The sequence below is a fragment of the Hyperoodon ampullatus genome, assembly GCF_949752795.1.
Source record: "Hyperoodon ampullatus genome assembly, chromosome: 1".
Lineage (NCBI taxonomy): Eukaryota > Metazoa > Chordata > Mammalia > Artiodactyla > Ziphiidae > Hyperoodon > Hyperoodon ampullatus.
The window spans coordinates 146,667,252-146,739,340 of NC_136914.1; the positions used below are offsets into that span (position 1 = coordinate 146,667,252).

At 36.3% G+C, this 72,089-nt stretch overlaps 1 protein-coding gene across 1 annotated transcript; it reads right to left on the minus strand.

Annotated features, from left to right (window-relative positions):
- Positions 1-21,782: 21,782 nt before the first annotated feature.
- MYOZ2 (myozenin 2) lies at positions 21,783-55,608 on the minus strand (the record flags this gene model as incomplete). The annotated part of the gene is made up of 5 exons (XM_079710372.1): positions 21,783-22,017; positions 29,614-29,797; positions 34,710-34,839; positions 39,893-40,062; positions 55,533-55,608. The coding sequence occupies 5 exons, from the start codon at positions 55,606-55,608 to the stop codon at positions 21,783-21,785; spliced, it is 795 nt and encodes a 264-aa protein (XP_079566498.1).
- Positions 55,609-72,089: the final 16,481 nt, after the last annotated feature.

Here is a 72,089-nt window from a genome sequence, read left to right on the forward strand (position 1 = left end):
CAGGTGTGGTATAGATGACTGAGAAGCTGGAAGAGAAGGGAAGCAGCACCTTGCAAAAGCAAGGGTGTAAGAAAAAGACTATTTTATCTTTGGAAACTCAATGCAGTTGGGGGAGGATTGGGAATAGCCAAAGACAAGGCTTAGGAAAGGTAGAACTCTTATTTCTGACTACTTCAACATTGTCTTATTAATTTTCCAATCTCTAGTGCCTAGCATACAACAATAGGTCAATAAATATTTACTAAATAAATTTGCTAGCTTGGAAAATCACAAAAAGTAAGTTAAAAAAAAAAACCTTCCAAATTCCAAAGGAAAAGTATTTCTTCAAACTGCTTTTTGAAGGTCAATATTTGTAAAAATAGAAGACTAAAAGACTAATGTAATTATTTCCAAGTTAATTCAAAAATACCACAACAGCTCAGATAACTGACTTTATTCATTAAAACAGCTAAGATATTGAAATATGATTTATGTTGTATAACATTTTATTTTCTGATGAATTACAAATATATGAAGCAACTTTTCTGAAGTGACTCATCTAAAACAAAATTTCTTCAACCATATGCAATGGTTTGTGGCACTTTGGGGTATGTCATGGACACCTTTGATGGCCTAATGAAGCCTATGGATACCTTAGAATGTCTGTAAAGCACAAAATAAAATTCATGGGACTAAAATTAAAAAGGAAGAAAAAAAAAAGAATGTATATGATTCCAAAGAAAAACAATTACATTAAAATTCAGTCCTAACCACAGACCACAGTTCTAATCATGTACCCTTAGTTTATAAAAGAACTGCTGATAGAGGATATGGATTAACTTGGAAAAGCAAAGAACAAATACTTCTGCCTAAATATTCTATATATGTAGTATTCCTATTATTTAAAGAAAATAACTAGCCAAGATTAGGATATTAAATACTTATTTAAAGTTTAAATAACCTCTGAAGATTTTATCTGTGGTAGAACATTTCTTGTTCCTATTGTGTGCATATACTGTAATGCAAAATTTTCTAAAATCGTTACATCTGTACAAAATCAATAATACATTAATGCTACATATGTATCATCACTAATTTGTAGCTCTCTCCAAATATGAAATAAATTAGCACACTTCCTCCTTTAATCCAAGAGCTCATGAGCAACAGTAGGCTATACTGACAATCTTTTGAGCCCAAACACATCTAGCACACCCTGTGTTCAAAATACTTCCAGATGAAATATCTAAGTTACCTTACTGTAGGGTGCCTTAGGGCCTATAATTAAGAAAAACCTTATAGTTAAAGCTGTCAAAAACCAAGATCTGCTAAGTATTATAGTAACTAAACATCCTTGAAGGATAGCTTAATCTACCACTTTATAGATTTCAAACATATTTTTGGAAAATTGTAGGGTAAAAAATGTCCTTTCTAGCATGATAGGTGAGTTCCAAACAGTTCCAGCAGGGAAAATAACTGTGATTTTGACTTTTGAATGTGTACACTACCTTAAAACAGAATTTTCATCTTTAAACTCTTTGTCTTGCTAAAACGAACTCCTAAACCATGATCCCAAAATTGTATTTGATACTACACAGTTTAAAATAAACATTTGACACTAAATAATACAAAAGATCTTGACCCACAGTACATATTAAAACCGTAAGTTTTGTGATTTTTTCTTTTTTTTAAGAAAAAGAAAACTAGGTGAAAAATAGTGCTCTTCCACCATTAAAATTGCTTCCTTTGTAAAAACTACTTTTTCGTATCTTCTAAAGCAAATAATATTAATGAATGACTATTGTTGTCATGAACTATATGGTGTCATATAGTTCATATAGTCATATAGTTTCATGAACTATATGCAATCTACATACATTTATAAAAAGGTTTTTTTAGTTAATAGGGAAAAGGAAAGATCTGTTCTTGGTTGCTTATTTTTCCAACTGTAGTAAAAAATACACTAACTACCAGTGAGTTGAGTTGAATAAATCACCATCATGATTTATCACCAGTAATCATGAACCTAAACAAATTGTCCGAAGAGCTCATTTTTAAAACGTCTAAAATGTAAAATAAAAACAAAAACCTTGTTTTTTCAGAACATAATTAACTCCTACTTACAGTGAGTTTGTCTATTTGGAATTATGACAATGGTAGATAAATCATATATTCTGATTTTGCAAAATAAGTTTCGTTTGTTTTAGTTTCTCTTTACAAGATTAAGGATTTATGCCTAGACCATCATCATGGAACTGAAAAGACATAGAAAATTAAACTAACAAGAAGTATTAACTTAGCCAAAAGTTCATTTCAATCAGAATTTTGTTAGCAATTTCTCCTCCTTTTAAATATTGAGAATTAACAACGCTTTTCTTTAAAGAACAGAAATAAAAGTGAATCAGACCCTTATCACAAAGACCCTGCTAAATTTAAACATCCCTCAGAAATAGCCTTGAAAACTCCTTGCAAAAAAATACATATTTTTTTCCAGATGAGAAAACATCTGGCAAACTCTGCTATCTAACAAATAAAGCCTTGCAGTACATTTTGCAAGCATTAATCAGGCTTCGCATTGATAAAGAAAACCGTATAGCAGGATAACAAAACCTCAGAGCACGCTCAGATTGCAGGCTTTAGAAACCCTCCGTATTACACCTGTGCAAGTACTTCCTGTTCTCCAACGATGTTTAAAAGTAGTTTGGTAAACGTCCCATAAGTCGCCATTTAGAAGCTAAACACTAACTTTCTAAATTACTACTACCAACCAGAAACCACCAGCCCAAAGATTCTCACGAATCATCTCTTCTCCAAAGAGGGCAACATAACTACCTGGACCCCTTTCAAAAGCTGCTGCTCGGGAGAGGCAGTGGCTTGAAAAGTGAGGGGCAGGCGCCAGGTAAGCGTAATATTCATAATCCCAATGCAGTAAGCGACCCAGCAGGATCCCAGGTTCTGCCCCTGGCCAGCCCTCAAACACAGCAGCAACTAACAACCACGACCCAGTAAGTACAGCACCTCCTCCCTTCGCGCGCGCCTCCAGCCTGGCCAAAGGCATCTCCGCCAGATCCCGGACGCGGCGGGAAGGAGGCGGGGAAGCTGCGTGACCTCGGGCGCTAGAACCCGGGCAAAGAGCCCTGAGTCTGCCCCGAGGAGGGTGGGGTGGGGGAGGAGGTCGCGGGGCTGCGAGGGGAGAGACGAGGCCTGGAACTGGAATGAGGGTCTCCGAGTCAGGCCCATGGGGGTAGCAGGTCGTTAGACCTCCATCCAGGGACTAGTTTTGGAGACTTACCTTGAGCTCTGCCCTTTTAGTGAGGGGAGCGTGCGGCTCAGGTAGAGAAATACGGGCCTTCTACCTCCCGCTGGCCCAGCGCCGCCTCAAGCTGACACACCAACAGCTGCCACCGTAACCGGGGCTCACCGAGAACTAGAGCAGAGGCGACTGATCTCCGCCGCCCAAAGCTCGATCCTGCGCACGGAGCATGCGCACACGCCTCAACACTGCCAGTCAGGGCAGCGACACCTGCGATCAACAGGTCCTGGGAGCCCCGCCCCAATCCCCGCCTCGCCCCCGCCCCGCCTCCTCAGAGCTAGCCCCGCCTTCATGCTCAACGAGCTGGCTCCGCCCCCGCACGCGATTTCCCGGCTTTCCGGACCTGCCGAACTGTGTTCCCGCGGGGGTTCGTTGGGGCGCGCGATCCAGTTGACTTACTCGGAGGCGCAAGATCCCGCGAGAGCAGGAGCTTGACCATTTTTCCTAAGGCGGGAGCGGAGTGCTGTGGCTTAGCTGTTGGAGGAAGGTGGCTGCAGGTTCGTCTGTGTGGTGTAGAGGGGAGGAAGGGATAGCTCCTCAGGTGGAGGTGGTTATTCCGATACTATTGGTCGTTTGTTTATTCAGTATTTTCTAAGCTCAGGGACGGAATCCACCAAGGACTGGGCTTTAAGTTAGGAATTGTTACCTCAGAGAAAACAACCTGTACTGCCTGGCCTCGAAACCCTTGCGAATACGCAGTTCTCTTTAGCATCTGTTTGCAGTTAAATGACTTCCATTGGTATGAGTGTATATCCCCCAGCTGGTTGTTTCGTGACTATTAATAAATCGAAAGCCTTAATAAACACGTTGACCCGGTTAATGGTTAATTGTGGTGAGAAAAATGTGGCTGCCTCCTTACTGTGCTTTGAACAGGTTTTAAGTTGCAAGCTAATGCTTGGGGAATGGGCTAAACTTTGTTTTGGAATACCTTGTTTCTTAGGAACAGTAGTAAATGAAAAACCCACTGTCTACAGATCCCTCTCAATAAGTAGTAAGGTTTTGGAACTCATTTCAAAGCTGTTGCAGGTACAACATAGAGATTATAAAAACTGGTTTAACTAAACTCGTAGGTAACTCTAAACGTTTATTTGAAGAAACAGAACGAAGAAACGTTTTAGGTCGGTATAAGCGAAGAGTACCTGGGACTGAATCAATGAGAATTTATTGAACATTTAATGTTCCCTTCACTGAATTGAGCACTCAAGAAAATACAATGAAATTTCAGACATGGTTCTTGCCTTCAGGAAATTTAAAACGTTTGGAGAATGAGGGAAAAAATACTCTACATTTAAAAAATAACACCATTAATTCTACCCTTGGTTTCCTTAGTGCCACTTTCTCCAGGTTCTACAACTACCTCTTTGATGAACTTTAAATATTTTTCTTCTTATGTGTGCCCTCTGTGTTTCCAAACTATCCATTTTCTTTTGTTGTTAGTCCTCTTGTCTCCTTGAGCAATCTCTTTCCCATGATGGACTTACCTACTAAGTATCCTGGGCACCATGGACTCCCAAATGTATACTTCAGGTTAGACACTTTTAAGCAACAGCATCGTCGTTTGGATTTCATATAGGTTCTTAACTATGTCCCAAATTGACATGGGCATCTTTACCATTCCCTATTCTTACTGCCGTATTTCTTCCCACCCATCTGGAACCTACCCTGCTTTCATTCCCTATTTCAGATAATAGCACCCAGTTGCCCAAGTCAAGAATCCATGGGTACCACTATATTACATTTCCTTCATTTCCTCTATCCTAATATCAAATTCTATTGACTCATCTCCTTAAGGATCTCTCAAATCCACCTCCCTTTTTAATCTCCATTCTCACTGTCTTAATCCATCAAGTAATCATCTCTCCTAACTCATCTCCCTTGACTATTGCAATAGCGTCTAGTTATTTCTTTCCCACTCCAGTCCAACCTCCAGCCTATTAATAGTTTTTCTAACATGAAAATATAATCGTGATATTCCTCACCAAGATTTTTTCAGGGGCCCGCATCCTCTTCATGATCTGGCCCCAGACTGTTAATCTCATCTACCATTCTTGCCCATTTACTCCACACTAGCTATACTGAACTCTTTGCACTTCCTTGATTCTACTAGGTTCTCTCAAGATCCTTTAGGTCTCAGTTGAGTACTTATTTCTTCCCTGGAACCTTTCATAACTTCCTGAAACAGACTTGCCCTTCTTTTACCATTTCTGGACTTATTTATATTATAACAATTATGTTGTACTATATTTCTTTGCAAATGTAACTGACAGCACTCTTGAATAATAATTTGGACTGTGGATAATGAAGATTCATACTATCTCCCTTCCTCATTTCGAGATTATAGAAGAATGCCCTTCAGTTCACCTTGCTCAAGAATTTGACTAAAGGCTTCCCTGGTGCCACAGTGGTTAAAAATCCACCTGCCAATGCAGGGGACACAGGTTCGACCCCTGGTCCAGGAAGATCCCACATGCCGCAGAGCAACTAAGCCCGTGAGCCACAACTACTGAGCCTGTGCTCTAGAGCCCATGAGCCACAACTACTGAGCCCACGTGCTGCAGCTATTAAAGCCCACGCACCTAGAGCCCATGCTCCGCAGCAAGAGAAGCCACCACGGTGGGAAGCATGTGCCCCACAACAAAGAGTAGCCCCCACTCCCCGCAACTAGAGAAAGCCCGCACACAGCAACGAAGACCCAACGCAGCCAAAAATTAATTAATAAATTAAAATAAAAATTTGACTAAACCCTGACTGTACACTTTTTTAATCGTGTAATTTCTACCAGTTCATGGCATATCTAAGTACTGAGTTTTAAATAATAGACTTATAATAGGTCACAAGTTAAGCATCAAGAGGGCAGCCTGAAGCAAACAGATGGAAAAAAGGAAAATTGACAGTGCACCGCATTTTAGGGCAGGAGTTGCTCCTAGAAAACTTTGTAGTTAGAAATGCCACAACATAGGTTTTAAATGTATTGCCTCTGAGAATTACTGTTTGTCCTTGGGGGATATGTGTGTATGTTTGATTCAATAGTTATTTGTTGGGTGGAACCAAATTAATAAAAATGTCTGCACCTCGCACTGGCTTGAGATCATGAAAGGGGGTAGAGTTGGAATGCCAAAGATCATCTTACACTGTTTGACTGAGGCCTACCCAAAGATTACATCATCAGCACCACCATACTTAAACGCCTCTTAACTATTATTCTGGAGTGATTATAACTCAGACTTTGGGAGATGTACCATCTTGAGGATATATTCATCCTATCACTGATAAGTGGTAAGAGTAGCAATATTCTGTCCTGAGGAGCTGTGATCCAATAGTTCCAGGAGGTAATCAACATCTAAAGGCGTGGCAAAGCATGAATCAGCTGGGTGAGGTAAAGTGAAATACAGTATAGAGAAATAGCTGAATGGCTCCCTCAGGTTTGGATATGAGGCAGACTCCTTTTTCCCTAAATGCATCAAGGAAATATTGACAAGTGTTATTTTCTTAGTAAGCTTCTAGAGAGCAGGGACCATATTTTTTCATTGTTGTATTTCCAGGCAATGAGCCTTAACAAATGTGTTCAGCGGATAGAGTGAAAAACTGGAAGTTTTGTTGATCTTTTAGAGAATAGAGACATCTATGTGGACGAAAATTGTTGGAGAAAGCTTCTGTGGGAGATCAGATATGAGCTTCAGCTTGGAAGGTTCATAGGTAGGCATATTTGAAGGCACTGAGGAGGAAACATGACTACTTCAAGAGCAAAGTTTTAGAAACAGGAATGAACAAGGCCAATGCAGGGCTATAATAGGAAGCCTTTATAAGTTCTTGAACAGGTTGTTTAGTTTGGAATTATATACAGAAGATTTGTAGAGGAAATTGTAGTTAGGCAAGAAGATGAGCTAAGCCAGTGCAATTCCAGAGAAATCTTCAGTCTGTGACTTGATGATGAGGCCAACCAGAAAAATCTAGTTACAGTTGACCACTTTGTCCTTGACTCACCTCCCAGTTTTTGTAACACCATCCTCTTTCATGGCTTTCCTCCAACCTCTTTGGTTGCTCCTTTTCATACTGTTTTTCTCTTACACTTTCCAGTCTACTTTTATCTTCTAAATGAAGATAAATAATGTTCCACAGTGCCTGGTCCTGAGATCTCATTTATCCACATGGTTTTAAATCTATTTCCCACACAAGAGCCAAAGTAGCCTATTGTAAATGTCAACGTGTTACTCCCCAACTTAAAATTGTTCAATGGCTTACTATTTACATAAAATAAAATCCAAATTCTTGCCAAGGCCTGCAGACCCCTGAATGGACTAATGATCTATCCTTACTTCCCTAACAGCATCTCATGCTATTCAAGGATTTTACATTCTTTATTCCCTTTGCCTAGAACAGTGGTTCTCAACTGGGGATGATTCTTTTCTCCCAGGGGACATTTGACAAAGGCCAATACATTTCTGGCGGTCACAGTTAGGGTGGGGAAGGGGTGCCACTACTGGTATCCAGTTGGTTGAGGCCAGTGATGCTGCTAAACATCCCACAATGGACAAGACAGTCCCCCACAACAAAGAATTGTATGGTCCAAAATGTCAATAGTGCCAAGGTTGAGAAACCCTGACCTACAGCACCTTCCCCTGAGTCTCCAAGTGGCTGACTCCTTTTCATCCTCTATATTTTAGTTTTAACTTCATCTTCTTGGAAAAGTCATCCTTGACCTAGAACTCCCTGCTTATCTCTATCACAGTGTTCTGTTTATTCATCTCATACCATTTTTCACAACCTGTTATTATTTAGCTTATTTATTTGCTTAGTTGTTTATTGTCTTCCTCACTATCTAGGAAGAAGATCCCATGAAAGACCTCTCTCTTGATCATCATTCTTTCTGTAAAGTCTAATACAGTGGCACAGACTAGGCATCAGTAAAGAGTTGTTCGACACCTGAACCTGTATCTACAATAAGTCACTGAATGGAAACTTAACAATAAGGCTTTCTTTTCTTCTTTTTCTTTTTTTCTGTAAAATTAAAATATGCAGTTACCAAGAGTGAAGACACCTGGAAAGAAGTTGTTGTCACTAAGAGTGTCTTCCGGAAGGCTCCTGGTCTGTGGTCAGTATTCAGATGTGTTCCACGAATACCCTTCCTTCCTAAGTAGCTTCTCACAATCAGAACCAGAAGTAGAGTCATATTATGGCCAAATTAACTAATGTCTGTGACATGATAAAAATCTGGAAAGAAAAAAATAAGGGAGAATAGAACCAAAAATGAGGTAAAATTATAATATTTTTGATCAAGTGATCTCTAAGTTTAGAAGACTTAATTTTTTAATATATGCACATCTAAAAAAGCCATTTCAAAGATGTATTTAGAAGTGCCTGGTTATTATACATTTTAGTTATTTCAATTAAGAAAATATGTATTGTGGACGTACATTGCTTTGTCTTTTCCTGCTTTTAGTAATCCACACCACTAAACCACAGGATGGGCACAACTTCATGTGGGGCATTTCACCATTTTCTGGCTCTGGTGATTGGTATATGGGTGATTCATGCTAATCAGCATTCTTTCCCAGGAGTTTTCAAATTAGAGCTTACAGGAAAGATCCCTTTTTTCTCTGATTGCAAAGCTTTAAAACTGTGAGCTCAGAGGTTCTTGTGGCAAGGTGCCTTGTCATTTATAGTATCTGGTCTGAAAGAATAAGGCGGATATGGGGAGAGAGGGGAGAGAGAGAGTCCCTGAAGTTTCTCTATCCTCTTATAAAATAGGTAATTCAGTAATTGAGTGTTCTCTGGACTCTTCAAAGCTCTGCAGCATGACATGTTGTAAAACATCAGAAGATCAAATTCAATATCCATGGCATCTCAGCCAGCTCTTCATTAGGCAAAACTTTACTGGCCTTACATCTCAACCTTTCTAAGCCTCTGATATACTAGAGTCGACATTAGCTAGTTAACCACAGTTAGTAGTTTAGCCAATAACCTTAATTTTTGCTGACTTATTGTCAGCTTAGGCAATTTCATTACCTTTGTTATTTCACTTTGAAGCGTCCTAATTTTCTTATCTGTAAAATTGGAATGAGAAATAATGCTTATATATGATGTCTTTTGATGATGCCCCAGATATAAGCAATTGTAAAGTCTTATACTGTGTTATTATGGCCATTAGTGTTGTTATTATGATTACCAATACTGCTGTCATCAATGATAACGTGATGCTATAAGAACCTATGTATTGTTTTTCTTGCCGTAATAGGTATTTTATTACATAATAGGTAATAGGTATTTTATTACAATCTCAAAGATGCAGGAGGCTTTAGATTCCATCTGTCCAGCCTCCCACTCACTAAAGGATCATCCCTGCTGGTGGTTCTGTTCAAATATGGTGACAGTGATAGAAAACCTGATGCTTTATGGGGCATCCTGTTCCTTTTTAAGACTTCTTTAACTATTAAGAAATTTTCATCACAGTGAGTTGAACTTCACCTTCTAGTAATTTCTACACACTGGTCTTATTTTCTGTCCTTTATAGCAACAGAAATCTATATTCTCTTTTCCATAAGATACTATTGAACTTTGAAAACATCTTTTGTGTTTTCAAGCTAAAAGTACTCAGTTCTCTCAACAATTTTTTGAAGGCCTAGTAAATATTAAACTAATCCACTCATTCATTCATTCATTCATTATACTTCACCTTATCCTACAAAGATTTAAAGTAAATTCTAAAAAATAAAATAAAATGAATTCTAGTATATAACATAAAACAATGGTCAAATGTAAATAAGAAAAAGAATCAGAGCTATGGGAAATTAAAATACAAGTAGAATGTAAAGAATGAGAACTAAAGAACATAAATATGCATGAACCTATGGCTTAAATTTATTTGAATCAAAAGTGAAAAAGATATTTAAGTTATCAGTAACAGGAAGACATTTTTCTGTCATCGTCAAGATGCTTTTTCCTCTACGTGGGCCTTCATCTAAGGAGGCTCTTACCTATGTTCACTGACAGTGGACTCATCAACATGTCCCTGGAAAATGCGGTAACAGTCTTCATAATCCATGAAACTGAATTCAGGATTCACTTTTGTTGTCAACTTCTGAAAAAATGTGGTGCCCAAAAATCAAAACAGTTTTTTGCAATTAGCTTGATTATGGTTTGGGGAAATTATTTCCTTTTTTGGTTCAGACACTGTTTTTATCAGGACAGTTTAAGTAAGATTGTTTTAACCTATTTTGTAACTATGTCACTTCGTTAGCCAATATAAGTTTATGTTCAAAATACTAAATTTTTTGTTCCATTATTTTGTTTTTATGAATTGGCATTAAGCTGAGTTTCACAAATTTTAATGCCATTAGTTTTTTTGGACACAAATGCGTATATTGCCTCAGAACATAAGCATCTTCGTCATCTGTTTCGTTCATTTCTTTAAAACATCCTATTAGGTTTTGAAGTTTTAGCCCATATTTCTTAAAATTCACTATTCTTCCTCAGTTTTTATATTGCCAGAATTAATGATATCTTCTTTGTCTGCAGCTAAATCATTGAGGAAAATGTTAATGAAGGCTGGATTCCTGACATTCAGCTCCAGCTGTAGCCCACGTTAACCCTCATGGCAGCATTAAAATTGTTTAGAAAGCCAAGTAGAGACCATGTTTAAGGGCAACATGGTATCATAAAAGAGCATGGCCTTTAGACTTGGACAGACTTATGTTCAAATCCTGACTTTACCATTTATTGTTTGTGTGACCTTGAGCAGTTATTAGCTACTCTAAAACCCAGTTTCCTCATCTGTACATAGCAAGGTGTCCTAGCTAATCCCTAACTGGGTTGCTGTTGACAGGATTAGTAGGATTGCCACCACTGTGGGCATTTATTTGCATGTTTTTTTTTCTAGCAACGTTTTGTAATCTGAGAGAAAGAATGAAAGAATTGCTTACGTTCAGAAGCAGCATAAATTGATAGAATGGATGGAGAGTTATGGAACTCTTTTGCTCTCAAGGAGCTGAGCCTGTGGGAGGGCAGCTCACCTCTTTTAACCTCTTAATCCATAAAGGAAGGGGTTGAGCCACGTGATTCTAAACGCTGAAGATGTGAAATAGGGCCTTTTCCCAGTTGTTACTTAATTCCAAAATATGCCACGAACTAAGTGTTTTATGCAAATTACATTATTTAACTTTCCTAACAACCATAAAATATTAATATTTAGATATTATTAATATCCTTATGTTAGAGACAGTGAAAGTGGGGTACCTAGTACAGTGTCTGGCATATAGGAGGCACTCAATAAGCAAACTGAATGACTAAGTAAAGGAACTTATCAGTTAAGTATGACGTCTGGTCACAGCCATGGAAATACAGTAGAGTAAGTAGGAATGAGGAAGGCAGTATGTGCCGTACTAACAGATCCAGAATTAAAGGCTGAAAACATCTAAGTTTTGATTGAAAGCCTAGGATTCACTAGGATTTTTGTGCATTAGTATAATTTCTCTGTAATTTTTTTCAAAAACAAGTTTTGTGGGGTTTTTTTGCGGTACGCGGGCCTCTCACTGTTGTGGCCTCTCCCGTTGCGGAGCCGGACTTGCAGGCTCAGCCTGAGCGGCATGTGGCATCCTCCTGGACCAGGGCACGAAACCGTGTCCCCTGCATTGGCAGGCGGACTCTCAACCACTGCGCCACCAGGGAAGCCCCGAAAACAAGTTTTATAACGTTTTATTTATACAATTCTTCAAAATCTTAGAGATAAAGAGGATCTGAGAGATTAGTTTGCTAAAATCCCTCACTGTACAGATGATAACACTTAAGCTCAAGGAGGTAAAGTTACCTAGGCTCATGCTAGACACTGATACAAGCAGGGCTAAAATTCAATTCCTAGTCACAGAATTTTCCTGGTGTGAAATATTTTCCCTGAAATATTCTGAAAGTTTCATAGGAGATAGCACTCTTTTGTTTCTTAAAGTGCAATCAGATTTCTTCTATATTCAAATACTGGTAATAAACATACTTGTCACCTTTGTGCCCTTCTGAAAGACACGGGAAGGGGAACATAAGGAAGAAGTCAAGAGCACTTCACAGGAAAAGATTTTCTTTTTCTCAATTGTGATATCTGTGGTAGTACTCTGACTTTATGAAAAACACTATGGCGTTTGGAAATTTACCAAACTTACTTTCCTACCTCTTGGGACTCTGACAAATCTAAGACTCGGTGACGTGTGTGTGCGTGCACACACACACACAACTATATATCTTAGACTGACTTGTTTTTGAGGTAGTTCTTCAAGAAATACAATAGTAAAATAACACCATATCTTTTGCTCATAACATATTGGCTAAAGCCATGAACCCAAAGGAAGTTGCCCTGGAGAGCAATTTTCTTTGTAAAGATGACAAAAATATTCAGGGCACCAGTGTTTTCAAGTTGAACTTCCTTGTTGAAATTCACTTCACAGTCAAAGGAAAAAAAGGTTTACTTTTTAATACAGTAATAAACTTGTTGGAAAGTATTCAGTGATAGAAATAATTCAAAGAAGTATAGGTAAAGGCAGAAGTTTTAGAGTATTTAATTTCTTTATTTCTTAACTGTTAGTGCTCTTGAGTTTTTTAGTCTCTTATCTGTAAAACAAACCCTCAAACTGAAATTGTGCTGGAGGAAAAAACAAACCAACTCTTGGCAAGTAATATCCCTGGAATGTGTGTAATGCCATTTTGTACATTTTTAAATCAAGGTTTTCTGATTAAATTGTTTTCTACAAGTTTTGTTCTGCTACTGTTTCAGATGCTTTTAATTCTGAATAACTATTTATCAAATTAGTTATAATAGTTTTGATGTGATGGAGAAAAGCCATTCCACTTGCTATTAACAGTGCTGACTTTTACATTTTAAACAGCATTTAGTAGTAGGTACAACAGTAACTTTCAAACATTTTAGACTGCAACCTAGAATAAGCAATATATTTTACATTGTGATCCAGTTTGCATGAACATATATATAAAGCAAAATCAGTAGTTTCCTGAAATAATACTATTTCTATGAGTGATATGCTCTGATGTTTTCTTTTCCTTTATATTCTGTTTCATTTGAAAAGCTGCTGATCATAACCATCTAAGTTAATTTTTACACCACCTAACTGAACACAACTACAGTTTGAAAGACATGGACCAAGAGGTTTCTGGTGGAAGGAGCAATGTTTACGAAAAGCCTTTACTCTCTGGTTCCACATTTTATTAACATTACCCCAATTCAGAGTTTTATTTCTCTGTGGCTAATAAATAAGGTATACAAATTATATAAGGCTATATTTATATAGATAAATATTAAATCATGTACAGTATGTTATGTCACCAGAAGGTGTGTGGTTTGTGCCCATCACCTGGATGATTGTGTTCTCCACTGAGATAGGAGAGAGAATAAGTTAGTGGGAGGAATGTTAGATCAGAAGCAGGACTCTTGGGTTCTAATTTTAGGCGTGCAATGTGAGACTAAGCCAGTTCCTTAACTTTTCTGATCTAAGTTTCTATTCTGTAAATGAGGGAATTGATCTAGAGTATTTCAAGATAGAGTCTAATTCTAAAGTGCTGTGATTTTAAGTGTTTAAAGAGAGTTTAAACCAAAGAGAGTGTTTCGTTATGCTATTAACGTAGTACTAGTGGGCTGTATTTGGTAAAATATAACTTTTTTGCTTATTCCTATTATATCTTAAATATTAATATCCTTTTGGTATGCTAACAAGAGGACACTTAAGTAAACATCAGAGTATGGATTTGTACATAGTCTAGTACATAGTAATGCATAGTCTAATACATTATGATAATTATGGTCATTAACCATAATTAATATATTATACATATATGCATCTAAAAACATGATAATTATTCTGTATTGCTATGTGTCTTAGTCTGTTCAGGCTACTATAACAGAATACCATAGACTGGGTGGCTTATAGACAGCAGAAATTTATTTCCCATATTTCTATAAGCTGGGAAGTCCAAGAGCAAGGTGCCTGGTGAGAGCCTGCTTCCTGATTCATATTTGGCTATGTTCTCTCTGTGTACTCACATGGGGGAAGGGGCAAGGGAGCTTTGTGGAGTCTCTTTTACTAATCCCATTCATGAGGACTACACCCTTACCACTTAATCACCTCCTAAAGGCCCCACCTCCTAATACTATCACATGGAGGTTAGGATTTCACCATATTGATTTTAGGGGAGCCATGCACATTGTCTATAGTATTATGATAAGTTTAATGTGTTTTTAATAGATTTTGATGAGTTTGTGAGGAAACTTATTGTAATTAACCATAAACTATATCTACATCTCTTTCTTTGCATCAGAAGTAAAGAATGTTTTTTGAATAAATGTGGTCCATGTTTATGTTTGACTTTATGTTCCAAAATAACAACTGAGCCTCGAGTGCTGTATAGCTCAGAAGACAGCCTTGCCTTGCACAGGAGGCCTGGAACCTGAGGCAATCAGTTGTGTTATAGAAACTTCATTAGCTCCAATTTTTCACATAGGTAGAAGTAAGGTAAAATAAGTATTAGGAACTGAGTTTAAAATTAAGCTTAGAAAGTATTCCTGCTTTTTCAAGATAAGTTGGAAAAGAAGAAAAAGTTATTTCAGGTTGATTGTATTTAGGTGAATTTTTCATTATGTTAGCATCAGGTCATAGAGGAATCACCTCCTTTCCATGCTTATGATTACCAGATGCCTAATTTCTTTAAGCAACATGGAAACCCACCAGAGAAGGGGACTTGGGGTGATTGTTTTTATTCATTGTACTCTAGAGATGACTGTGCCAAAACATTAGGATTCCGGGGCAACATACTTCCTGATTTGAAATATTCCAAACAGGTATTTAAATGAAAAGCCATTTTAGTTAAAAAAAAAAAAGAACGATTATGTAGCCATCTGTCCATAGGAACTCCTTTCTGATTGTATAATGTATTTTCTAAAAAGGTAGTATATACTGATCAAGGAAAGTATCCACTATATCGGTTTTTTAAAATTCTCAAGTGACCTACAAAATATGTAAATGCTCACAAGAAATAGTACTGTTTCAGCAAGATCCTAAAAAGTCTCCCATAATTGCAGTTTTGAGTCTGGAGAATAGAGCTGGCACAAGCTTATCCTAAAAAGTAGTCAGGCCACATTAGTGTTTCTGATTATGTATGTATTTAATATACTCATTGCACCAACATATATTAGCCCCAAATCAGGATCAAATATATTTATCCCAAAGCAGTTCCAGTGTAACCTCTAATCTAACTTCATTCTAAATGCCTTTGCTTTCTGCGTGATAATTTTTTATTTTGTTAATAATAATAGCTAACATGTATCAAGCATTTACAATGTATTGGGTAATATAATGTATAATATATAATTTTTAAGATAGATACTAATATTATCCCCATAATTAAGATACGTTTAACAAACTTTTATTGTTCTTTACTATATACCAGGCACAGAGGATACAGTAGTTAATAAAAAAGCAGAGTCTCTACCCTCAGAGAACATTCATTCGAGTGGGCGAGATAAATAATAAAGGAATAAATACATACATTGTGTGTGGCGGCTACATCTTGTGGATCTTAACGTAGTTGTCTGAGGGCCCCAGTTCTACTCCCTCTGACCTCCATCACTGCATTCTTGCTGAGCCTGCCTTCCACAGTCTGCTCCCAGCCACTGAGGGACCATGACAGTGACCCTAAGGCAGACTTGTTTCTGGGAAACACCGGACCTTTCCTACAGGTGACTTGGGCTCACAGATCCTCCAACAGGCTTGCTGAATCTTCCCTAGGCTGCTGGGCAGTCTAGAACATATCCATGCAGTTCCATCTGAGGTCCCTTGGGTCTCTCCCCGCCTTTCTTTGACTCTCTCCCCATTTTCTCTCATGTGGGCAATTTTCCTAATAAAACTTTTGCAGGTTTACCCCGTCTTGGCATCTGCTCCTCAGAGGACCCAGACTAACACATTATGTTAGGGAGTAATAAGGGCTATAAAGGAAAAATAAAAGCACAATAAGGGGTTATAAGTGTGCTCTCTTAAGTAAGGGTGGTCAGGGAAGGTCTTAGGCAGAAGTGGCCTTTGAAACACATAAATGGTTGGAGAAAACTTCCAGAGTAAAGTAAATTGCTTGAGATTATATTACTAATTTGTGGTAGATTAGCAGATTGCTGGCACATTTAAATACAACTGCTTTAATATGCAATTTATAAGTGCGTGTTGATAAAGAAAATGTAATGAGAGTTATCTATTTTGGGTGACAATTCACATTAGACAACTGATATAACAAAACTTCTTCAAAGGGGGTAAGGAAAAGGCTCTAGAAACCATAGAATATCACAGTTATTTCCTTTCAGCCTGCTTCATTCTGGCCTTCCTTTTTTCCCCCTGTTCTTTTAGATTTATTTTGCTAGTGCTGCAGCTTCTATACCAATTATTCAATTAGTAATTGAATTTACCTTTTGTCCTTCTGACTCTCTCCAATTCTGTTTCCTGAGCTGTCTCCATCTCATACACTGCCTAAGTTGTCATTGAAATGTGCTTCAAAATATTACACAATCCAGAATAATAAGCACATTGTTTTTGAAACTGAAGTGTAACCTCTTAGAAATAATTTTTCCCCCTCTTTGCCCATATGTACCAAATCTTCCTATTGAAATCACATTATATTGAGAAGTCAGAGAAAGTTTATATCCTGAGTTGAAATCTAGTTCTTTTATTTAAGGAATTCAAATAGGGACATACCCTTTTATTTATCTAATAATACTTCAGTGTGTAAGCCATTGAAATTCTTACACAATTTTACTTTTTTCTTAGTTCTGAAAAGTTTAACTTTTTTAAACATAATTTTCTAAAAATCCTTTGATATATTTGTGAAGTGCTTTGATCAGTTAGTTTGGAATAGATTCCCCTTGCTTGTTCTTTTGGCAAAAGCCTGGCACTCTTCCACCTTTCATAGAAAGTGAACTGCCCTTCTTCCTACAGAATAGAGCATGTGGAGGTTGAAAGTATTTTTCATAAGAAAAGGGGCATTCAGAGCAATACTTTCCTAAGCTTAATAAAAAGCAGTTGTGGCTGGGAAACTGCAATGATGTCATGTAAGTTTTATCCTGCATAAGCAGCAGAGTGAGGAAATTCCAGAATTAATAAGTCGGCTGGTACAGCTGTGCCCTGAGTTGGAAAGTTCAGGATGTTCTTTTCACACTCATGACTGGACATTCTGCTCCACTTTAGCCTTTGTGAGAATAATTGGCTCCCTCCATTTCCACGCTGCTAAAACATTTATAAATTGGTCTACTTAGAAAATGTAATATTTTAAGTGGATAAATGGTCATTTTGACTAAAAATTATTGTCCATATTTGCCTTGATTTTGTAATAACTGATAATTAGTTATTTTAAGTTATCTAGTCCTTTCAAATACTGAGTTAAGAAATGGAAAATACCAGCCTTGAGAAATGATTGAAGGGAGTGGAGAGTTAAGAGCCAAGAATGAGGACTTCCCTGGTGGTGCAGTGGCTAAGACTCCTCACTCCCAATGCAGGGGGGCCTGGGTTTGATCTCTGGTCAGGGAACTAGATCCCGCATGCCGCAACTGAAAGATCCCGTATGCCACAACGAAGATCCGCGTACCACAACTAAGACCTGATGCAGCCAAATAAATACATAAATATATTTTTTTAAAGCCAAGAATGATCTAACTATTGCTGTAGTTGTTAATGCAGACCTAGTGTTATCCAGAAAACCATTGGCCAGCTGATCATCAAGAAATTGGCTAAATAAAATAGGAGATAAAATTTTATGACCCAAAAGTCAGTCTGTTGAACAGTATAATGGAAATTCTTCTAAAGTTTTGAAAAGTAGAAAACATTTCCATTTAAAGGAATGTTTTTGGAGTGTTATCACACTAGATGATTTCGTTCAGCCTTATGGTTATTAGTGTTGTGCATTTCTGTCCTCTTTATTTCCTCTTCTTTCTCCCTTCTTTGCCCCTTACAGGGGAAAGAAAAAAAAAAGTTTACATCGATCAGTGTGCACAATGTTGAGCAGAAACAAGCAGGTTTAATCAGAGTATGCTTTTGTATTTCTCTAATTTCATAATTAAACATGCACATTGCTTGTTTGAAAGTCTGAAAGTTCAACTTTTTATGATTATGAGTGCCTGAATGACTTTAGAGGGTGACTCTAAAATTACTCAATTTATAGCTATATTTTCCCAAAATTAATATAATGGAGATTTTTTATTATTTGTCTAGACATAATAAAATAGTTTAAGGCTGAAATTATTCTGAAAGAGAAGTTATGAACCATGAGTTCTTAGAGCATATATTTTAGAGCCAGACTCACCTATTTCTTCTACTTTGGACCTAGAATTAAGCTAGTCACCTTAGTTCTCTGAGGCTCAATTTTCTTATATAAAATGGAGATTATAATACATTTCTCACAGGATAATCATGAAAATAAAATAATATTTAAAATATAGAGAATTCCCTGGTGGTCCAGTGGTTAGGACTTAATGCTTTCACTGTGGTGGCCTGGGTTCAATCCCTTGTTGGGGAATTAAGATCACACAAGCCATGCGGCACAGCCAAAAAGTAAAATAAAATAAAATAATACACATTAAATAGCCTTTATAAACCAGTGAGTATAGTGCTTGGCATTTAGTAGTCCATCAGCAAATATTATTTTCATTCATTTACTTTTAATTTTCTTTCTCCTTTATTTCATTTTTCATGTATACAAATGTGGGTGGAAAAAATGCCACAGTCTTTCTGCTGTTCTAAAAAGCCTATCATATTTCTTCAGACTTTGAAAGATTTAGCTGCTTTTTAGGTCAGTGGAAAACCCATTCAAAATTCCTTTCAAATTCTAATTGTGTAGCAACCAGATTGTGAAATTTGGCATTTCTAAAGGTGTCAGACAACTGAATTAGAATTAATAGACACTCCCAGGAAAGGAAGAAATACGATAGTGAGCAGAGGGCTATTTCATCATTTTCTAACCAATCTTAAAAAAGAAACTTAAGATTCCCCCTTTTAAAATTCTCCTTTATGATGTGGAGAGTACTGTTCTATAACTAACATATTTAATTGCTGGCCCCTTTTCGGTGGTTGACAGAGAGGTGACACTGAGCATAGAGTTTAACTATTTGGAGATAGTTAAAATAATGCAATAAAATTTAAGTTTAATGAAAAATAGTAACATTTCAAATTGCTAATAAAGAACTAAACCATTTCATCAAAATGCATAATAGAATATGACTAATTTTTTATTTATTAAAAGATTAAAATGAACAAAAAAATGGCATGATGGGACCCTCATATCTAGAGTTATCATAGATGCCAACATTGTTATTTTAAAACAGGTAAATACCAAAACATAAATAAAACTAATATATCTTTTTTTTTTTTTTTTTTTTGCGGGCCTCTCACTGTTGTGGCCTCTCCCGTTGCAGAGCACAGGCTCCGGACGCGCAGGCTCAGCAGCCATGGCTCATGGGCCCAGCCGCTCCACGGCATGTGGGATCTTCTCGGACTGGGGCACGAACCCGTGTCCCCTTCATCGGCAGGCGGACTTTCAACCACTGTGCCACCAGGGAAGCCCAATATATCTTTTTTTAATATAACTTTATTTATTTATTTATTTATTTATTTATTTATTTTTGGCTGCTTTGGGTCTTTGTTGCTGCATGCAGGCTTTCTCTAGTTGCGGCGAGCAGGGGCTACTCTTCGTTGTGGTACGCAGGCTCTAGGCGCGCGGGCTTCAGTAGTTGTGGCGCACGGGCTTGTTTTCTCCGTGGCATGTGGGATCTTCCCAGACCAGGGATCGAACCCGTGTCCCCTGCATTGGCAGGCAGATTCTCAACCACTGTGCCATCAGGGAAGCCCAAGGTGTCTTTTTTTGGGTTTTTTTGTTTGTTTTTTTATATTTGAATTTTATTTTATTTTTTTATACAGCTTGTTCTTATTAGTTATCAATCTTATACATATTTATGTATACATGTCAATCCCAATCTCCCAATTCATCCCACCACCACCACCCCTGCCACCCCCCGCTTCCCCCGAAACTAAGATATCTTAAAGATATACTTTAGATTATACACATTCTCTACAGTGATAATATGCATAAGTAAGATACTGTTCCTTTCTAGGCACTGCATTTTTCATAAGCAAATTTGTAAAGACTAGAAGATGATCAAAACAACCACCAATTTCAACATTATATGCAGATTCTTTTGTAAATATGCGATGTTGTTACACAGCATTTTCATTACTCTGTTATACACTTTCCTTCTTCCAGTCTCCTAAACTTAATGTGGTAGATAGTTTTCTATGGATAAGACATTTCTTCTCTGGTATAAACATCTATCACAGAACTTTTAACTGAACTGAAATGGGAAGAATTGATATTTATGTCTTACCAGTTCCATGGCATATATTTCTTCAACCATATTTTAAGATATATCTATAACTTTATATTAGTTTGAGTCTTTTATACAAATATATTAATATATTTCATGATAGATGTGTGCTATATTACTTTCAAATGCTTTCGTATTCTTCCATTTCTTGTTTTTATTTGTGTTTTATGGCATATACTCCCTAGTGCTTAAGGATTTGAGCAGAATTTAAAGATTCAGCAAAGAAAGCTGCCAATTCAAATTACACACTCTCTTTGTCCTCCCGTCGTATACATATATTTATTTATATGTATATTAGCATGTATTTTGTTATTACTCTTCTAAAAATACATACATAAAGTTGAACCTAATCAACACACAACATTGTGGAACTTGAACTCCAAGTATACCTTGATCATGAAAACTGCAATAGTATGACGTTCTTTGAGTCATTGTCTCTCAGTCTCCTTGACTTAATACTAAACAAAAATAACCCAATTGAACTCTGGCGAATGCCATCTGGAACAATTACCTAATGATTCAAAGCACGTTGAAAAATACAAAGCACTTTAGAAATTCTAAGAATGACTAATGAAAAGACTTCATCTAGACAAGTTATTTTATCATGGAAGCTTGTCAGAAAAGAAGAACCCAACCCTTTTCTCCATCAATAATGTTTGTATATCAACTTCCATAGCTTTCATCCCTTAAATAAAACCCTGAATTAATCTAAATATCTTGCACTATATTTTGATTCTAGATCCATTTGAAAAACTTATTCAGTAATACCTTATATTAAAGGCAACAAAAATGAAACCCTTTGCTGTCAGTAACTTTTCTGGACTTTCTCAGTGAAAAGGCTGGATTGCTTAGACCAGGTGAAAACAAGATTATGAATAAAGACAAGTGACTTAAAAGGTTTTAAAATAAGATTTTTAATTATTTATTAGATTTTGATCTGAGATTGAAATTAAATGTCATAAAAGGAAAATTGCTAAATTGCTATTAAATTATGGCTACTAATGAAGAGTGTAAGTGGCTTTGCAAGTAAGTAGAATAATAAAACAGCAACATTCACGTTCACAGGTTCTTGTGTCACATACAACTTTCTTTTCATAGGTCTTCTGATTCCGGTATGGTGGTATCCTCTGTAGGTTCAGTTGTTACCACTATAGGAATATTCTCAGATATCCATCCCTTAGGAGTCCTATTAAAGGACCGTCTTCCAGAAAGAGGATTGGCAAAGGCCATGAACCTGGGATCTGTTAGAAGTAGCAGGTCAAAATCTGGAACCTTAAATTTAACCATTTTTGATGCTTTTTCAAAACCTCCAAATGGGGTGGCAACTCTGTGAGAAATGAAAAGAAAAAGGATAAATTAATTAATATTCAAATTTATTTGACAGAAAATAGAAAACAATTTAATGCATGATCTTATGGGCATGTTGTTGTGTTATATTCTTAGTAGTGTTTCCGTTTTTGGCCTCTGAGGCAAGCATTTCCATTCAAGGACCATGCCTTTATGATAAAACAGATATTTCATAATAAATTGGTGTAAAGTCCTTATGTATGTACTCTTAGTTTTGGACTGAGCTAATCTCTTCCCTGGACATCACAACGTTTCTTGCCTTTGCACCTTTGCTGACAATGTTATACTTGCTTAAGATATTTCCTCTGTGCCTCCTCTCCACCAGCCCTCACTCCCTTTCTTAACCAAATTCCTGTCACGTTGATTGTCTTATGTGAATCATTTAGTGCTTATAATATGGTACTTTGTATTGTTAGCTTCTCTTTTTCAGAATACGATTTTGTTTGGGTCATCTGTGAATTATAAACTCTTTGAAGGCAAGAGGTATATCTTTGCATCTTTCCACCTCTATCTCAAAAACCTCAAAATCCTTCTACTCATCTGAATAAAGTCCACCTTCCTTACCTTGGCATCCAAGGTCCCATGTAACATCCTAGCTTCGTTTGATTTAGCCATTAATTATTCATTCACTCAGTGCCAGGCACAGTTCTAAGTGCTGGGGGTATAACCAGTGAACAATGTAGTCAAAGTCTAAGCTTTTATATTCTAGCGAAGGAGACAGACAATTAAAAAACATAAACAGAGTCATACAGAGTGAAGTAAGTCAGAAAGAGAAAAAAATACTGTATGCTAACACATATATATGGAATCTAAAATTTAAAAAAAAGGTCATGAAAAACCTAGGGGCAGAACTGGAATAAAGATGCAGACGTAGAGAATGGACTTGAGAACACGGGGAGGGGGAAGGGTAAGCTGGGACAAAGTGAAAGAGTGGCGTGGACATATATACACTACCAAATGTAAGATAGATAGCTAGTGGGAAGCAGCCACATAGCACAGGGAGATCAGCTTGGTGCTTTGTGACCACCTAGAGGGGTGGGATAGGGAGTGTGGGAGGGAGATGCAAGAGGGAGGAGATATGGGGATATATGTATATTTATAGCTGATTCACTTTGTTGTAAAGCAGAAACTAACACACCATTGTAAAGCAATTATACTCCAATAAAGATGTTAAAAAAAATAGAAATTAGGGCTTCCCTGGTGGCGCAGTGGTTGAGAATCCACCTGCCGATGCAGGGGACATGGGTTCGTGCCCCGGTCCGGGAAGATCCCACATGCCGTGGAGCCGGCTGGGCCCGTGAGCCATGGCCGCTGAGCCTGCTAGTCCGGAGCCTGTGCTCCGCAATGGGAGAGGCCACAACAGTGAGAGGCCCGCGTACCGCGCAAAAAACAAACAAACAAAAAAAAGATAAAAAACAGCAGTGGATTACAGATGAAAAAAAACATGTAAGTCAACTATACGTCAATAAAAAACTAATAAATTTTAAAAATCATAAACATATAGACAAATATCCAATAATGACAAGAGCTATGAGAAGATTAAAATAGGATGATATAATAGGGCACAACTGAATGACTAGATAGGTAGAGAAGACATCTCTGAAGAGGTGACATTTAAACTGCCATCTGAAGGTCAGAAGTTAGCTATGGACCGTATGGCTGAAGCACTTCAGCATTTCAGGTAGAGGGAGTAGCTAATGCAAAGAATCTAAAGCAGAAATAATGTTGATCTTTTCAGGAAAAGAAAGAAGGCCTATCTTGTTAGACAGGTGAGGGGGATGGCAGAAAGGAGAGAGGACAGAGAGGTAGATTGTGTGGAACTTTGTCCAATAAGGAATATGGATTTCATTCTAAGTGTGAAAGGGAGCCATCATAAGGTGTTAGACAGGGGAGTGGTAAGTATAATCTGACTAAATTTTTATAAAGATCACTCTGGCAGCTGTTACTATGTGAACAATTATAGGTGGACAAGAATGGAAGAAGGGAAGATATTGTAGCAATTCAAGTGAGAAATTATGGCAGCTTGGATTTCAGGTGTTTTCCTTGAAGAAGTGGGTGGTTTCAAGATGTGTTCTATGGGTAGAGTCAACAGGATTTGCTGACAAATTGGATAAAAATTGTGAGAGAAATGTAGAAATCAAGAATTACTCCTAGGTTTAGAGTTTCAGCAACTGGCTGATAGAAGACAAAGAGGAACAGGGTTGGTGTATGTGTGGAAAAAATTACTTTCACATCCCAATGGAAAGGTCCATGCTGGTTTTTCCCTATTCACTTTCATATACCCTTTGTTCCAGTCAAACTGATACACTGCTTGCTCTTTTCCTTATGCTTTCCAACCTCATTGCCTTTACAAATATTCATTTTTCTCTGCCTGGAGTGCTCTGACCCTTATTACTACATTTCTAAATCCCCTTTAAGTTCTTTAAGTTCTAAGTATGTTATATAAGTAATTTATATTTAAGTATTTAATAATTTAACTTTCTTCTTGAAGCTTTCCCTGATCTTCCACAGCCAGAAATAAGCTCTTTCTCCCCTAAGTTTCCATGGACTCTATTTTTACCTCCCCTGTAACCCTATTTTCCATCTTTCATTATATCCACTGGTCTGTCTGTCGTATTTCTTACCAGCCTGCACTCGAAGAGGACCAGAATTCTCTCTGATGTATCTTTGTAACTTACTCAATATATGTACTTGTATAATGTATTGTACCTAGAAGATTCTTATAAACATTTGGACAATGGAATTGGCAAGACTATATAGATTTTCCAGTATTGCAGAGACTATTTTAAAGCCTGGAAGAGATCTGATTTTCTTCAAAGCTCAATCACCTATGATCTTTCTTGAATATCTTAATTTCTGGGTGATAATAGTGAGGGACCGTGGAGTCTGATAAAGTAAGGAGAAAATGATTGATAGACTTTGAAAAGTGAGATGGCTTTGATGTGTGGAATGGAAACATTATTGAAATAAAGAATAAATGAAAAATAAAGATAAAATGTGATAGAGAGCAGGATGCTTGAAATTGAGATTTTGAAGGTGATAATAGGTATTGGTAGTGACAAACATTAAGAAAAGCCAAGAGTGACTAAGGTGGGATTGAGAGACAGATCCTTAAAAGCAAGACAGTCAAGGACTTGAAAGGGCTGAGAGTTCAGTGTATTATTTACGTGGATACTTAAGCCACCAAAAAGTGATGACAGGAATAGTACTGGGGAAGAAGAGGGAGAGCCAGATAAGATCTTCAGTGTCCACAGAGTGGATAGGTGACCTCAAAAATGGCTGTAGCAGATGTAACTGTGTCATATAGTATAGAATCTCATGTCTTACTGGCCCATAATTTTCTTGTCTTCCAGTGTTTTGCTCCCTTCTGAAGAACAGTATGTTTTACTTTCTATTGCATCTGTTCTCAAGATAACTGACCTTATAATATTTCCCCCAAATTGCTGTAGAAGATATGGATAAAAACAGATCACTGACTGATGCAGTAACCTCAGTCTAATGTAGTATTTCAGCAATCATATCAGTATAGGCTTTCACATCCAGGGCCTAAAACCATTACTCTGGAGGTGAGAGAGATTGTTTAGGAAAAGAACTTTAAGAATTTAGATCATCAGTCAGGTGCTTTATGACTGTTAAACTTCAGAAGGCATAGTAATAAAGCTATTATTTATTGACAGGGTACTGTGCACCTGACACTGTTTTAAGTGCTTCTCAAACTCTTTTGGTATAGGAATCACCTTGGGATCTTGTTGAAGTACAGATGCTAATTCAGTCAATCTAGTGTGTGTCCTGAAATTCTGCATTTCTAACCAGTTCCCAGGTGATGCCAGCACAGCTGGTCTGACCACACTTTGAGTACCAAGCTTTACATGATTGTCTCATTAAATTCTCACAACAACCTTATGAGTTGATTCTTTTTATATCGCCATTTAATGGATGAAACTGAAGCACAGATAGTTAAATGACTTGCCCAAAGTTACCCACCTAGTAAGGTGTAGAATCAGGATTTAAATCTAGGCATCCAAACTCACTGAAGGCCTTCTCTTCTATACTACCTTATATCATACCCGCACAAGATAACTCTTAAGGAGTATTGGGCCTTCTGAGATCACTTCCTAAGTAGAGCAGTATATTTAGGAATCTCAACCACTTGGCTGTGTCTAAATGGTGTCAAACCAGGTTGCTGTCACATTCGTGGTGTAACTAGGTGATTAATATCCCACATTTTGTCATGTGATTTAGTGAATTGAAGAGTCTCTATGACTCAAATTTGACTCAGTACATAAGTAAAACTTATTCTTGGATGTCCAAGACAATATTTTGTCATTTTAGAAATTTACCACTGTAAATTAATAGTTTGTTCATTTGTTGATTCATTCATTTATTCATCTGATGAATTACTGATTGCTTATTATATCTAGACACTCTGCTATATGCTAGGAATTCAAACATTGTAATAAGTCTTAACCTCAGTGAACTCACAGACAAGAGAAGAGTGAAACGTGAGGGGGGAAAAGACACGTATGGACCAATATAGTTACTTTAAGGGAAAAATTTCCTGAATACAGAGGAGCTTAGGGTAAAGTTTAGAACCTGGGATCAGGACCCACCACATAATTTTGTAGGGCACAGTGCAACATGAAAGCTCGAGCCCCTTTGTTAAAAAATTGTTAAAAATTTCAAACATTAAAGCAAAACATTAAACCAGCCATGGCCTTTTTAATTGTGGGGCCCCCAGCAATTGCACAAGACATACGTTCATTTGCAGGAGTTTAAGAGTATATGGATATCCATTGGATACAAGAGGCTGGAGTTGAGCATTTCTAGATTTAGGCTGAATTTGGTCAATTAATCTTGTATTTATTAATTCCAGAAATCACCTTTACTCATTTATTTATTTTTTTTTCTGAATTAAATGAAAAAAGAAATGTTCCCGTGCCACTGAAATCCAATATTTGGGTTTGGCATTTAGTGCATTAGCTTTTCCCTTTTTATCCAGTTCTGTTTTGTTTTTCCCACCCAATTTGTGGGTCATTTTCTTCTGTAAATGAAAACATTCCCTTCTGTTCATCACCCATCTCCTCCCTCCTACCACTTATCCAGTGAAAGTTTGCTCTTTGAAAAGCAGAGTTTTCTTTTCTTTGGCACCATCGAGACTATATCCTGTTTAAATTTTTATTGCCCTCGGACACAAAGTAAAGAAAATCTTTTAACAGAGATGTTAAGCATTCAAAGTGAGAGACTATTTGTAAGATTTTTAAGATCTCTGAAAATAGTTTCAAGTTTTAGTTAGTGAAGCAAAACATTCCACTGAAAGATTTGGAATATGCTACTAAAAGATCACTGTGCATCTCTATGATTCCCGTAACATAATTTCTTCAAACATAGATCTGACTTAAAATGATTTTTACACTTTATCGTCTATGTAGTGACTAACAGGCTTGTTTCACTCAGATTCAGTCAATATATGCTTTGTTGTTTATTTCAATTGATCAATAATTGGTTTGCATTTGTAAAAATTAATAGTGCTGGACATATAAAACACCCATAATAATTACTGATTATTCTATAAGGTAAAAAATTATGTAAAATGGTTGTATAGAAGTTAAAATAAATTGCTCTACTAAATAGATAATGCATGTTATATATTTAAAGGTACTTAATCATATAATCATACAACGTATTTACAGATGAGGAAATTAATACAAGGAAAGGTTAAGTGACATACCCAAAGTCTTACGGCTTTTTGAAGCAGAGCTGGAAACCTCCTTGCTCCTAGTTTACTTTTCCTCACATGTTACATAGGTTTAATATAGTGTTATTTAAATATAACATAAATATTTACATATCTCAAAATGAGTATAAGAATACAAAGTTATGGGCTATTTTGATTAGACTTGGGAGCCCATTCTCATCCAGTCATTACCACTGCTGAAGGCTATAAGACTGTATCTCACTCTTACATGCTTTATTAACAATATCTAGTAATTATGTATAATAATATGGGGCTACCAAAGAGCATTATTTTACTCTTTGCAAAAGACTTTGAGAATATTTGGAAACTACTTATTTCCTCCCCCTTCCTCTCCCTGTTTCTGTTGTTCTCATTTGTTTTTACAAAAAGAAAAAAATAGATATATTCAAATAAAATTTTCTCAGGTAAAGGAGAACTACTAGCAAGTTAATTTCTCTCCCCCCACCCTTCTCTCTCTTTCACACACACATACAGTGTTACGTTTACAAAAGCCTTGATTTAACACAGGGAGCTACATTTCCTAATTATATAGTATTGTGTTCATTGTTATAGCACTCACTTGGTCTTTATACAATCAATAGGCATCTCTTTATAACCAACCCAGATACTATAGTGTGTTTGTAGAACTGGAAGCAAGCTGCTCAGCAGGTATGGGGTACTGAAGCCACAAGGTATACAGAAGTCATATGGCATCTCTAAAGCACTAATATCAAAAACAAGCCTCAAGTATTCCATTAGTTTCCATTTCTTCCTAGTGTTTTACTTTTATAATTTTCTACATTCTCATTTTTGAAAAAAATTATATCATTGATTAGAATGGGCTTTCAACATCCTTTCTTTGCCACACCTCAAACCCTCCTTAAATTATATGATATACCTCATTTATGCAATAGATGTAGTACTAATACTACTAGCATTACTAATAATGCTAGTAGTATTAGATGTAATACTAGTAGATGTATTACTAATGTATTACTAATAATAGATGTAGTACTCATACTATTACTATAGCAATATGTGAAAACTAAAATGTTAATAGTACAATAATTTGAAAAGTACTAAGGAAGGTCACTATTTAAATGCAGGCTTTGTGGCATTCTTTTGTAAATCAAAAATTTACTCCTTAATTTATTAATTTTTAAGTGAATAATCACTAAGCAGCCTATAAATTGAGTGGGTGTGAGACAAGATACTGGAGATATTTTACTGCAAAATGAAAATCTAGTGGTCAAAGAATGGATTATGAGACCATTAAAAATATATGGAAATTATAAAAAATGGATAACAGGGAAAAATAAATGTCCATTGTGTAAACTATAAGGCAGATATTATTTGGCAGTATTTTTGGTAGCATAAGTATTGGTGTGTATATGTGCTGGAGTCTTGGCCCTAAATTACCTTTAATCTGGCTTAAAGCCTACACAAATATAAATTGGAACCTAGAGTTAGATGGTAATTCTCATAGTCCTGCATGAAAATTATTTCTGAAATTCTTGAACAGCATTGTCATTTGGAGCAACACATAAACTAATATCAACCTTCAAATTAGAAATTATTATTAAAATAACATTTTAAAATGTGGGTGATGATCTTAGTGATTGTTTCTGTATTATAGCATTCATTGTTATACTAAAAAGGGACTAAGGTTTGACATATTAATAATATTGCAAAAATGAGTCTTTGCCTAGGCTAAGGAGATATTATATATTGCTATTTAGAGTCTTTAAAAATTTTTTTTTACCAGAAGATTCAGTTCTCCATACCATGATATAAAAGCCTTGCTATTGCATGCTGAAGTGTCACCCAGGATAATTGAATTACCTGTTAAAGCTCCTGTAATCAGGCAGTTCTGCCTTTCCTTCAGGCTTGAAAAGTTTAGGGTATAAAGCCTCTAAAAGCTCCGGATCATTGCTAATGGCCTGTTCCCAGGGTGACTGGTAGTACTTAGGGACAGCTGTGGTGTTGAATCTTTCAGGAGGAATTTCCTTCAGTGGTCCAGAATATCCTTTGGAAAAATATTGCAAGAATAAGTAAACACAGAGTGCCTAAGAGTTACTAAACTCCACCTAACATTTTCCCATGTTTAATTTTTCATGCAGGGGTAAATTTATGAAGAATGCATTCTTTTTATGATCTCTCAGAAAAGAGTAGTCTGAAAGTGTGAGACATTTTTAAACCCCTTTTAATTTATGGGATTTTCAAAAGAAACCACTTAGTGTTTAATTTTACCAAATCATAGTTAATTTTTTCCTTGACTATCTTAGTATATATTTGTTCAGTGAAACTATTAATTTTTTAAAAATTGTGCCCCTTATATTAATTTATACTAGGCCTTATATACCACACTTAATGGATTAATTTAGAAATGTAAATTGAGTGTTTACTGTGGTCTAGGTTCTGGGGAAATATCAATGAAGACAAAATCTCCCTCCTCTGGAGCTGATTCTTTAGAAGTAATGTTCAGGTGTTGACTATCCTGAATTTCTGAGTGGTCTGTAAAATGTTCAAACTTCAAAATGGTGAAGCAATTTGTTTCCACTATCTTAATCAGGCCCTTCTTACTGCCTGATGTGTCCATCCCTTGTTTACTTTGTTCCTGAGGATTTCTAACTTTTCTGCTTCCAATCTCACCTCCTCAATTTATTCTCACACGAGCTAGAAATTTTCTGTAAGTACCATTTAAAAGTCACACAAATTCCTGGCATAAATGTGAAACCATTTTCACATGCATTAAGTGACATTCTTCAAGTCTTCAAAGGCACAGCTGTTTACTCTCCAGCTATACTACCATACCACCTAGTTATGTCTTTCATATAATTCTCTCTTCCACCATGTCAAAACCTCTACCGTGTGATCACTCCTACTTTTGGGTTTCCCTGATGCTCTTTTCCTTCTCTAAAATGTTTTCAAGTTTCTTCTGTCAAACCATGCCTATCCTTTCTTTACACTAAAAATTACTTTTTCTTTTCCAAAAACTCTTGATAATTTCACCAGTAGACAGTTATTTTTTGCAGGAATTTAATTTTCTTCTGATTGTCTCCGGTATCAAATGGTAGTCTCTTCGGTAGGCTGCTTCTCTCCGCTTGCCACTTAAATGTTGGTGTTACTCAAAGCTCTTTTCTTAGACTATACACTCTGCCTAGAAAATTTCATTTATATTCTTGGCTTTAACTGTGACCTACAGATTGACGATTCCAAGGTTTGTTTTTGATCTCCAGGCCCTTCTGTTCAACCACGTATTATATTTGTCCAAATTAATACTCTCCTGGCACCCTTTATAACCTACCTAGACCTACATGCATCCATTTTCCAATACATTCTGCTTCTTTTTGTATATTGGTCATCTTAGCAAATGTTATCACTACCCTCAGATGTCCAAGACAGAAGCACTGTCCTAAACAATTCCTCATTCCCACAACAAATCAATAAGTATTACCAACTATATTTAAGGATTTCTAAAATAGGGGCCCTCAACTTTGTGTTTCTGAATCACCTTGGGCACCGACTTAAGATGTTGGTAATGGAGTCTTCCCTCCAAAGACAGGAAGTTTCAGGTATTGTTTACAAATTGTATGCAAGTGATTTGCAAACAGAACATTGAGAGATCTTGTTCTAGCAAATTACCTCTTTCCTCCTCATTTCCATTTTTACCTACCTGGTTCAGGCCCTGCGCATCTCTTGCCTGGGTTTTCACAGTAGCCTTCATACTTATCCTTTAGCTCTCAACCCTTCGTCCAGGCACCTCCCTGTTGCTGCCTGAGTGACCTTTTTAAGTGGAAAACTTTATCAGGTCACTCACTTCCCTTACTCCAGGTTCTATAATGGCTCCCCGGCACAAAAATCAAAACTACTCAGCAAGGGAATTCCTTGGTGGTCCACTGGTTAGCACTTTCACTGCCATGGCCTGGGTTCAATCCCTGGTCGGGGAACTAAGATCCCACAAGCCATGCAGTGTGGCCAAAAAAAGAAAACTATTCAGTATGACACAAATGGCCCTACCTAACTGTCCAGCCAGCCTCATCTCCTGCCCTCTCCTCTCACATTTTATGTTCCAGAACTGTGGATCTGCTTGAAGCTTGTATCCCCTTATGCCTCCCTACTTGTTCCATTTGTTCCCTGTGCCTGGAATACTCTCTCTAACTCTTGTCACCTACAAATTGCTATTTTAAGACTTAGCTTGAGGTTATCACTTCTGTTTATTCACTCCTGACTTTCCCAGGAAAGCAGAGTTACCTTTTCCCATGTCTTTCCTTTGTATAGTATACATAACTCGATTACCATGACTACCACATTTTATTTCCTATTCCTTTCCTAAAATTGATCAGAGTCAACCATATAGAAATTGGAAATTTTAAAATTCTGTATTTTTAAAAACTTATTGAAATCCCATTACCAAAACACAATTTTTCCCCAGTTTTTCTTCACCTATACGCATAATGATCACATAACTATAATTCTAGTGCACATGGAATCTTGTATTTTATTGCAAATCAATTTTGTTTGAAATACTTTTGAAAGCTTCTATATCATGTTCATGATCATTTTAAGGGTTTTGTGATAATCTAATAATAATCTATTGACTTGAGGAACTATAAATGGTCTAATCTTTTCACATTTTTTAACATTCCAGGTTTTCAAATTTTTTAATAGAATTAACTGATAACTTTTTTCTTTTTTGATATGCTGAATTATTTACAAGGAAGAATCCACATATGTTTAACCTCTCAGAAATAATACAGTTCAACAATGCTACATGCCAATATTTTTGTTTGATTTTTAAATATATTTTTAATATAACAGATTTAAATTCAAAGGAACTTCATTCCTACAGTATTGTGGCATTGTAAGACTTATTAATTCATATTTGAGATAAGTTGGCTTGTGGAGACATAGTAGGTTAATCAATAAAAATGTTTGCTAAATTGGGATAAGCTATAATTTGCTCCCTGAATTTGTTATACTTTTCAACTCATCGACCAAGAAGGAAGGATCCATTACTCTTGCTTCATCACAAGCTATCTGATAACCTCCAAACTCTACCTTTTCTTAGTCTATATCACACAGACATGTCCAAATATTTAATAATTGAATATTTAGCTTTAAATAGCTATATGAATTTGTATTTTCAAAGTTTCTCTCTCTCTTTATATATATACATAGATAGATAGATAGGTAGGTAGATAGATAGATAGATTCCTGATGGTAAATAAAATGTATATATGATATTGAATTATATATGCAGAGAGAAAATGAGACTACAAATATAGTGTGGACATTTGTCCTGTCTCCCTATGTATGATTCCTTGAGGGTAGAGATGAATTTTTCTATTCCTTTTGCAATTTCATAGTTTATGATAATGATGAATAATAAACATTTTAACTTAGTAATGGGAGTACCAGATTGAATCAACATAAACTTTTCTATATGTCTTCTGTTTCCTGTTAAAAAAAAAACCTTACCATTCCAAACATTAGAAAGCAAGAGGTTGCAGTATAGTGGTTGGAGCTAAAAGAATATGTATATAGTCTGTTGAGTATTAAGAATATAAAGGTGGGTAGGGAAAGGATTAATTTTAACTGAATACTTTATTATATGTTAGGGACTATATTTACATTTTCACATTTAATTCTCACAATGACCATGTGCAGTGAGATTTATTTTCCTTATTTTACAGATGGAGAAAACTGAGACTCAAAGAGATTTATTTTCCTTCCCAACACAGTAGTAAAATGGGCAGAAATGAAAGGAGCCTGCAGGTTGAACCCAGGTCTGTCTGATTCTAAAGCTTGTTTTTCCCCCATGTGCTTAATGTTGTGTTCAAGAACTTAAAAGTGTAAAGCTATTTGAGAACTCTATTACAATGCTTCACTTCAGAATTCTGTGCATTGTAATTGTGTATTTGGTTCCCTTCAATGTTACTTTATTATGTCTATCAATACCTTTTCTCATTGTGTTCAGTAAGAACATCCTGATAAGTCTAAGCTCATCAGTGACTGACATTCAACTTACTTTTAAATAAGATTTAATATTATACAGTTGCTTTACTTATATATTTTCAAAAACACTATTGCTATTTGAGAAGATTTCCAGAAGTACTCTTGCTAAATTTAGCTGTTTAATTTACAAACATATGACATAAGTATTGCTAATTTCAATATAAAAGTAGTTGAAAATTTTATAAACCTACTTTATACATTACTCTTGAGGAAAAACTTAAAGGTATTTGCTTTAAGTTATTTTGAAAAGTTATTGTCTAAATAGATCAGATAATTTTTCTGATTGAATATTTCAAAATCAAACAATACTTCCAAGTAACATATACTGATTTGGATAGCATTTGCTTCTCTTTTAAGATAATAAACAAATATACAGTATTAAAGGATTGCATTTAAGGTTCTGTAAGAGAGCAGAAAATAACAAAAGCAATCTCCACAAGGTCACTTCACATGAGGCATCTGTAAATTTGGTACCAGATCTGGATTTAATTCTTGAACAGTCAATATTGGCTTATAGCTATTCACAGCCTCAGGTTCTTAATTTGTAAAATGAGGATTATAATAAATGTCATAGAGTTATTATTAAATTAGACAAATATATATCATAGCACTTCATAAATTGTACAGTTCTATACAAATAGGATTTCAATATAATTACAAACAGCTTAATTTTTAATATAATAGGTGATTGCCAACAAATACAATGGACCATCTGAAAGAACGTAAGACTCCTGTAAATGTTTTACAAGACTCCTCTAGGTCTAAATCTTTACATTTGTCCTGAACTTATCTACAAAGTAGATACATAATGAGAGAAGCTGTATCATTTAGGTACCATTTACTAAAGAATCCAAATGACTTGAGTCATATATTTAAGTGCATAACAACTTTATTGTTCTATTTGTAAGGGGATTAGTTACCTGGTGCAATGTTTTCTGGATTTGGGGGACTTCGTGGATCCGGGGTGTTAGGAGGAGTAAATGGGGCTTGCTGTGAACCACTTTCCAAGTTGCTTCCATCCAATTTCTCATTCTGCATGGCAATATTGTGCTGTATTTGATCAAAAGTAAACTCAACTGAAAACTCAAAAATATTAGATACACTAATAGATATCATATGTGCAAGATGCCATTTGTATACTTAGAATTTAAATACAATGCCACTTCATTGTTACATGAGGTCTCAATAATTTATATTGTAATTAGTTGAGCTATTGAATGAGAAATTTTACTGACAACAATCTAAGATCTGTTTTGTGATGGCAATCCACTTAATTAATTGAGCCTTACCGTGTGCCAGGCACTGTGTCTAGGGCTTTGTATCAATTATGTAATTTGCTATTCGTAACATACCTAAAAGGGGAATCTAAGTATTTAATTTTTAAGTCTTTACTAATTTAATATCATACAGCATACTCGCCAAACATACGGCTTAGTCATTGTTACATTACTATTTTATTTATACATGGGATTTAATGATATGCTTTAATATGCCTTGTTTTAAAATTTAATCTGAAATTTGGACAGCAGTCATATATAACAAAAAATATTTGCACTTTAAGCTGCATGAACTTATAGAAGGAAGAATTTGGGGTTTCTAGAAAATAAAATGCTTAGAAGAGCATTTGTCTTTAAAGTTTTAGGTGAATTTGTTTTACTCTTATAATTTAGGATTTATTCTATGGCAATGTAGCACTCTAAAAACAGTCAGTTTGCATTTTAACAGAGAAAAACAGACATTGTAATAGGTTATATCCTCAGAAATATGGCTAGGACTTATCTCTATGGTAAAGTATTGTTTTAATTATATATGAGAAATATATATATACTTTTTAAAAAGCCAATCTATTTAAGAAGTGCGTAAAGTCAAATCATCTTTTAACTTTAGAAGGAAAAATTTATTGAAAGCCATAGCAAATAAAGACCAATTTTGACTTTCTTCTGTGTGACATAAGCAGAAAGTATTTTAAAATATTTTTTCATTTCTGTATTTATTTATAAGATGATAAGGTAAAGTACAATTTTACAGTTTAGTACTTATTCAACTTTATAGAAATGTGAGGATAAAAGACTATTTTGTCCTAAAATCCAAACACTATAATTAAAGGCCATAAATTAAGGCCTCACCTGATAAAATTATGAAGAAAATAAAGTTTATTGCATTTTCAGGCTTCTCCCACCCACAGCCACTCTCCAGGTGCCTTTTACCTTCACCTTACTCTAGGCAGCACCCTGGTAAAGTTGCTGTGGAAACGAGTAGGGCAATGTTAGTAGGGGTAAGCTGGCTTGTGGAGCCATGCATGAAGGCATGAGAGGCAACATCAACTAGGTGAGTACAGGGTCTTGATTACTGGGCATAAAAGTTTGCATTTTATTCAACAGGCAATAAGAAACAATTTCTAGAGATGAGTAATGCTATACTCAGATACATCAGTTTTCCATGTTTTGAATTTAGCTCGTCTTAAGTGTTCAACTTAATTGACTGGGTTGGTACCTTTTTTCACTTCTGAACCTACACCACCTCTTAGAAAAGAGAAAAGTTCTCACTAACTTTAATTATAAATAAAAGCCAGTTGAGATAAATATAGAAAGTTTAATTGTATCATGCATAAAAATTACTTTTTATAAATTACTGAAATGTGCCCATGAAATGAATTTCACCTAAACTTACAAATCATTCTACCTACATTAATTTAAAAATTGTCACACTAACCTCGTTTATAGATAGGAAAATCAACTCTTTCTAAATAGTCATTAATTATCAGGAGACACCTAGTAGCTCTATTGTCATTGTTAAGTATACAAACAAAGCCTTTTAATAGTTGGGTAGTGACTTATTTTAGTTATGATATGAGCCTTAAATTATTTTTTATAAAGTTATTTTTTGAACAAAGTAAATATATGTTCAGAATCTCAGTATATTTAGTTTGGTCTTATTTCAGAATTACTTGTTACAGTATACTTCCCCTTTTCCCAGTATTATCTAACATTTTAAGGATTTTGAAAAGTCCATAGTTACTAAAAGCAGATGTAGTCTTAACTGTAAAATCTGAATTGTTTTGATTAAACAAAACAATTTGTTGTGATTTATGGAAGGGACTTTTAATTCTGATGAATCATTCTTCTATTTTATTTTCACTCTAATGCTCATTTTCTTCATCCTTTTCTTTCTTTTTTTTTTTTATTTTTTTTGCCTATTTCTGTAAGAAGTTGATCAGTTCATGAGCTAGGGCTCCAAAATTGGCATATATAGCAAGCACCGTATCTTCGTTTCTTTTTAAAAACGCCTATTTTCTGTTGTTATTTATGACATAAGTTTTGTGTGGCTTCAGTTTGCCAGTTTCTCAGCAATAGAGTAAGCCCAAAGCTGTGCTTTTTTTAAAAAAAATAATACTTAATATTTAAACCAATGGCATTGATTACCAGGGAGTTGGTTTATATTTTCATCTAATGATGTCCTGAACATTATAATAAAATAAGAAATGCATAAATATAAGTTAAATAATTATTTTGACAATATCTGTAGCTCAAGGGAAGCAGTAAAAGGAAAAGGTCATTTCAGAAAATATAGTCAATAAGTTAATTTGATATAAATCATATAAAGATGATTCAAGAATTAGATTATAAGCAAATAGTTGTTTTCTATTTTTCAGTGTTATTTTGTCTCTCCATCACTAGACAAGGGCTATTTATCTTTGAAATCCCAGCATAGTTTCTAGAACATGATAGGTAATCAACAAATTTTTGCCAAAAGTATAAATAAATGAATGGAACTAGACCTGAACCTAATATTATTTTTTAAATTCCTGTCACATTATCAATGCTTGCTTCAAGTTGCAATCTAATACCGTGATAAAGCAAATGCGTCATCATACAATGTAGCTCACTATCTTCCTCAATGATTTATTATGCAGGTCATTTTTAGAATTAGGATCAGAGAACACAGATCTTTAAAGCCAGAAAATACCTTACAAAACCATTTGCATCAATCCCTTATTTTATAAATGAGAAAACAGGTCCAGAAAGGCAAAGAAAGTTTTAAATTGACTCCAAATTACACAGATTGTGGGAGAGCCAGGACTGAACCCTGGTCTTCCGGTTCCCAGGCCAGAGTTTCTTTTAATTACACCATGACAAGTGTCAGTGCAAGAACTCTAGAATTCTGAGAGCTGGGTTTCAGTCTACTTTATTATGGTGTTACTTAAGCCAAATAAATATATGTACTTCCTTGAATACTACTTTCCTCATTTCTAAAGAAGAGAGTAAATTTCATCAGACTTCAGAGTATGTTATATAACTCAATGACATGTGACTTTATTCCATATATTATTATTGTTTATTGCTCTGTGTTAGTTATCAGCATTTAATTGTTTATTTCAATATAGCTATTTGGGATTATTTTATTTATTTAGTTCCCAATCTTCTAGGAACACTGAAAAACTATCAAGACCTGTTCTTAAACATTTTACCTATGACCAGAACATTTGACCACAGGTGTATAAGATTATTGTCAGTAATTGGAAATACTAGTGATGAGAGAATATGCTTTATTCTAATGGACATTTTAAATCTCATTGTACCTTCCACCAGAACTGTAGTTAAAGCATTATACTTAGAGATATAAATGTAAGTTATGAAAACTAGATTTATTCATTTATTCAGATGTCTAGACTTGTAGATGACTTTTCAGAGAATCTCCCTTAAGCTGCTATATTTCATATTATTCTTCAAAGCTGCTTCTCTGTTGTCATTATTGAAAGAATATGATTATATAATTATACTCTGTCAGATGAGGTAGGGGTTATTTTAGGCTCATGCTGTATTAGCTGCAGACATTTTCTGATAAGAGGATACTGGGCATAATTATAGGGTAACATAACATTACATTTATCCATGACTTCAAGTGAAAACCATCCTTCATAAGTGTAAATACTATGGTTGAGTAAAATTTGATGTCTAACTGAATTCATAATTATAACTAAATTCAATTCATGGGTGTTGAAGGATGCTCATTAATGTGAAAAAATACTGTTTAAGATGTTCTCTAACCATTTATTGTTAACCAGCATCATAACAAGGGAAATAGAAAGTTCAGGAATGAATAAAATTTTAGTGTTTGTGAGTGTGGTTGTTAGTTTTGTAATGTGTTTTAGTAATTATGATAAAAGATCAGTGAAACCAGTCTGTTTGCTGTAAAGAATTTAGCTGTTCATTCAAAACAACTTAACTAGTGATGGCAGCTGGAAAGGTTTCAGGTTTAAATTCATAAGTAAACTTATAGACTTTTCATAGTTATAGGAAGAAACCCTCAATAAAAAAAAGACAGAAAAACAACTTATATTTGTTGTAGTCTCTAGCATCTCCTCAAATTTAGAACCAATGCACTATTGCTTTTTGATTCTTCATACCTGGTATTTTATTTTTAAAGTCATTTTCCCAAAGCTAATTGTTTTTCTACTATAAACTTCTTCCTCTAAAATCTCTCTGAATGATAAGAGAATATGGTATTCATGTAATATGTAAAATATAATTTAATTAATTTGTTTGCTTTTTTAAACTTCTGGTTGATGAAAACTTCTGTCCAAAGAGTTTTGTCCACATTGGTTTTGTTGTTAATAAATAACAGACTTCTCTACACAATGTGGAATAAATGCTTTGAAAGGAGATCAACTGTGTCTGTAGTTCCCAGGCATGTTTTACTGCCAGGATGTATTCAGCCAATAAAATGCTTATACTTACTTTATGGAGCACTGTGTGCTTTGGAAATGTTTCCATCCCAAACATTTAACCAGTGGTGATAAGACCATGGAAACTTTTAGTACCACAATCACCACTCCCTCTCCCTGGTCTTAGCAGAACAGAGGAGTTCTTCAGTGCCAAATCTACAAACTTACAATGTCTGTACTGAACTAAAAAGATACTCATATCATGCATAATATTTCTTTTGTTTATCCACCTAAGCTATTCATTATCATAAAAAAAAAAGTCTAACAGAATGAATGAAAAGAAAATTTGTAGAATACTTGTTTGAGAATCTAATAACACATATAAATTTAGAAGTGCTGCCCATTTATTTAGATACCACATTATCAAGTTATACCTACATTTATTTGTGCTTTAGATTCATAATGGAAATTTTCAAATGTATATTTGTCAGATCTTCTTTGTCGCATCTTAAATAGTCTGGCACCACGGTTACTGAGATGGGATAATTCTTCCAACATGATGTCTCTGGGGATGCTGACTTTTTTGCCCAGGTCCATGCCATCTACATCTGTAAAGCAATATTCATGTGCATGAAAACCCCAAGATAAGCATTTTTAAATGCTTTGCTAAATTTCATAATTTATTGCCCGCTATATGCTAGTATAGTGACTAAAATATAGGCTCTTTACTCGGACTGCCTTGGGTTGAATCCTGGCTCTACTACTTTCTAACTGTATGATCATAGATATGTTACTTATTTTTTGTAAACCTCAATTTCCTTATCTCTAAAGTGGGGCTAATAATAACACTTACTGCATAGGGTTGTTATGAGGATTAAATAAAATGTTTCTTATCAAACACTTAGCATCATACCTGGCACATAGAAAGAGTGAATGAAAGTAAGCTAATGACACTATTAATTTAATCTTTCCTTATTTAGTGAGTTTTCAAACAACACTGCTCATAATTCTCTTCATAAGCTCTGTTTGACTCCCAACATTTTTCTGTATCAATTTTAGCAGTCTCTGTTATAGGAATGCCTACCCTTTGGCCCATGCCACCCATTTTCCTGTCTCTGTCAGAATGCTATTCATCCTGCATCTAGCACCAAAGAGCCTAGCATAAAGTAGGTAGGTGATAAGCATTAAATGAACAAATCCTTCTCAATCTAGCTTATGTGCCATTTCTGTCAATTCCTTCTCTAAAATCTCTATTCACAATTATTCATGCCTTTTCTGTATTCCCATAACACTGAATCACAATTACTTGATTCTGTTTTACTTATTTTATGGCTTGCATGTTCTTTTGTCTTTGTGTCCCCCATGCCTTAAATATAGGAGATGTTCAGTAAACAACTGTTATTTTCTATTTCTAGTACTGAAGGACTTTTCTAAAATCCCAAAGAAATAAAACTCCTCCACTTGCTCCTTTAATCAGAAATATCTTTTTTGTGTAACCCACAGAGTTCTTTTGCCACTGTGGACTGCTCTTAAATGCAAAGAAGAAAAATTGGACCATCTGTAAAATAAATAATTATGCTGGTTGATTGGGACAACATTATCTGATGTAACAAATTAACCCTAATAATTAGGCTTTTGGAGGTCTTTAGGGATAAAATAATAAAATTACTTACAAATTTTCTCTCCATTTTGCCTTGAAAAGAAATCAATTTGTTTATATATTTTGATGTTACCCAGAGAGGAGCTCCACTAATTAAAAAAATTATAATATCAAGACTTCTGCTTCTGGGAAGATAGAATAGATCTACTTTTCCCTATACCTCTACTAATTAAAACTAAAAATCCTGGACATTATATATAAAATAAACATAAGAAGACTCTGGAAGTTAGAGAGAAGAAGGCAGACCAGCTAGGGACAACAAGGTCCTTCCTCAGGATCCAAGGAACAACAAGGTACTGAATTCTCTGGGTTTTCTTTTAGCCCCATATATCCCAGACTTGGAGCTGAAGATGCTATTAACCCAGAAACACCAAAAGGTGCAGCCAAAAGCCTCCAATAAAAGATTGTTCTCACTAGCCAAGACCAGGAAAGAAGCAACCTAGAAAGACAGAAAACTTTTAGACAATAGCTACTCTACTTCAGCCAAATACCACAAAAAAACTCTACTTCAGCCAAATACCACAGAAAAAAACCACAGAATTTTACCCTTGCGAGGCTGTAATGAGGTGCCCCGTAAGGGTGGTATCAGAGGGGCTAAGGAGGAAGCTGGGACTTTCATCCCTGTCAGCCAGTAACAACCCTCCATCCCTGTAGTGTTAGTTGAGACCAGGTGGGGATTCTGAACTCCTACCCCCTCCTACTAGTAACTAAGTGACCCTCCTCAAGTTTCAGTGGGGGCCAACTGGGAAACCTTGACTTCCTACTTCCACCTGGCAGTGATGAGGTGGCACTCTCCTTCCCCTGCTGAAGCAGTGTCAGACTAGGATAGATAAAACAGAAGGCTTAAATAAGAGCAAGATTCTTAGAACGTAATATGACAATATGCAGGCTCAAATAAAAAAATCATTTGTCATACCAAGAATCAGGAAGATCTCAAGCTGAATGAAAAAAGACAGGTGCCAACATGAGGCGACTGAGATATTAAAATTAAATAACAAAGATTTTAAAGCAGCCATGATAAAAATACTTCAAAGAGCAATTACAAAGTTTCTGGAAACAAATGAAAGAAAAATAGAAAATTTTAGCAAAGAAAAAAATCATGGCAGAGAAATAAAAGTTGTAAAGAACCAAATGGAAACATTAGAACTGAAAAATAAAATACCCAAAATAAGAAGTTCAGTGGATGGATTCAGTAGCAAAATGGAGGGAATAAAGGAAAGAAATGGTGAATTGAGAGAACAATGGAAATTACCCAATAATAACAACAGAGAAAAAAAAAATAGACTGGAATAAAAAGAAAGCCTTAGAGATTGGTGTGACTAGAACAAAAGATACAGCATTTGTATCACTGAAGTCCCAGAAGGAGAGGAGGCATGTGGGACTGGAAAAGTACACAAAGAAATAATGGCTAAAAACTTCCCAAATTTGGCAAGAGACATAAACCTACAGATTCAAGAAGCTAAAAGCATTCTATAAAAGATAAATCTATAGGACTCTACAATAAGACATATTATAAACTTCTAAAATCTAAAGACAAAGGGAAAATCTTGAAAGCAGCCAGAGGAAAATGACAACTTACCTATAGGGAGAAAAAAATGAGAATGACAATGGATTTCTCATCAGAAATCACAAAGATCAGAAGGAAGTAGCACAAAAATGCTGAAAAAAAAGAAAGGTCAACCCAGAATCTGATATCCGGTGAAAATATTCTTTAGAAATAAAGGGGAAATTGAGACATCTTCAGATGAAGGAAAACTAGGAAATTTGTTGCCTGGAGACCTACCCTAAAAGAATGGTTCATGCTGTTACAACAAAATGTCAAAGACTGGTGACTTATAAACAACAGAAATATATTTCTCATAGGCCTGGAGGCTGGAAGTCTGAGATCTGGGTGCCAGCATAGTTGGTTCAGTTGAAATCATTCTTCTGAGTTGTAGACTGCCCACTTCTCACTGTGTTCTCACATGGTGGAAGGGACAAGAAAGGTCTCTTGGGCTTCTTTCATAAGGTCATTAATATCATTCATGAAGACCCCACCCTCATGGCTTAGTCACCTCCCAAAGGCCCCATGTCCTAATACCATCAGGGACATTAGGATTTCAATATTTGAATTCTGGGGGGCCACAAATATTCAGACCATAGCAAATAGCTAAATTAAGTTCTTTAAACAAAAGGGAAACAAAAAAATAAGGAACCTTAGAACATTGGAACAAAATAAAGATTACAGTAAGCAAAAACGTGGGTAAATACAGTAAGCTTCCCTTCCCCTCTTGAGTTTTCTAAATTATGTTTGATCATAGAAGCAAAAATTATAAAACTCTGATATAAATATATGTAGAAAATAGTTAACACGATTTTATTATAAACAGGGGAGGGTAAATAGACATGAAGGTAGATAAGTTTTCTGTACTTCACTTGAACTGATAAAATGACAATATCCGTAGACTTTGATAAATTAAGCATATATAATGTAATAGAACAACTACCAAAAACTATACAGGTACACTTGAAAAACTATAGATAAATAAAAATGGAATTGTGAAACATGTGCAAGTAATCTGTAGGAAGCTAGGAAAAAGAAAACAGAAGGGAAAAACAGAGGCAATAAACAGAAAACAAAAAATAAAATGATAGACTTAAGCTCTACTACATCAGTAGTAGAGCTTAAATAAAAATGCTCTAAATACCCTAATTAAAGGATAGAGACTAGCAGACTGGATTTAAAAACATGACCCAAGGGCTTCCCTGGTGGCGCAGTGGTTGAGAGTCTGCCTGCCGATGCAGGGGACACGGGTTCGTGCCCTGGTCCGGGAAGATCCCACATGCCTCAGAGCGGCTGGGCCCATGAGCCATGGCCACTGAGCCTGGGCATCCGGAGCCTGTGCTCCGCAATGGGAGAGGCCACAACAGTGAGAGGCCCACGTACTGCAAAAACAAACAAACAAACAAACAAAAACATGACCCAAATATAAGCTGTCTAGAAGAAACTCACTTCAAGTAAGTGCCTTGAACAATATAGGCAAGTTGAAAGTAACAGGATAGAAAAAGATATCAAGCAAACATTAATCAATGGAAAGCAGAAGTGCTTATGTTAATTCCAAAGTGGACTTCAGAGCAAAGGAAATTTCCAGAGACAGAGAACGTTATATAATGATTAAAGTGTCAATCCACCAAGAAGACCTAGAAATCCTAAATGTGTATGCACCAAAAAACAGAGCTGCAAATGGAGCAAAAATTAATACAAATAAAAGGAGAAATAGATAAATCCACAATTAGAGTTGGAGACTTCAACATTCCTCTCTCAACAAGTGATAGGACAACAGAGAGAAAATCAGCAAGGATATAAAAGAAATCAACAACACCATCAACCAGTAGGATATAATCCTACTGTTTATAAAATATTTATAAACAGTATAAAATATTCTACTGAACAACAATAAAATGCACATTCTTTCCAAGTGCACATGGAGTATATACCAAGATAGACCAATATCTTGGACCATAAAATAAGCTTCAACAAATTTAAAAGAATCAAAATTATATACAGCATGATCTCTGATCACAATGGAATCACACTAGAAATGAGTAACAAAAAGTTTACAGAAAAATCTCCACACATTTGGAAACTAAAAAAAAAATCACACTTCTAAACAATCCATGAGTCAAAGAAGAAGTCTCAAGGGAAATAAAAAATTCATTGAACTGATTGAAATTAAAAATAGAGCATATCAAATTTATGGGGCACAGACAGTACAGTGCTGAGAGGGACATTTATAGCACTAAATGCATACATTAAAAAAAGAGGAAAAGTATCAAATCTATACTATAAACCCAAAGCAAGCAGAAGGAAGAAAATAATAAAGATAAGAGTAGAAATTAAAAACAGAAAAACAATAGAGAAAAATCAGTTGAGCACAGAGTTGGCTTTTGAAAAGATCAGTGAAATTGACAAACCTCTAGCTAGACTGACACAGAAAAAAGAAATGTAGAAGATACAAATTACCAGTATCAGGAACAAAATAGGGGATATCGCTACAGCCACTGCAGATAGCAAATGGATAATAAGAGAATACTATGAACAACTCTACATGTAAATTCACATAAATCTGAAAACAGAAAAAATATGACCAATCCCTTGAAAAGCAGAAAGTAACACATCTCACCCAACATGAAGTAGATAATTTGATTAATCCTATAGCTATAAGGCAGTTGAATTTATAATTCTAAAATCTCCCCCAAAAGATATCTTCAGACCTAGATGGTTTTACCGGAGAATTCTACCAAACATATAAAGAAGAATTAACACCAATGCTACATAGTCTCTTCCTGAAAACAGAAGATGAAGGAACACTTCCCAATTAGTTTATTACCTTGATAGCTAACAGGAACAACACACAAAAAAAGAAGCTACAGATCAATATCCCTCATGCTTATAGAAGCAAAAATCTTTACCAAAATATTAGTAAATAGAGTTCAACAATACAGAAAAAGAATTCTATACCATGAACAAGTGGGGTTTATTCCAGGGATACAAGATTGGTTCAATATTCAGAAATCAATGTATTCCACCATATTAAATGGCTAAAGAAGAAAAGTCACATGATCATACCTTTGGGATCTAGGGCTGGACAAAATGTTGTTAAACTTGACACCAAAAGCACAGTCCATAGAAGGAACAGTTGATAAATTAAGCAAAATTAAATACTTTTGCTCTGAGAAAGACTGTGTTAAGAGGATGAAAAAACAAACTACAGAGTAGGAAACAACATTTGCAAACCACATATTTGAAAACAGTCTAGAATATATAAAGAGCTCTTAAAACTCACCAGTAAAAAAGCAAACAATCCAATTAGAACATGGGCAAAAGACATGTAGAGATATTTCACTGAAGAAGATATAGAGATGGCAAATAAGCATAGGAAAAGATGTTCAACATTATTAGTCATTAGAGAGATGCAAATTAAAACCATGAGATATAACTATACACATATCAGAATGGCCAAAATGAAAAATAGTGACAGCATCTAATGCTGGGGAGGGTGTGGAGAAACTGGATCACTCATACATCACTGTTGGAAATGTAAAATGGTACAGCCACCCTAGAAAATAATTTAATAGGCTCTGTTAAAAACTGAACATAGGACTACCAGCAATACTGGGCATTTATCCCAGTGAAATGAAAGCTTATGTTCATACAAAAACCTATACACAAATGGTCATAGCAGCTTTATTCTTAATAATAATAATAATAAAAGAAACAACTCAAATGTACTTTAATGAGTAGGTAAAAAGTTAAAAACACTGTGGTCCATCCAAGGCATGGTACTCAGCAATAAAAACGAACAAACTATTGAAACACAGCAACTGGATCTATCTCGAGGGAATTACACTGAGTGAAAAAAGCCAATCCCCAAAGATTACATACTGTATGATTCCATTTTATAGCACCTTAAAATGAAAAGATATATATATATATATAAATATATATATATATATAAATGGGAGACATTAGTGATTGGTAGGACTCTCTTGACTGCATGAATATCAATATTCTGGTTGTGATATTGTACTATACTTTTACAAGATGTTGCTCTTGTGGGAAACTGGGAAAAGGTACATGGGATTGCTTTATATTCTTTCTTACAGCTGCATGTAAACTACATTTATATCAAAATTAAAAGTTTAATAGAACTATCAAGCCATGAAAAGACATGAATGACCCTGAAATGTATATTGCTAAGTGAAAAAAGCCAGTTTGTAATGGCTACTATATGACTCCAACTCTATGACATTCTGGAAAAGACAAAACCTTGGAAGACAGTAAAAGAATCACTAGCTGCCAAGCGGCTGTGTGGAGGGAGTGCCGCACAGTGTGAAACTCTATGTAAACTGTGGACTTCAGTTAATAATACTACGTTGATATTGGTCCGTCAATCATAACGAGTATAACGCACTAATGCAAGATGGTAATAATAGGAGAAACTGTGTGTCGGGAGGAGAAGGGGTATATAGGAACACTATACTATACTTTCTGTTTAGTTTTTCTGTAAACCTAAAACTGCTCTAAAAAATAAAGTCTATTATTAAAAAAATGTTCAATTTAAAAAATTTTCATAACCCTTCCTAATGCAGTGCAGAGTGGCATTGTCTACTCTCTAAGGTGAAAAAAAAAAAAATTCTGTGCTTTACACTCCCCAGGGTTGGCAGAAATAGCTTATGGAAGAGGAATGAAGGCTCACAGCAAGGTAGATGAGGGTATTTTACAGTTTCCCCGGATTTGTTTGCCAGCTCTGCTGAGTTCTACAGGGAATATTCACTCTTGTTTATTTGCAAGTGTTTGGAGTCTCTGTTACTGTGTGCTAGCAACATGGAAGGAGCTGGGTTATTTTTCAGTGTGTCTATGAATATATCCCTCAGTGTTCTAGAAAGTGTGACAGGAGTGGACTATTTCAGCTTTTTGATTCTGGAATCAAAATAGCAAGTTCCCTTTAGATCACAAATGATCAAAAAGACACAATATGGCTTATAGTAATTTGATGCAATACTACGGGGTGGAGGGGAAATCTCCTTTAAATGCTTCTTAAAATAATTCAATTAGCAATGCAAGAGAGAGAAACAGAATAAAATAATAACACAGAAAATCGAAATCCATAGATTTTTTTGTCCATTAACCTTCTAGGAATACACATTCTATGTAATGTATTTATATATTACAAATAATGTTTTTAAACAAATTTTCTAATGGGACATTTTCAGGAAATAAAAATGCCCCAAAGCAGGCAGCCACTAGAAAATGCAAAGACAACAGTCTTTATATTACAGCAATGGAATTTTTCCTTACAGTTAAGGCTACAAAGTCTTTTCATAAGGAAACCAAAACAGGGATGCAGCTTTTCTCTTTCTCTCATTTTCTGTTACCAATTTGAGTCATTATAAACAGTTAAGTGAAAATAGAAGGGCTAGAAAAAGGAATAGCTTATTATTATGTTATTTTCTATAAGTTCTAAATTTCAAGCTATGGCATAAGTTTACTTTGGGGATACCAAGACAAAAATTTGAGAAAATGTTTTTATCTCATTTTCCTCTTCTTATTGGCCCCCAATATTAGCTGATTCCACCAATGTTTCTGAAATAACCACATGCCCTAAGTGAATTCCATCCCTCTGGCCACTTAGATTTACAATAGTTTTCTGGGGTATATTTGACAGGAATTAATTAACCCTTGTGATTGATACAGGAACAGGTGTGTGACCTGACCTAGGTCAATGAGGCAAAATATCAGGACTTTTCTTTGTGTACATTGTGCCAAAGATACTTTCTTTTCCTGCTGCAGATAAGCACGGATGTATATTGCCCAGGAAACTGTTGGTATGTACTTGATAAAATGATAGAACCAGATGTGGGGTGAAGCTTACCCCAAGAAAATCAGAGCAGAGGGAAAAAGAAACCTGGTCCTTAATGGCATACTTGAGCTGCCAGATGAAGACTTATCAGATCACCTCTGAACTTTTCAGTTATGTGAGGCAATAAATTCCCTTTAGTTGGTTTCTGAGTTTCTGCTATTTTCAACTAAAAGCATGCTAACTATGGTCATTCTCTTCAGATCTTCATCTCACTGATGTAGGTCCAAAAAGTCTATTAAGATTGGAATCAAGAAAGAGTAAAGAAAAATAGCCTAGAAGCGCAGTAGTGGGGGCCTCGAAGAGGAGAGGAAAAAAAGAGCAGAAGTATAAAATATGGATATACCTCTGGCCAGACTCATTTGGGCTCATAAGAAACATTCACTCCTTTTTAGCAAAACACAATAATCATCACCCAAGCTGCTACAAGGAGTAGATGTGCAGCAAGAGCCATGAGGAACTTACCTACCCTCAATAATCAGTTGGTACAATCCACTATTACTAGTAAGTTTATACCACAAGAGAGGAGATATAAGAGACAAAAAGGAAAGAGGAGAAGAAGGCACACAAAATAATTGACCAACTCTCAACTCTCTTTGCTTATTCTTCGTACTTCCTTCCACTACCTTTAAGCCTAAATTTTCTCCCTCTTAACTCTGTAAGTAACAGACAGTGAGTTACTCGTTGGCTTTGAGTGACCATCTAACGGTACTGTGGATCTCTGGGACCAGAAGCACTGCATGAGAAATCTAGTGGTGTCTGGAGCAGGCTAGTACTGGTTCACAAGAGTCGATTGATAAATTTTCAGAAATTCTGTGAGCCAGTAGTTAAACTCAGTGAACATAACCACTATTAAAATTAAATTATATAAACTTAATAATAAGTTATATTAAAAAGAAGGCAATAAATACTCAAAAATATCACTTTCTAAATGTTTCACTCCTTTTTGCTATTATCTATGCTCTTGATGTTTTCTTATATCTATTATATCTGTATGGTGGAAATACTATATAGTGTTGTATTACTACACATCTCTTCCCAACTCTGCATTCAGTTTCTCCTTGATGGTAGCTCAAAATTGGCTATGGCAAGAGTATTCATACCACAGAAATCGGCAAATTCTACAAACCAAGGCATTTCCCCCCCCCGCCAAGAACCAGTTAAATATTCACTAGCATACTGATAGACATAGGAACATTTTAAGTCAATATATTTTGCATAAACAAACAAATAATAAAAGACATAAACTAAATTCTCCAAGGTTTTTTTTCCCTTCCCTTCCAGTAGTTAAGTTTATGATGTAATTGGAGCTGGAGTTCCAGACCATCTGTGAGTTGGGAAATCTAATGTATGAACACTTTCATTTACTTAAACTTTCAGAGTGAAAAGAATGGTGTCAACTGAGCAGATAGAATCCAAGTTCAGCTGTTCCCTGCCCTTTATTGCAAACCTCTGTGCAGGGTCTTAACAGTGTGTTTAATCTGGATGCCTGATAAATGATATAACTTATTCAGGGTTCATATCCTTGCCCTGATGGATTAGAAGATTGTCTTTGTGGCATTAGATCATCTATTGAAAATAATATTGCTAGGCATGCTTTCCTGTTAATGTCGTTTATAGTGATCCAGAATTTTCCATTTATTCTTTAAAGATTTTATAGGACTTAATCTATTATAGTTTGCTACTATTTTAAGGAAATAATGATTATTTTGGAATAAATATCTAATTATAAAAAACTATTAAAATATAACTTTAGGGTCTTGACCATTATCAAATTAATTTCCATAAAAACCTCCACATTTTTCAATCTACTAGAAATATTAAATAATTGTAATCAATATTCTTTCTTAGTAATGTCCTCAAATGTGCATTATTTTTGTAGCTAAATTAAGATTTAAAATCTTACATTAAAAAGTTCAAACTTTTGATTTTTGAATATACTTTCCTTCCACTTTAACCATATTACTATGAGTGCTAGAAACCAAATGGAAAATTGCATTTTATTGGGAGAATATCAGTGATCTTTGAAAATGTGACCAATTCCTTTTTCAGACCTTTCTTCAATATGCAGTCTTATGAGCAGACACTGAACCTAAATTCCTCCAAAGGAAACATTTTTTTTTCACATTTATTTCATAGGTTAACATTCTAAAACTTAGTCAACAAGGATTTATGTGTGCACAGGTAGTTCTGTATTTTTAATTTGTAATTTTGATCCTGCCAAAGTTACATATTTAGTTAGATCAGTGAATCTAATTCATAGTTTGTAAAGATACCCACTTACAAATAATAGTAGTAAGACAAAAGATCTTTTAAAACTATTTCCCCATGATTCACTGGCAGCTGCAATTCTGGTAAAATGGGCAAAACCACAGAAGGGGAGATAACTGAAATTGATTTGCTTTAGGGTGGTCCTATCGATTTACTTAAAAGCCTGATTGAAGCCAAGAGATTTTCTCTACGCTTAACAGGACTCTTCTGCCTGTTTACAGACAGTTGGCCTGTGTGGATCGAATAATAGTCCATAAATATACATTACTGCATACTGCAACATGCATATATATATATATTATATAAAAGTTAATAGTCCAGACTGTGATTTTGAATAATACTTGAAAAGTCTACATTTGATTAAAAGTTTATTAGTAATTTTTAATAATTTTCTCTAGATTAAAAAGTTGATTTTGAAACTCATCTGGGATTCTATATTTTCCTATTTCATATCTCCTTGCCTTGATTTGAGTTCAAAAATTTACTGTTAATTAAAGTATTACCATTCAATAACTGTGTAAATCTATAAACATTTAAAAAATGAGATTACCAATGTATTGAATTATGCAAATTGAGTTACACAAACCAGTAATTCATCTAGTACTGTTTATAGGATGTATATCTAGAGCATATTAGAGTGAAAAAGGCAACAAAGAAATGATGTTCATCATTCTTCTAGGATGATGGAATATGGCAAGAATTAAACACTGTAATTTCAACTTTGGTATAAATTGGAATTTAGCCTAGTTCTCTGCTGCTACTTTGCTGGAGAGTGTTATTGGAGGTTTAGAAATCTATGGCATGCTTAGAAAAATCCATGATTTCACAACATATTATTGTACACCAATTTTCAAAATAAAGCATGCTTTTTCTTCGGGTTATGAGAATGCTAATGTGAAATTTTAAACCAAAGAAAACTAACAAATTTGTACATTAAGCATTAGGTTAAGTTCTTTTTCTCCCCTAGACTAAGTGTTTAAGTCCTTCCTGGTGTCCTCATTTTTATATTGATGACTTGATTAATTACAGTTTAAGATATGCTTATACAGGAAAAGTAAAAGGGGTCCTCACATTATCTTTCGTCTGAAAGTCAAGACATTATATCTATGCTTTTCAAAGTGCCCCTGCAATTTGTGTTAATATTATCATTGCCTTTGTTATTGGTGGAAAAACTCAAATACACTGATGTTTGAGCACATAGCTCAATATATTAGAATCATGAAATTTTAGAATAGATGACTCAACAGATCCAACCTCTTCATTTTCAGATGAGAAATCTGCTGTCTGGTCTGGAACTCAGGGCTCCTGGTACAATATCAACAACAGCACTCCATTTAGAACCTGGCTTCCTGTTTTCAGACCACAGACTAAACTCTTTTCCTGAAATCGCAAAAACAATCTGCTCAGTCCTCTTCTGTGTGCTGGGAAAAGCTGTTCACCAGTCATGAGGGAAAAAACAAACAAACAAAAAACATACCAAAAAAGCCCTCACAGAGCCCAGGTGCGAAAACCATAGGGTGACTGAAACAACTGTAGTCTTTCTGTTTCTGAAGCTCTTCTAAACTGTCAGCAATATCTGTGCTTAAGATCAGGGGACAGCATACTCCCAGTTCTTAGATAATTTTAATCCCTATTCCTTTTCCCCACCATTTCTGGATGGATGCCAGTTGCTCTGGAGTGCCTCTCCTTCTTCCATTCTCATTCCCCATTCTCTTTCTCTATAGACTTATTACTTCCTATTCTTTTATCCTCCCCTCTCTCTCTCTCTTCCTTCAGTAATCAAGTCTCAAATGAGTTACTGAGTGAGAGAGAAACATGATCACCACTGGAGAATATGTACAGCATCAGGAGTAAATAGCACAGGGCTGGTGGGCATGGAACCATTATAAGCCATCTTTTCTTGCCTCCACAACTAATTCATGACAGATAATGGCAAAGTATTTCGGTGTTTTTGTCTTTTAGAATAGCACTTGTTAGACACTTGCAACATGGCTCTGATATTTCTGTTAAAAGCATCTGGGTTTTGCGTCACAGTAGTAACACAAAACAGCTACTAATCATCAGCTCTAACACTTTTAATATTGATGTTGATGACACATGTTGATGATCATCATGATATGATGCTGAGGATGGTCTGTCTGAAGATATAGAGCCTTAGTGTTAGGAGATACTTTTTATTAATTACTTATTGAGGGTGTAGTATATTTGCTTCTGGTACATAATTTGTCACCAAATCATTATGGATCCATAATGAGTGAACAGTTTGGCATATAGTTAGTAGAGGCTGTGAGTTATCTACATTTTTACTTGTGCTATCCAGTTCTATGTATTTTAGTCTATATGGGTAGGATTTCTCAGTAATTCTTTGAGGTTATTTCTCCTTCAGATTCAATGAGTGCTCTGATGAAAAACTCTCCTTTTTGATTCTTATATTTTCCTACTGATCATCTCAAGGCTCACCAGCTATAGTCTCTCTCCCCACAGCAAGAACTGGACTGAACTCCTAGCTCAGGTTTAGAAGACAACTCATTTAGCCATCTCATTGTCACATTTCATTCTCCTCCAGGCTAAATGATTTTGAAAAGTGATATAAAAAATAAATGAATTATAATACTGAAAAAAAAATCTTGATGCACAAGGGGAGAAGGGAGTGGAAGAAGAACTTCGAATAGCTTCTCTGTTCATTTTTATAGAGGACAATCCAGTCCAAATTTTACTTATTTAGTCTTAGAATTAAGATCAAAAGGTTGCATGCTTTATCTTAAATTATCCAGGTTTTTGTTGGTGTGAAGTGTTTGAAAGTTTGGAGAATTATTCCCAGAAAGGTTTCTCTGCAGTCCATGTCTCATTTCTACCTTCTTAGAAAAAATGATACTCCCCTAGCCCCAGATCTCTAAACACTATGTCATATACAAATAGTAAAGTTTCATGTAACATGTCAGAGGAAATAAAAGAGGGAAATTATTTAAACTGCTTCCTAAAGTACTGCAGCTGTTTTATCTGAGATGAGTTAAGAAAGAAGTCTGTGATTATCCCTGTTATCTGTAGTACTTGACCTCCAAACAAAGGCAGAGCATGTGACTCCATTTAAGGGACTGGAAATCTTCCCGCGACTTGGGAGGGAGGGCTTCAGCCAACTTTACATGGCCAGGACCTGTTGGTGGTGAGATTATAGTCTTGAGGGTTTTTTTCCCCTTGAGATATAATTGTACTTTTTCTTTATATTTCATAAAAAAACAAAAGTTATATTATAAAAAAAGGAAAAAGATACTCTTATAGGTCTATGTCAGAAATAAGAGAGTAGAATCCAACATATGATTTAAACTGGGAATACATTAAAATGATGGATTGATTTATGATTATGATGCAATTAGAAAATGATAACTTATCCCAAGCCTAGTTTTAAGATAAATAATTTAGTCTCAAACTCAAGTGATTATCTGGTTTTTTCCTTATTGACCAAGGAAACTATTAAAACAATTTCAAGTAAACTACATGAAGCAGGAAATATAAAGAAGCACAAAAATTTTAAAGAAGCCTGAATTTTGGAAACTTGCATTGGTACAAATTTAGTTCTGGTGTCTGATTCAGAATTATTTTCACTTTATTCCAAACTAGTTTGACATCATAGTAAAACATGGGTCTAAGTTGAATCCAGTATGGTGATTTTGTATTGCAAAAAAATAGAAAACAAAACTTAATAACAGAACCCTTTAAATATGACTGCGTTGTAGGGGGAAGCACCTAACACAGTCTCTGATTGGTTTTATTCAGCTTGCTTTATGGAAAGTGAAATATGAAAATGCTATACTTATGCCTGTTCCCAGCTACCTGGTGAAAGATCTCATTGCTCTAGGTCTTAGTATTGTTCAGGTAAAAGGTCACATTCCTTGTTAATAGAAGGGAAATTAGGAGGTGCCCTGAAAACTCCACAAATATATTCTGGAATGGCTCAAATCAGCCCCTAAAACTATCTAGATATTTTACTTATTAACTTTTAAAATTGATGCTATCCTTTGCTCAATTTCCTTTATAACAATCAAAATGCAATGTATAAAGCATTACTTTCTAGAGTGTTTTGCTAGAACTTAGAGAGTGGAATATCATCTTGCATCTAATTTATATTAAAATTTTTTTGAGTTATATGCTTGAGACTATAAGAAATCTATATTTTCCTAGAAATTATAAATAGAAATAGATTTCCACACAGATTATCTCGGTAAATCAGTTACTAAATATGAAGACTAACGTTTCAGGGTTAAAGAAGTTCACAATGAATATGAATTCCAATTTAACACCTTTTTTTAAAAAAAAAAGGACGCTAGAACAGATTTTGAATGATTTATGTAATATAAGGTAAAAGAAATCAAGATAGATCTGGTGGGATGGACAAAGAAGACAAGATTGTATGAGACCTGTCCAAAAAAGAGAAAAAAAGATCTGAGAGTGGTGATATTAACTTATAACGTGAAATGTGAAAGGCAAGCCAAATAGAATGTACATCAGCTGTCAGATTGCTTCATTCCTTTAGAGCAGTTGTTCATCTGAAAATAGCTTTCAAATGAGAAAGGATGACTACAAAAGGATTAGTTACCATAGGCTTTTATACACCCCCTAGAGCTCCAGGTTTGTTATGACAGAATAGCAAGAATTTAAAGGAAGTAAACTATAGAATATTAAATAACATCAGGAAGGGTCTACATTAATGCTGAGCTATATTATTGCTGTGAAGGGTTTTCACTGATACCATTTCCATGGATTTCCTTCATGATGGCTGATGCTTGCTGTTTCCTCTGCTTCACCATGGTATTATGTGATAGCATGATTTTTTTGTTCCCTCCCTGTGAAAAATAAAGGAACATTATTGAGGCAATGTCAAGAACTCATTTGGAGTGTTTTATAATCATCCTTTTGAAAGACAGCATCTTTGTTCTTTATTAAGAGTTTATTATTGCTTTCTACTGAAAGACTTTAATACCATTCCTTGTCTGGTGACAGAGCATGCTATTCATTGACAGGCAATGTCACAGTGAACAGAGGCTGTTTCTTAGAGTTTCCGGCCCAGTCTTATCTATATACTAGTACAATGATTATTGGGCAATGAGAAACAATGAAAGAGCTGGACTCCTTTCCCCTTCCTCTCTCTTTTCCACAGTTTATTTTAACCTGTCATTGTTTCCTTACTGGCCTTCATTTGTACCAACATCACAGTACATCAATTCCAGCAAATTGTAAGAATGAAGAAAGGACGCCAGATTAAACCAGAACTCTTTGGTGGTAGTATTTTAATATTGACATCAACAGCTGTCCTTTAAAGCAAAGAAAGCCCATTAATGAGTCACAACTCTGAACTTCCTTGGACAACTGACTAATAGAACATTTTAGGAAACAATATACTTACCTTGCTCTTAGACCGTGCTTTTCAGGAAGGATGAATCCTGATTTGTGGAGGAAAGACTGGAGATGGAATATGGATGGCACTTGGGCCCGATGGTTTTTATCCTTGAGCCTGGGATAGCATGGTCCCTAGCTCTGACTCAAACTGGGACTGAGCCTTTCTGAAGAGACTGGCATCCAGCTGACATCAACTGACTATATATAGCACCAAATACTTCAGCTACTCATATCTTCCTGGCAAAAGGGAGGAACCAAGAAAGATTAGGTTCTCTCCATTGTGTTTCTAGTCTGTGAGATGTTTGAATGAACATACAGAAGGTTTTTATGGAGTACCTTCTGTTTGAAGAGATACTAGCCAAAAAAGATTTTAAAAACTTTTTAAGATGTAGCCCTTACATTACATCTTAATTGAGGTGGCAAAAGATACATATTGAATACGTGAGTTAGAACAGAATGATAGATTATTAACAATTAACATGAAAGTATTGACCATAATATCTAAGGAGTTTCAAGAAGAAAGAAAGCAATATGGGGCAGATCAATAGTGCCATCCCTTAAGCAAGAGTGAGAACCTATAGTAAGTTCAGAAAAATGGGTTATATTTGAATGGTGAAGTGGGGGAGCATTTTGTAATGGGCCTTAGAGGTTGAGCCTTGAAGCTGAGTAAAAGCTTAGACTCATAGCTGAGTCATGAGTCTTTCTGAAGAGAGCCTGTAGAGAACAGTGCCTGCAAAGTTGACTGATCTCTGCAAGGTCTGGAGTCAAGGATTTCTGTTTGAGGATCAGGATAAGAGGTAGGGAAGGTAGGCCATGTTGGCCTCCTTGCTGGTCTTTGAACACAGAATCATGTTCCCTCCCATATCCAGGCTTTGGCTCTTACTATTTCCCACTTCCTGAAACATGCTCTCCCCCTACCACTTGGCTTACTCATGCATTCAGGACTCCCCCCAACTACTGATTCCTCATAAAGTCCTTCCCCAGTCACCCTGTCTAAAGTATCACATGGTGCCACACTCTAATCCCTTACTCTGCTTTATTTTTTAAACATTTTTGTATTAGTTAAAATTAAAGTCGAATGGGAGTGACAGAAAACCCTAAAAACAGAAATTTCAAAAAGATGGAAGTTTGTTTTTCTCACACATAAACTTTGTCCATAGGTAAATAATCTAGGGTTCGTGTGATTGACATAATTATCAGGTGTGCAGTCACCTCTAACATTTTGCTCCATTGTCCCTAAAATGCAGACCCTTGGGCTTAAATGACTGCTTCAGCTCTAGTCACCATGCTCTTATTTCAGTCAGCAGGAAAAAAGAAAAAGTAATGAGAAAGGCAGCAGGAAAAAGAAAAAGAAAAAGTAATGAAGGTCTCCTTCAAACATGTCCTAATATTGCTCAGATCTCTTTTGTTTACATCCCTTTGGCAGAACTTAGTCACATAGCCAAACACAGCTCAAGAGAGGTTGGGAAATGTAGATTTTATTCTGGGTGGCCACGCCCAGTTAAATTCAGAGGTTAATTTACTGACAAGATAATGATTACTGGGTGACAACTCTCAGTTTTTTGTTGTTGTTGTTGTTTTGCGGTACGCGGGCCTCTCACTGTTCTGGCCTCTCCCGTTGCGGAGCACAGGCTCCAGACGCGCTGGTTCAGTGGCCATGGCTCATGGGCCCAGCCGCTCCATGGCATGTGGGATCTTCCCGGACCGGGGCACGAACCCGTGTCCCCTGCATCGGCAGGCGGACTCTGAACCACAGCGCCACCAGGGAAGCCCAACTCTCAGTTTTTGCCACAAGGACATAACACTTTTATCTATACCTATATCTATATCTATTTGTCTAGCTAGCTGTCATCCATCTAGCAATCTATCTCTATCATCTATCTGGTATCTCTTTTTCCTATTAAAGTATGAACTTCATAAAGACTTAGGCTTTATATCTTCAGCAGCAAGAATTGTGTCTAGTATATTGGTGGATATTCAATATTCATTAAGTGAATGAATAAATGAGTGGGTTGGAGACTGTGGAATGCATGAGTTTGGAATTATTTTCCTGTTATGTCAAGCACTTGGAGGGAAATAGAATTGTAATAAACAGTCAATTGAGTATAAGATGATGGTGGCTACTTAAAGGAGAAGTTGTTTATACGTGACCAAAATAAGTGCCTGATCATAGGATTGACAGTTCAAGGTAGTAAATGGTAGGTGTAAGCTAACCTGTTGCAACTGCTTCTAAGTAAAAGTTTGCATTGAAGTTATTAATTAGGTACCAGTGAGAAACATTTAGCCGAGCCAATGAATTTAAGTTCCCTCTCAAGATCTCTAAATTGCTTTTATATTCCTGGCTTAAGCATTTACAGTGGTGTGCTATTAGTAAAGTCTCTCAAACTCTTAGTTTTTTTCGTCTGTAAAATGGAGGTTACAGTATCTACCACATAGAACCATGGACACTTTACATGTAACAATTTTAGAAATTCTTGTTACTTAATAAAAGTTTAGTAAGTGTTAATTTTTCCTTTTACTATTTTATTTCCGCAATATGGAAAAATTTGAACCTTAGAATAATCAACTGCATTATTCAGTAAAAAATTAAAATATATTCAGAAAGACCATTTTCCTATTTGGTCACCTTTATATGTTTCCAATTTTGTGTTATATACAGTTCTATAGGTTGAAATGGTGTCCTCAAAAGACAATAGTTGTTATGTTGATTTTGGTTTCCAGAATGAAAGATTATTTTAAAAGATTTTTAAAGTTTTGAAGAATATAATAACATACTTGTTTTTGTTTATTTCTGAATTATACCAAAAATTGTTTTGCCTTATATTTTAAGCTCATTTATACATATCTCTGATAGCTTTCTGGTTTTTGAGTTATTATTTGTTCTCAAAAGAAGAAAGAATTAGTCACTGGTATCATAGCTTTAAAACAATGTATACTATCCATTTGCTTCATGACACAACAGCTAAATTTTTTTTTAACATTTATTTATTTATTTTTGGCTGCGTTGGGTCTTCGTTGCTGTGCATGGGCTTTCTCTAGTTGTGGCAAGCAAGGGCTACTCTTCGTTGTGGTGCACGGGCTTCTCATTGCAGTGGCTTCTATTGTTGCGGAGCACAGGCTCTAGGCACACAGGCTTCAGTAGTTGTGGCGCACGGGCTCAGTAGTTGTGACTCAGGAGCTTAGTTGCTCCATGGCATGTGGGATCTTCCCCGACCAGGGATCGAACCCGTGTCCCCTGCATTGGCAGGCAGATTCTTAACCACTGTGCCACCAGGGAAGTCCCAACAGCTAAATTTTAAAAAGAACTTTAATGGTTATTATACAGCATTTTCAGATGGTCCATTCTGAAAGTCAGTGCCTTTCAATTTTAAATCAAGTCGCAGTTAATATATTTCTGTTTCATCTACACAGAGGTCTGGCTCTAGATTAAACTCCCCTCCAGTTTGTCATGTTGCAGTCTTTCTTTGGCTGTAGCCCCTACCCTTGCACCTCTAAGACCCAGGACTGCCCTCCTCCCTGTGTCCTCTCCACACCCACACATTCCTGTACACTAGAGAAGAACCTCTCCTACCCCCAGGGTCTCAGTACCTACACTGGTCCTACTAATCATTCCTGTCCTTGAAGTGTCTCCCTAACCCTAAATGAAACAGAGTAGGACTTTATTTTCCCCCCAAGGCCCTAAGTATTTTAAACTAATTGATGCTAAAGATAATGACAGGACCTTTTACTGTAGGCAGAATAATGGGATTCTAATGGTGGAACCTGGTGCCTTAGGAGGCTAGTGACGATGAAGTTTTTGGCAGAGCTTTTCAACACCCCTATAACCAAATCATTTCCATTTCTGGGCCTGCCGCAGTTGCATTTCCAACTCTTTTACCACTTGCTAGAAGAGAAAAAAAGAATAAATAAGGTGAATTTTACTGCCAATAAACCACCTAACAAAAATCCACACCATTAGGACCCATGAAAGGCAACTTTATTCAGCCAGTGGTAAACATGAGCCCTTTAGCCAAGTGGTAAACAGTGTCTACATTGATCTTTCTCTGACTGAGCACTTGTTTTTTAATCCTGTGTTTCTCCTTGTCCCATTTTGAGTCTATATTAGGTGACTGTAGGCAGTTGGAGATTAGGGCAGGATCCGGGGGGCCCAGGATGTAGGGACTGAACGTCTGCTAGGTGGGCAGACAGCACATTACCATTACTGAGGCTCAGTTCTGGATTATTGCATGCAGAATCCAAAAAGGTCAGCTCCCAGGCTAGTGCTGAATGACATATCTGAGAGGACTATCTGTTCTTTACCAACCTTCAGGGCCTTAGATATGGTGGTAACCCTGGGAGGAAAGAATCTGCTTGAAAGGATAAAAAAAGGTGTAAAAACTCACAGCTGATGAGGCTGTCTATGGAAGCATGGGCTTTGGTTTGTGCAAAAAGCCTTCGTATTCTCCTTAATAGCTAATTGCCATGCCTTCCATGGTTTCTATTTTCCTATATTGAATAAGGTCCAGCTTACAATTGATCTCCTTACCATCCCATAGCAAAGGCAGAATAGTTATAAGCAGAGCTGTGGTGATTATCCTACTGGCCAAAGTGAGATAGTACAAGACGGAGACCTAAGGGCACCAACTAAGAGTAAACAGAACTATTACAGCCACTATTTAGTTACTGTTTGCTAGGCAGTTCCTTTGTTTTGCAGATGAGGAAATTGAGGTTCTGAGAGATTAAGTAAAATCCCCCATGCATCATACTTGTAAATTATAGAGATGAAATTAAAAGTTGTTTCTCAGGACTTCCTTGATAACGCAGTGGTTAAGAATCCACCCGCCAGTGCAGGGGACACGGGTTTGAGCCCTGATCCGGGAAGATTCTGCATGACGCAGTGCAATTAAGCCCATGCGCCACAACTACCGAGCCTGCACTCTAGAGCTCGCGAGCCACAACTGCTGAGCCCATGTGCCACAACTACTGAAGCCTGCATGCCTAGAGCCCGTGCTCCGCAACAAGAGAAGCCGCCGCAATGAGAAGCCCATGTACTGAAACAAAGAGTAGTCCCCGCTCACAGCAACGAAGACCCAAAGCAGCCAAAAATAAATAAATAAATTCATTTATTAAAAATAAATAAATAAAGGTTCTCATTTAAAGGCTTTTTTGTTTTCACTATACTGTGCAGAAATCTCCAACTTCCTGATCTCTGAATATCTCTGTAGTGATACCTTCATGATAAAAACAGAGTTAAGAATTGTCAGATTAAGTATTTCAATGTGCTCCTTTTTGATTCCCTTTGGAATTTAGCATCCCAACACTAGGTTTATCTTGGCTGAGGTGCTTTTTACTTATTAACATTTATGGCTCTTTCCCAACTCATGTTTTTCTGGTTTGCAAACTTCTAGAGTTCCTCATGGTGTCTATCCTCAGGGTGCTTTCCTTTCCTTCAGCTGTGCAAATACTAATGTTATTAAAATGCTGAACATAAACAATGAAAACATGCCAGTTGCTGTGCAGACCTCTCCTTCCTTTCCTGGCCCGTGTACCACACACACAAACACACTTACCACCTTCACTGCCAAAAATAAGGATCAAATCCAACGCCATCAAAATAATCCATTTATAGGCAAGCCCAGTGTTTTACTTGTCTTCCTCTGCAAATTTATGTCTTTTACTTAAGCATTTCCTTCTAGGCTGTTAAATTAAGCCTTAAGGTAAACTGGGGAGAAAAGGAGAAGTAAACAGAGCCCGATGACCAGCTTGTCAAGGACAGAAGCTAACGTAATAAGGTTGGGAACCTGGAAAGAGAGAAAGTTTCATATACAGGAATATTAAGAAAGAAGTTGCCAAAGAAAACCTGCAAATCATTTTTTTTTCTTTTGCTTTTATAATCCCAGCATTTATCCAGAACTTTGTCACATTTACTTTCACGATTCTAGCCAACCTATATTTTTCCTGTTGTCTACAGGAGTATTTTCTTTGACAGTTTTCTCACCTGCAAGAAGTCACCCCTGCTTTTATATACAAATTTAGCATGACCTAATTAAACAAAAGTAAATTAAAGAAAACATGAAGTGTTTTAAAAGAATGTATAGTCAAGGAATTTAGTGACAGAATCTGGACTTCACAGCATGTATCACATGCTAGAGTCTCAGCAGCATGGTTATAAAATAAGGACAATCATAATATCAACATCATAAGGCTGTTGCATGGCATAGTACTTATCTCAATGCCTGGCTCATATTAAGTGTGTAATAAATGTTAGCCATTATTATTATTATCACCAAATATTTAACTTTAGCATAAACATGAGAAAGGATGACATTCAAAATATGTTGTCACCTTAAAAAATAATGGCTTAACCCCTGTTTGCAGACAAGGCACAGAGAGGTTAAGTCACATGTTGAAGGCCACACAGATAGAAAAAGAATAGTTCCTTAACTGAGAAAGATGTGAATATGAATTGAGCTGTGGGATTAATATAAATAAAGCATGTGTAGATCAAAAGAGGAGTTGCTAAGAAATAAAACAGTCAGAAAGTGAAGGGTCTGGTATACTTGTTAAGTATATATCCTATGTGGGAGTGATTTATCAGTGCATCAGAACCTAATGTCATTAACAAAATCTGAATTGATTGAATATATATAACTCTCCTTATTCTGATTCTATGCTCCCATACAAACGTCCACTAATCTACTGGTTTGCCATGTAGTTTGCCTGAACCCAAATCCACCTACTACTTTATCTCATAAATTATGACACATTTTAAGAGTAAAAAATTCAGTGCCTAGTAAATGTTTATTGAAAGGATGAATCAGAAAAAGTTAAAGAAATCGGGAAAAGAATAAAACAGGAGAGCAAAAGTTCAAGAGAAAAGAGAATTTTAAGGCACCGTCAAATTCTCCACAGAGATTATAGAGGATGACATATGAGAAAAGGTCACTGGATTTAGCAAGAAGTAGGTCACCGGCAGAATTTAGAGACACTTTTTAATGTGGTAGTAACAGAACCCAAATAGAAAGGATTTAAGGCAAGAATGAGTGGATGGGAAGTGTAAGCTGCAAATGGAAGTCATTTATTTAAAAGAACTGTTTGTGAACTAAAGGGGAGAGAGAGTTCAGTAGCTAAAAGGAAAGCAATTTGCATGTGTGAGTGCTTGTGTGTTTAGAAAGAGGAAACTTTAACAGTTTGGAGATAAAAGCGAAACAAATATTGCTGTGTAAAACAATAAAAACTCTGATAATTTGCGATTTGGGGTGGTTCACTTCAGGATAGATGTAAGTCTATGATGGTTGATCATTGGAGAGAAATCCTGGTAGGAGGGAAGAAGTATGTGGCATGCAAGGTTGAAAAGGAAATGAGCATGGAGGTTTGACATCTGGGCCAAGTGGTGCCATTAGAAGGCCTTCCAGCATGCCATCATCAGGGTAAATTTACCAGGACCCAGGTGCTGAACTGGTCCAGACATTCCAACTTCCCAATTTCATTAGTCTTAGGCTGTGCGCCGTCAGTTCATTGAAATTACTTTTGACACAAGTGACCTCCTTGATGGCAGATCCTAATCTATCTCCTGGCCTTCTTAACTGTATTCCAAATTGCAACTAGAAAACTCATTTTAGTGTCCCACAAACATCTCAACATTAATATGCCCCAAACTGGGCTTATTATCCTCTTATATGAGCTCTTCATTCGGAATTCCCAATCTTAAACAATATACTTATCACTACCTGCCCAGTAGACCAAGCCAGGAATCATCCTAGAATCCTCTTTCTGCCTTTTCCCTCTTACAATCTAATCAAGTTCTTAAGTCATTTTTAGGCTGGGGGGATGGAAGTCTACCTCTACTGCACCCCTCTTACCCAAAGAAAGAGAGGAGATAATAATCTGATTGTTGGTTCCCAAGGCACAGATCTGGTTAGGTTGGGTGGTGACTGTTGTCAAAATGTGTTCAGAGGATATACAACTAGGTATTGTTTCATTCTTTGCTGTCTATTCCAAGCAAGCAACAAAAGTTGTAAGCAACTGCAGTCCCAGTCTTCTTGCTGTTCTCTCTTGTTTTCATTTTTATATGACTGATAAGTTTATATTAAAACTATGTTTGGGCTTGGGGTTGGTAGGCTCTTAGGCCTCCACCCATGTTCATTGTTTGGAACTTAGACGTTTGACAAACAATAGTTTTTCCCTCTACTTGATGAGTTCTCTTACTTGGTGAGTCTCCACTGATTTTTCTACAGTCACATTCTACAAATATTTCTATCTCCTTGAAACCTTCTCTGACCTTCCCAAGTAGAGTTTGTGTTTGCTTTTGGGCTACTTGCTCTTCTGGGCTTATGTTGTATTATGTTTATATGTAAAATACATCTATTATTATATTCAATCTCTTTGTTCTAACAAGGCTTTGTTCTAACAAGGCCTTCACCACCATTAGCTTAACCATCCATTCTCCATTCTTACCTCCTGATTCCATGATATGCAGTGGTGGGTCAAGAAGTGATGTTGGTTAGGGGACCTTTAGCTACCTTATTTTGTATCAAAGTGGCATGCATGGCTTCAACACATCTCAAATAAACACACCTTAAGTCAAAAATGCATCAATATTACCTTTTTTCTTGAAGAGATTTCATTCCTGATTCCAGAAAACCATATAATCTTGGTTTTCCTCCTCTCTTCCCTCCTAGTTTATTCACTCAACAAATATTTATTGAGCACCTATCATATTCGTTACTATTCTAGGCACTGGGTAGTAAATAAAAATTTTTAAATTCTCCCCTTCATGGAGCTTACATTCTAGTAGGAGAAATAGGCATAGGGCAAGATAAACAAATAAAAATACTGTATGTTAGATAATGATAAGTACTAAGAAAAACAATAAAGCAGGGAAAGCAGACAGCATTGCTGGGAGTAGGGATTGTGATTTTAGATAGAATGACTGAGGAAGACCTCATTGAAAAAATGACATTCAACTAAAGATCTGAAGGAGATGCAGGAGGAAGCCAGAAGTATATATTAGGAGAAGAACATCCCAGTAAGAAGGAGCAAGTACAAAGGCCCTGAAGTGGTAACATGTCTGGTATATTGGAGAACAGTGAAGAGGCTAGTGTGACTAGGACAAAGTAAGGGAGAGAGAAGTTAGGAGATTGGTCAGAGATAATGTAGGCCTCATCAGCCATCATAAGGACTTTAGTTGTACTCTAGGATGGGAAGCTGTTAGAGGGTCTTATCCAGAGAAATGACATGATATGACTGCAGTTCTAATAGGACAACTCTGGTTGCTCTGTGGAGAACAGAGCACAGTGGAGCAAGGACAGACCACTTAGAAAGGCTGTTGTGATAATCTAGGCAAGAGATGGTGGTGGCTTGGTCCAGGGTGGGGAGCAGTGTAGGTGGTGAGGAGTGGTCAGATTCTGGATATATTTTGAAAGTAGAACCAATAGAATTTGCAGAAGAATTGGTTATAAGATACGAGACGGAGAAATGACTCCAAGTTTGGGGAGCTGAGCAATGGGAAGAATAGAGTTTCCGCCCTCTGAGACTGAGAGGATTGGATTTTGGGGAGAATGTCAAAAGCTCAAATTTGGAAATGTTAGTTTTGAGATGTCTATTAGACATCCAAGTGAAGATGTGAAGACTGGGATATATGAGCTAGAATTTCAGGGAAGAAGTCTGGGGTAGAAATATAAATTTGAGAATTGTCAGTGCTTATATGACATTTAAAGCCTTGAGACTGGATGAGATCCTCTTTGCTGATTCCTATTCAGCAACCCAAACTCTTAATGCTGAAATGCTTAGGGCCTAGTCTTTGAACCTCTTTTCTGCCTGTACTCACTCATCTCTTGTTCTTTCCTTTTTCTCTCACACTCCTTATCAAATCTGGTCAACAAATCCTGGGTATACCCTGGATTTTGAAGGCTTCAAAATAAATACAGAGACTGACCCCTTCTCACCACCTCCACTGTTACCACTCTGATCTGTTTCTTTTGCCTAGATTATTGCAATAACCTCAAAGCCAATCTTCTATTCCTGAACTGTGCCCCATAGAGTTAACAGAAGCTGATGACTAAGGAATTCTTGAGCTTGTCTTGCAGAACAACAGATAGGGGAACAGCTTGTTAAAATCCCTCTGCTTGTAAACTGCCTTCACTGATTAAGCTCATTTTAGTCATTGTTTTCTTTCTCTCTTTCTTTCTTTTTTTCTCCTCTTTAATTGCATATCTTCCCAGCTTCACGTAGCCCAGTTGTATTCAGAAACTTGGAATTAGCTCTTGTCTGGTGAGAGCTGGTTAAGACTGATTAGACCACCAACCTTAAATCTGGGCCCGCTCAGGTGTCTGATGAATGGCGTTTTGATGTCAGAGGGCTAGAAAACTTAGATCATACTAAGCACCTCCATTTCTATGCAGAAGAATGTAACCTGAATACATCTGCACAAAACACTGATTACCTCACCTTTTCCCCTACCTCTAATCACCTTTCCCCTTGCCTAAGACCACCCTGCCCCTCCCATAAATATTCCACTACCCTTGCCTTCAAGGAGGCAGATCTGAAACTTGTCCTCCTGTCTGTGTCTCCTTGCTTGGCTGCCTTATGAATATACTCTTTATTTGTTGCAAACCTCTGCATCTCAGCATTTGGCTTACTGCCCATCAGGGAGATGGACCTGGTTCAGTAATATTTCCACATGTATCTCACTTAGGTCTGTTCTCGAAAAGTAGCTAGAACTTTTTTAAAAAGTAAAATAAATTTTACTCCTCTGCTGAAAATGCTCCAATGGTTCCTACCTTAGAGTAAAATCCAGTCCCAAACATGGCCTAAATATATCTTCCACAATCATATTATCTGATAACTCACTGACCACACCTCCTATGCTCTCTCCTACTTTTGCTGCTCTAGACCCCCAGTCTTCTTTGCTTTTCTCAAATATCCCAAGCTGTTCCCTCTGAGAGGAACACTGCTCCAGATGTTACCGAGTCCAAGCTCACTCTGCTCGCTGCGCAACAGGCCAATAAATAGGGAGATGAGGTGTTGAGGCAAGGAACACGACTTTACTCGGAAAGCTGGCAGACCAAGAAGATGGCGGACTAGGGTCCCCAAAAACCATCTTATAAGGATCTGGATGCCAGTTTCTTTTATTTTTTATCTTATTTTTTATTTTTTTATTTTTATTTTTTTGCAGTACGCAGGCCTCTCACTGTTGTGGCCTCTCCCGTTGCGGAGCACAGGCTCCAGACGCGCAGTCTCAGCGGCCATGGCTCACAGGCCCAGCTGCTCCGCGGCATGTGAGATCTTCCCAGACCGGGGCTCGAACCCGTGTCCCCTGCATCGGCAGGCAGGTTGAGAAACCACTGTGCCACCAGAGAAGCCCTTTTATCTTATTTTTTTTAATTGTTTTTAAGTTTTTATTGTTTGGCTGCTTTGGGTCTTGCTGTACGCGGGCTTTCTCAAGTTGCAGCGAACGGGGGCTACTCTTCGTTGCGGTGCGTGGGCTTCTCATTGCGGTGGCTTCTGTTGTTGCGGAGCATGGGATCTAGGTGCACAGGCTTCAGTAGTTGTGGCACGTGGGCTCAGTAGTTGTAGCGCACAGGCCCAGTTGCTCTGCGGCATGTGGGGTCTTCCCGGACCAGGGATCTAACCCATGTTCCCTCCGTTGGCAGGGGGATTCTTAACCACTGGGCCACCAGGGAAGTCCCCAGTTTATTTTATAGAATCAGAGAGGGAAGTAAAATAAAAAGGAAGAATAGAGAGGGAGAGGCAGGGAGGAAGTAAAGTAAAAAGTGCCATCAGTCTTGGAAAACATTTCCTGAAATGGCCAGCCTCGGGGAGGGGATGTCAGTTTCTTCTTTCTTACAGCCATTCACAGGTTGGTAGGGTTCCCTGAGGCAGGCCATTATGTATGATTATAATAACAAAAGCAACAAAAAGCAAAGGCTAAAGTCAAAGAGGCAGATCCAACATGGAGTCAAAATGGGCTCTTCTCTGTTATACAGATATCTGTGTGGCTCTCTCCCAGACCACATTGGGCCTTTACTCAATGCCACCTTCTCAGTGAAGCATCCCTTGTCTACCCTGTTAAAAAATACACCACCTCCTTCCTCTAGAATTCCCTATCCTCCCATATTTTTCTCCATAATACTAATCACTGTCTTCATACTTACGCAAACCCCATGAAGGCATGAATTATTGTCTATTTTGTTCTCTGCTGTATCCCTAGCATCGAGAGTAGTATCTGGCACAGTGTTGGCACTTAATAAATATACTTTAATAAATGGATGAATGACATAAACATACAATCTAAGCAAAAATGATCTGCTTGCTGTGTGAATGTTGTTTCATATTATAGTCCAAATGACTTGGTTGTAAATGTACCTCTAGGAGGCTGAATAAATTCATCTAATGTTTGCTATTTGACTTGGAAAATACCTTGTTTCAAAATGATAATTTCAGTTTTGCCTAATATACAGCAATTCATTCTGACTATAAGTAGCAAAGACCAGAGGCTATCCCTGGTTTTTTATCAAACCATACCATCAGCACAGAGGAGAATGTATGTGAAGGAACTATTGCATCTGGTACTTTTACAAAAGAAATCTATGAGTCTATACATATACACAAAACTCCCTTTTATCTAGAAGGTACTGCATTTTTTTTTTTTTTTCGGTACGTGGGCCTCTGACTGCTGTGGCCTCCCCCACTGCGGAGCACAGGCTCCGGACACGCAGGCTCAGTGGCCATGGCTCACGGGCCCAGCTGCTCCACAGCATGTGGGATCCTCCCGGACCAGGGCACGAACCTGCGTCCCCTGCATCGGCAGGCGGACCCCCAACCACTGCGCCACCGGGGAAGCCCCCATAATTTTTTTATGGTATAAAAATGGATGGGTCTTCCCTGGTGGTACAGTGATTAAGACTCCACACTCCCAATGCAGGGTGCCTGGGTTCAATCCCTGGTCAGGGAACTAGATCCCGCATGCATGCCGCAACTAAGAATTCACATGCCACAACTAAGGAGCCCACGTACCACAACTAAAGAGCCCACCTGCCACAACTAAGACCCAGCACAACCAAATATATATATATATATATATATATATAAAATTTTATTAGTGTTAGATGTTTTTAAATTTTTCATCCTGTTATACAGGGACTCATTAACTGACTGATGAACTGAGCCAAGCAAGGACTAGAAGGACTCTTTTCTACCTTCTTTGTTAAGGGATCTCTGAGTGTGGGATTTCTACATCCCACAAGTGGATTATCATTGGATCAGTATTAAGTTTCTATATATGGTTGTCTGTTTCTATGACATCTATCATGTTCCACTGGTCTGTTAGTCTGTTTCCATCCCAATATCACACTCTCTTAAATTTTATAACTTTATAATGAATCTATATCTGGCAGGGCAAGCAGTATCCTCTCTGTTTTTCTTCTTTAAGAAGATCTTAACTTGTCTTGGACCTTCCACATACATATTAAAATCATTTTGTCGGGCTTCCCTGGTGGTGCAGTGGTTGAGAGTCCGCCTGCCGATGCAGGGGACACGGGTTTGTGCCCTGGTCTGGGAAGATCCCACATGCCGTGGAGCGGCTAGGCCTGTGAGCCATGGCCGCTGAGCCTGTGCATCCGGAGCCTGTGCTCCGCAATGGGAGAGGCCACAACAGTGAGAGGCCCGCGTACAGCAAAAAAAAAAAAAAAAAATCATTTTGTCAATGTCAAGAACTGTGTGAGTTCTGAGATTTTACCATACTTACAAGCCACCAAGTTAGCTTACCACAGTTTCGTGAATGCTGGCAGAAGACATGAACTCCTGAGTCAGTGATAAAAGACTTTACTTAAGGCACAGCAAGCAGCATGAGCTTCATATTTACATCTATTCTCCTTGTCTCCAAGTCCCATGGGGCAATGTGGATGGGCTCAGATGGATGCATGCGTATGCATTGGGTGTATTATAGAAAAGGAACCCTAAGCTTAGGGAACCTGAATCTTTTATGCTGGGCAGTAAGTATGAAGGCTGTTTGCTCCAGAGGGAGACACTATACCTTCCAACACTGTTCATTATACAAACATCCCAGACAAGTTGGTCCAGAACAAAAGCAGTCAATGTCTCTTATCTTTTAGTTTTTAAAATATTCTCTTATTTTAAAAATCTCTGCTATATCTGCAGTGTTCCCCTTTTTCATTCCTAATACTGTTAATTTTTACCTTACCTCTTTTGCCCTGGATCAACCTTTCTAGAGGTTTGTTAATTTTATTAGTCTTTTCAAAGACCAACATTTCATTTTGTTGCTCTTCTATTATATGTTTGTCTCTATTTCCTTATTTTCTATATTATTTTGCTCCCCAACTTTTTGTGGGGGTTTATTTGTTATTTAATTCCAGTATCTAAATAATTTATTACACTCTCCTCTTTAACTCTTGAGTTACCAGAATTGTTTTTAAAAATTTGCAAACAGAGAGGATTATTTTTAGCTCTTATTTTATTTTTAATTTCTGTGTTCTCATAATAAACTATCAGCGGCAGCAAACAATTCCAAATCTCAAAGGGCTTAACACACTACAAGTTTATTTCTTGTTCATTTGAAGTCCAACCTGAATGTTTCTGTATATGACACAGAGAATAAGCTTCTTCCCTTTTAGGCTGCCAAAATTCTCACCACACTGTTCCTTACGTTTTTGAAGAAGAGGAAACAAGAGCGTGGACGATTGCACAGGATATTCTGTATTCAGGCCTGACAGTACATGCAGCACTTTTGCTCGCATTCCACAAGACAGAGCTAAGCCTCCTAAATTTACCAGGGGCTGGAAATGGTGTCTAACTCTCCTGTCCAGGACAAATAGGAAAATCAGAATCCCTGCTATAATTTCTAATGTAATTACATTATTATCAGAATATGTGTTCTGTATGATACCAATTCTTTAGGAAATGTGAGACACAGTCAATTTTTGTAAATGTTCTGTGTGTGCCTGAAAATAACGTATATTTTCCACTTACTGAAGGCAGGCTTCTATATACATCAATGAAATCAAACTTGTTAATTGTATTGTTGAAATTATCTACATTCTTACTGGTCTTTCTTTTTTTTTTAATTTCCTCCATTTTATTTTATTTTTTATTGAAATACATTTGATATATAACATTGTATAGATTGAAGTTTGAAACATGTTGATTTGATACATTTATATATCATAATTTGATTGCCATTGTAGTCTTTATCATATCACATATTATCACTTCTTTTTTTGTGGTGGGAATAATTAAGATCTACTCTCTTAGCAAGTTTGGTGATTATAATACAATATTGTTGTCTGTATTCAGTATACTGTGCTTTAAATCTACAGGACTTATTTATCTACTGGTTACAACCTTATTGGTTGTCTTATCTACTTTAAGTATTAATGACCAAGAGATATGAGGTAGAAATTTCCCACAATGTTGATGAACTTGTCAATTTCTCTTTGTAGTTATTTTATGTTATTTATTTTGAGGCTATGATATTAAGCAGTATACATTTACGAAGGTGGTATCCTTTTGATTATATCCTGTTATTTTTATACAGTTCCCTTCTTTATTGGTGGTATTTTTTCTTTAAAGAATACTTTGATACTTATTATAGCTACATTACTTTCTTTTGGTTAAATTTTCCTGATTGTTCTAAAATTCTGACTAGATATATTTTGGACTTTATCTGTCTAGATATATTTTGGACTTTATCTGTTCTCCTTGTGTCTTCAATTCTTTTTAAAAAGATTTTTATCTTTTTATCTTGATTGCTTTATTCTGTGTAATTTCTCCTTTTAAGTAAAAATCTTCCATTTTATTAATTTTCTCCTCCGTTGTAACTATCTGCTATTTATATTGAATACTTACTTTTAATTATCATACTTTTTATTTCTAGGAGATCTCTTCCTCCAATTCTGCCTAATCTCTTGCTGAT